At 32.6% G+C, this 60,948-nt stretch overlaps 1 protein-coding gene across 1 annotated transcript; it reads right to left on the bottom strand.

Annotated features, from left to right (window-relative positions):
- Window positions 1–3,383: 3,383 nt before the first annotated feature.
- On the bottom strand, window positions 3,384–44,299 carry LOC129225978 (dehydrogenase/reductase SDR family protein 7-like). Its single transcript, XM_054860548.1, has 7 exons — window positions 44,166–44,299; window positions 37,648–37,831; window positions 26,582–26,679; window positions 25,051–25,270; window positions 21,480–21,572; window positions 19,500–19,652; window positions 3,384–3,728 (listed from the first exon to the last, which is right to left on the bottom strand). The coding sequence occupies exons 1-7, from the start codon at window positions 44,223–44,225 to the stop codon at window positions 3,517–3,519; spliced, it is 1,020 nt and encodes a 339-aa protein (XP_054716523.1). The 5' UTR covers window positions 44,226–44,299; the 3' UTR covers window positions 3,384–3,516.
- Window positions 44,300–60,948: the final 16,649 nt, after the last annotated feature.

Here is a 60,948-nt window from a genome sequence, read left to right as displayed (position 1 = left end):
AATTGCATTTTAGTCTCAATTCCAAAAGACATATTTATGAAAGAGCAATTTCAGGCAATCTTTGGCACTAAAATTATGAAAAGAGTACGGGTTTGCAGTCCACCCAGCCTCCCCCGATCCGAAAAGTTTGCAAGCGATAAATTGCTTTTTTACTGCTGTCCTCCAAAAAGCAGATCTCACCTGGGGCAAGGGGTCAAGGCGCAGACTGCGCTGTTGAAATTTTTAGGGGGTGTTTTAAGCAGTATTTAGGCTGCATGTAAAACTCTGACGGGATGTTGAGACAATGTCGGATCCTTGCTGGGGGGCGAACCAGCAACAAGGGCGCCCATATGCAAAATTTTAAGGGGGGGGGGGCTCAGATATTTCCCCCATGGAAACCAATTTCATTACAGATTAGTTATTAAAATTTGACATTTTAAATAACTTATTCATTTATGGCTTTAGATTTTTTTTGCATTTATGTAAAGAAAAAACTACTAAAAGCAAGGAAGTTCTCATTTCTAGGGGGGGGGGGGGGCTTGAGCCCCCACCTGCCCTCCTATATGGGCGCCCTTGACGAGCGAAAAGACAAAATTTGTCTTTTCGCTCGCCAAGGTGCCGTGATTTACGCATAATTGGATTCGCAAAGTCATAAATATCCAAATATACTTTTTATGATCAAAATAAATTTAAAAACATCTTTCGTTACAAAGACAAGTTTAAGTTACTATAAAAGCACTTATTTTTTGCAAAAATGCAGATATTGGCGATTTTGCAAGCTCAATATTTCGTTACCTTTTTTGAACAGAACTGAAAGTTGAAAGAAAAAGTATTTCGCGAAATTAAAATTTTCGTTTTCACGACAGACTCGTGAAAATTAAAACGTCGGGTAAAAAGGTACAAAAACTGTTCTCTTTCATGAGTCTACATGACTCTAATACGAAGCACAGGTGTCATGCATAAATCTGCGGATGCCTAGGGGTTCTTTCCTGGAAAATTTTTAAAATTAGTTTCAAACGATCAATGCTTCTCAACCTCAATTTTCCCAAGACGAAAATTTCCTTCAATAAATTTAATGTAGATTAATTTTCGTGAACGTAATCACTGGTTAATAGATGACCTTTGGTGACGTTACCAGAAGGCAAGGTTCGGTGCTGTCCTAGAAATTTTTTGAAATTCAAGTCTTGATAATATATCCCAATTTTTGAATTCTTAAAACTCCAATTTTAGGCAATCTTTGGAGATGTTGTCATATTTTTATTTTCAAACTTTAATGAAATTAAAAACAAATAAATATCTTAGTTATTTACTACACTTAGAGTTGCTGCCATCTGGGGCAATTGCTCCCACTCCCCTTAATCTGGCTAAGAGGAGAGTTAAGATATCGTCTGTGATTGTGGGTTGGTCTGAATTAGTTCTAATATGCAATTTTACGTTTGCTGAGTAAAATTTACTCTTGAATACTGTCTGACCATCGATTATATGGAAAGGCTAATATCCGGTTTATAGGCGGAAATGAATGTATCTATTAGTTTATAGGGGTGTTGGTTTGTTACAGACGTGCACTCTTGAATATTTGGCCCCATTTTTGTAAAAATGAAAATTTACTCACAGCGATATTTTTTAAATCTAAAGTATATTCAATCTATATTCTCAATACAAAGGAACTACTTTGATATACCCCCCCCCCCCAAATCGGAAATTTGGCGACTTTTTTTGTTTTTGTTGACACAAAACTTTATTGCCACAAAACTTTAAAAAACTCAAAAAATGGTACAAAATATAAGAAAATACTAAATTTGGCAACAGCAAAAACCTAAAAGCTGAAAAAACCTAAATTGGCAACACCAAAATAAGAAACAGCAACCCTAAAAAGTCCGTAGGAAATGCCAGATTTGGCGCGTAATTTTTGGGGGTGTATATCAAAGTTATACCAATACAAAAATTAATTGATTTATTTATTCACAATATAGTTTTCAGCTTACCATTTTGCTTTTACATTCCCGAACGAAATGAAAACATTTTCTTTTCTTTTTGTTGTTTCCATAGTAACTATTTATGTTCTCCTTATTTTAGAGAATGCAATAAATGAATAAGGCACTAGTGACATTATAAAATGCGTGTATCAATATTCCATCGCTATTTTCCCTTCTCCCCCGACAGATTCATTCAGATGGATTTGTCTTTACTTGGCCGATTGCCAAATTACATATAATCCGTGGTCAAACAGTATACTGTGTCGACTAACAGGCTTTAAAATGTCCCTAAGTGCAATATCGAATGACGAGGTTCATTCTTATTTGCTTGCTTGATTTTAAATGTCATTATTTATTAGCAAAGAACAAAGTAGCCCAATTCAATATTATTTTTAAAAATATATTGTTCAAAAATTTTTTGCAGAAATTAAAAAAGAAATATTCATAGTTTGAAGATGCACTCATTGTATCATGCTTATGTTAGAAGACTTTCAAAGCGGGCAGGGGGGGGGGGGGAGACTTAAGGACATTGCACTCATTCTCACTGTATCTCATCATGAGACCGCGCAGAAGCAGCGAATTATACTGCCGTGGGCAGGTAAAGGACAGTAAATGCATTTTTTAAAATTTTTTGTCATCTATTGTATGTTAGCTCAATTGTACAAGGTTGCTTATTTGGTTTCCACTGGGAAAAAACGTCTAGTTTCAACATTTCCCTATCGTTGATATTGTACCCAAAACGCGTTTCTTCAAATATACCAAAAACTCATTTCTGCAGATACTACTGTTTACCTGCCTACGGCAATGGAACTGTTTTTTTTTTGTAAAAGTAAAATGCAATATGCAAAATGTTTTCGATGGACCACTTCTATGCAATACTTTCAAATAATTTTCTTCTTCAAATCAAGTTTTAAATAACTTTCTGGAAAGAAACCGACTGAAATAAATCCCCCCCCCCTCCCAAAAGCTAGGCAGCTGGGAGCGGGGGGAGCACGGTCTCCCTTGCCCATAGGCATGAGCGCGGATGAGTTATCCTTTAATCCAAATATGAAGCAAAAAAATCACCACACCAGCCTCGTTTCAACCATTGTGTTTTGGTGCTTCGAAACTGTTTTACAGATTGGTCCCCCCCCTAACGTAATTTGAGCAGAATAATGACTAATAATGATTTTCTATAGCGTCTTGTTTTTGTAAACTCCGCTTGTTGTGATCCTAAAATGTACAATACAACAACTGAAACACACCAGTTTGTCTGGTTGTTAAGGTACTAAAGAAAAACATTTATAACTTGAATGTGCACATTTGAAGATAAAAATATATTATATAACATTTTTAATTCAAAAATGAATTTTTAAGGCTATCAAATCAAAACAAAATATGAGAACACTGCATTGTACAGTACATCATTTAACAAAGTTCAAACAAATCTAAAAAAAATATTAAATGTTTATTTCGGAATTTACTACAGCCTTTCTTCTTCATGTTATAATACAAGTTATGTACAAGCAAAATGAATCAAAAAGATTTGATCTATTTCATAGCCTCTATAATAAGATATAGTTCAGTTCTCCTTTTCGCCAGTCGCTCGTATCCTCCTAGCCCGACTGCCCATGAGGTAGAAGTAGATCCATGGGCAGATCAACCTGATTAGAAGGGCAAGTTTAGGCAATATTCCTGCTAGAACAAGTTCTGTACGCTTTGAGGCAGTGGCAACCATGATGCTTTCAGCTGCTTCATCTGGTTCCATGCCAGTAGCAGTTGTCTGATCCATGACTGAAGATCAAAGATATACAAGCAAAAATAAGTAATTTAAGAATCAATAGCAAAAAAAGTCAACTTTATAGCTATTAACATTAAATCTTCACAAAATGAGGTCTTAAATGAAATATTATTTCACAGCTTTTTAAAAATCAATTTCTTTACTAATAATAAAGCTGAAAGTCTGTCTATCCGGATCTCTCTCTGTCTGTCAGGATCTCTGTAATGCGTATAGCACCTAGACCGTTCGACCGATTTTCATGAAATTTGGCACAAAGTTAGTTTGTGGCATGGGGGTGTGCACCTCGAAGCGATTTTTCAAAAATTTGATGTGGTTCTTTTTCTATTCCAAATTTAAGAGCAAAATTATCATAAGATGGACGAGTAGATTACAAAATTATCATAACGTGGAACCAGGGCCGTCGGCAAGGGGGGGGGGGGGGTGACACCCCTCCACTTTTTTGGAGAAAGGGGCCGCCGATTTTACGTTATTTTTAATTTCTAATGCAAGGAATAAAACTTCAAAATGGAAAAAAATGCGGAGCAAACATTACGAGCAATATCAGCAAACCGGAAATCTAATACATCCTGTACTTTCCAGCTATCGCGACCCTAATAGCCAAAAAAAAAAAAAAAAAAAAAAAAACCCACAATAAAAGGGGCCACGAAAAACAGCTAAGAATCGTTGCGGAAAATAGAGATATTAATCGCCAAGTGGGGCCGCGTGAACGATTACATATCGGTCGTCCCTTGTTAGAAAAAAAAAGTACTGTGTAAACACATGCGAGAACTTTAAAAGTTGCGCCAACATTTTCAGCAAAATCTGTTAAGTGGAGAAGGCATGAATCAATTCTATATGCAGAAGTATATTACATTAACCTGTTTGAAACTGCGGCAGGCTTCTTTGAAATTTAAAAGAAAAATAAAATAACTAAAACATAACTAGCAATATCTGTAAATCTGAAATCTAAAACATCCGGTAATTTTCAGCTATCAAAAAACTTTAATGGGGCCGCGAAAGACAGCTAAGATTCTTTTTGGGCGGCATTTGATGCGGAAAATACGAATATTAATCGCTAAGTGGGTCCGCGTGAACGGGATATTACAAATCGGGCATCTCGTGTTTGAAAAAAGAGGACTGCATAAATACGAGCAACATTTTCAGATTTTCAGTAAAATCCGAAAATATTGGTGAAAAAAAGTGGAGACGACATGACGCATGAATCAATTCTGTAGGCAGAAGTATTACATTAATCCGATTCAAACTGCACCGAAGTAGGGACAGTATTTTGAATTAAATTAAATAATAAAAATTAAAAAAAAATTTTGAATTTTCAAAATTAATTTGAATTCTAAAATTTTGAATTCAAATTATGTTTTTCGCAATCACGAGTTGCGACAGGGCCATTGGGGGCTATTGTTTCTAGAAACAACTCCTGTCCCCTCAAGCCTATCCCCTCCTCCTTAGGCGGTTACATGTGTATGTGTGTGCGTAGACCTGTGTGTATGCACGTAGGCGTGTGTGTGTATGAGCGCTGTCAGTTTAGTGTTGACAGAATTTTTTCCTATTATCAATTAGAACTCATGCTCAAAGCCAAAGACTACTGGAGGAGCTGCATAGAAAAGCTGCTTTATTCAGCAACATTAAAATAAGTAAGTAGTTATAAGTTTTTTGTACGAACTCTGATGTTGTCCATAATGTACAGTTGAAAGCGGCACGGCGCTCCGCTTTTTCCATTTCTTGTTTTAAACTTTTATTATTTATATTTGCTCCTTATAAAAGCACTCTTATACTCCCTCGGCTCTTCCCAACCTTCGCGTGTAACTGTACTTTTTACTTACTTTTTCTTTTATTTTTTCAGTTAGAAAAAAAGAACTTCTACTACTATAATAATCTATAATTGCCTTAACTGATTTTTGCAACCATTAAATGATAATCTTGTGTATGAGGTCATTGTAATACCTTTATTGGTGAGATTTGTTTTACACAGTGGTGACCACCTAGGGGTTATCGTGGCGCACACTGCGCCATTGAAGTTTTTAGGGGGTGTTTTAAGGGGGTATGTTTCTCTTTTTTGGGGGGTACCTGAGTTGGGAGTTTCTTTGTGATATTGGGAGAGGGGAGGATTTGATCTTGCTCTTGGGGGAGATGAGCACACCTCTCTTACAAGTGAAAATATATTCCATTGAGATTCCATATAATTTTAATTTACTAGGGGCTCCGCCCCCTGCTCGTTGACGCTCAACAACCTCCAACTAGATTCTTGCTCAATTTTATTTGGATCGCGAAGATTTCCAAGATTTTTTAGGAAGAATCAGATTAAAATAATTAGTACGATTAGAAAAAATGAAATTTCCGTTCACCCTCCCCTAAAAAAATAAAATTTAAGTAACGAGCTCAATTTATTTCAAACAATATTAAAATCCAGTTGCCTCACGAAGAAAAAATAACTTGATGAAAATATATTTAGCAAAACTATTAATAAACTATTTAAAAACCCTTTAAAACCCAAACTTTTAATGTATCATATCACATAAATTGTTTGAGGTGCTTGATATCAGATGTCTTGGATTTCTCATTGCAAGCTTAGACGTTATCATTTTTTCAGAATCCTTGCAAATATGTAAATGGAGAGCATCCCATGCTTTTTTACATTAAAGTTAATTCTTTGATCAATTATTTTATTCTCATTGTTTTAAGCTAATTTATAATTTTCTGTGGCACTGTGGGACCTGTTGAATGTACTTAATATTAAAGGATTATTTTTTACTTTTTAGTTCATTCATGTACAAGAGCGTGTTTATTAGTTTTTTAAACTATTAATTTATTAATATTTTACTTAGCGGTTTGCAACAATCATTGCTTTAAATGCGTTAAAAAATATAGCTATTTAAGCAGAGCCGACGAGAAGCCATGCCAGCCTAGTCGAAAACGGAGGAGCTGGCATTGGGGGGGGGGGGGGGGTTCGGAGTCACAGTAGTATAAATCCTGTAAGTGTTATATAGAGAGGGGCTGGCAAGGGGCCGTTGGCTCTCGGTGGTCTTGTATTTGAGGCTGGAAGATCTGACTTTTTAACCTATGTCCCTCTTGCAGGCAAGCCCGCGTCACCTCTCCAGATATTTCCTAGCGCAGTTTCTGTACTGTTTAAAAACTAAAAAATCATAGTGCAACAGTATATCCGGGGGGGGGGGGGGGCATAATGAAGCGCTTAAATCATTTTTTTGTCTTTCCTGGTGGAAAATTTAACACTTTTACGATCTAAATTTTCAATTTAAAAAAAAGTCATGTGTGGAGAAAATTTCACGAGATAGTACTTTTTCTCCAACAACTCCCTGTCGTACCTACTTTTCAGCACGAATCCTTAGTATTGTCATACATTACAAGATAAGTAGTAAACTATTGCCATGACCATGACCCATGCCCGAGTTCGAGCTCAGTTCATCTCGGTGAAAAACAGCTGCTCTATCCATTAGAGTTCGATCACTTGTGACACAAGTGACTGTTCCTGGCAGACATTTTGGCTGTTAACTTTAGACTGTTTCGACAGAAGTTTGAGAAATAAGATGTATTCAGATGGTAATTAATGGATAGTGGCGGCTCCAGGGCCGTGCAGTCTGGGCAGCCACACAGGGCCCCACGGCTAGGGGATTCTGCGCTGACTTACAGTAAAACTCTTGGGATGAGAAATCTAGTTTTTGAAAAAACAAAAATTTAAAACGGAAGTTTCTTACAAGTTTAGAACAACTTGGTAAAACGATACAATCAAGTATTAAAATGTTAGAGACTGGAAGGTTCTTTAAATAAGTTTAATTGTTCTAGAGTTTATGAAAATAATTAAATAAGTCTTTGAGTGTACTTGAAAAGTGCTTAAATTTTATTTCTTAAGTATAAACTTAGTGTATAAACTTTAAACTGTTTGAAATTCAAAAATTTACTTTCTCGTTACCGTTTTCCGAATCTCCACACCTTTTCTTTTAAGAGTTTTATTTATTTTTTACTAGTTATTTTGTTTGTCGTTTGGTTTGGGGGATGATTAAAAATTAAATCTATCAAATGTTGATGTGAGCAAGTTATGATGCGTTTTCCACTCTCGTCTCTCTGTCGATCAATGTCGACGATTTGGAGAACCAAAATATATATATATATATTTTGCATTTTCTTAATTTTCAAAAAAGTGTGAAACTTGTAAAAAGTTTTGGTTTGCCTATATTTTTACTGATATTTTTCTAGTTCAAATTATGCCGGATAAGGCCTCAAAACGCAGGATTTTACATCTATTTTTCCAAATTTTTCCCGAGGGAGAAACCCCCGGACCCCCTTAAACTGAGATCACCGCAAAAAAAAAAAGTGCCTCACGATTGTCGATGTAGGGATATAGTTAGGGCAAAACGCCAAAGGGTAAGACTTTAACTATCAGATACTAATTCTTGAACTTATTGCATTTATATGATATTTGTACAAACGGTTCTTCATTTCAGTTGATATTTTTAGCATATACTTGAAAACAGTAGAGCTGTTTGGGGCCGCCCAGCCCATCAGTTTAAATTTTTCCAGGAGTTTGGGACAAAGGGTCTAAATGCAAATTTTATAGGAAAACAACGAAAACCACACCCACTTATATGTAAAAATATTAATTTTTCAATACCTGGGGGAAGGGGGCAATAGACCCCTTTAAATGATCCACGGGGGCCGCCAACTAGGGCCGCCAACTAGATTCTCGCTCTCGCCTCCAACTAGATTCTTGCTCAATTTTATTTGGATCGCGAAGATTTCCAAGATTTTTTAGGAAGAATCAGATTAAAATAATTAGTACGATTAGAAAAAATGAAATTTCCGTTCACCCTCCCCTAAAAAAATAAAATTTAAGTAACGAGCTCAATTTATTTCAAACAATATTAAAATCCAGTTGCCTCACGAAGAAAAAATAACTTGATGAAAATATATTTAGCAAAACTATTAATAAACTATTTAAAAACCCTTTAAAACCCAAACTTTTAATGTATCATATCACATAAATTGTTTGAGGTGCTTGATATCAGATGTCTTGGATTTCTCATTGCAAGCTTAGACGTTATCATTTTTTCAGAATCCTTGCAAATATGTAAATGGAGAGCATCCCATGCTTTTTTACATTAAAGTTAATTCTTTGATCAATTATTTTATTCTCATTGTTTTAAGCTAATTTATAATTTTCTGTGGCACTGTGGGACCTGTTGAATGTACTTAATATTAAAGGATTATTTTTTACTTTTTAGTTCATTCATGTACAAGAGCGTGTTTATTAGTTTTTTAAACTATTAATTTATTAATATTTTACTTAGCGGTTTGCAACAATCATTGCTTTAAATGCGTTAAAAAATATAGCTATTTAAGCAGAGCCGACGAGAAGCCATGCCAGCCTAGTCGAAAACGGAGGAGCTGGCATTGGGGGGGGGGGGGTCGGAGTCACAGTAGTATAAATCCTGTAAGTGTTATATAGAGAGGGGCTGGCAAGGGGCCGTTGGCTCTCGGTGGTCTTGTATTTGAGGCTGGAAGATCTGACTTTTTAACCTATGTCCCTCTTGCAGGCAAGCCCGCGTCACCTCTCCAGATATTTCCTAGCGCAGTTTCTGTACTGTTTAAAAACTAAAAAATCGTAGTGCAACAGTATATCCGGGGGGGGGGGGGGGGGGGGCATAATGAAGCGCTTAAATCATTTTTTTGTCTTTCCTGGTGGAAAATTTAACACTTTTACGATCTAAATTTTCAATTTAAAAAAAAGTCATGTGTGGAGAAAATTTCACGAGATAGTACTTTTTCTCCAACAACTCCCTGTCGTACCTACTTTTCAGCACGAATCCTTAGAATTGTCATACATTACAAGATAAGTAGTAAACTATTGCCATGACCATGACCCATGCCTGAGTTCGAGCTCAGTTCATCTCGGTGAAAAACAGCTGCTCTATCCATTAGAGTTCGATCACTTGTGACACAAGTGACTGTTCCTGGCAGACATTTTGGCTGTTAACTTTAGACTGTTTCGACAGAAGTTTGAGAAATAAGATGTATTCAGATGGTAATTAATGGATAGTGGCGGCTCCAGGGCCGTGCAGTCTGGGCAGCCACACAGGGCCCCACGGCTAGGGGATTCTGCGCTGACTTACAGTAAAACTCTTGGGATGAGAAATCTAGTTTTTGAAAAAACAAAAATTTAAAACGGAAGTTTCTTACAAGTTTAGAACAACTTGGTAAAACGATACAATCAAGTATTAAAATGTTAGAGACTGGAAGGTTCTTTAAATAAGTTTAATTGTTCTAGAGTTTATGAAAATAATTAAATAAGTCTTTGAGTGTACTTGAAAAGTGCTTAAATTTTATTTCTTAAGTATAAACTTAGTGTATAAACTTTAAACTGTTTGAAATTCAAAAATTTACTTTCTCGTTACCGTTTTCCGAATCTCCACACCTTTTCTTTTAAGAGTTTTATTTATTTTTTACTAGTTATTTTGTTTGTCGTTTGGTTTGGGGGATGATTAAAAATTAACTCTATCAAATGTTGATGTGAGCAAGTTATGATGCGTTTTCCACTCTCGTCTCTCTGTCGATCAATGTCGACGATTTGGAGAACCAAAATATATATATATATATTTTGCATTTTCTTAATTTTCAAAAAAGTGTGAAACTTGTAAAAAGTTTTGGTTTGCCTATATTTTTACTGATATTTTTCTAGTTCAAATTATGCCGGATAAGGCCTCAAAACGCAGGATTTTACATCTATTTTTCCAAATTTTTCCCGAGGGAGAAACCCCCGGACCCCCTTAAACTGAGATCACCGCAAAAAAAAAGGTGCCTCACGATTGTCGATGTAGGGATATAGTTAGGGCAAAACGCCAAAGGGTAAGACTTTAACTATCAGATACTAATTCTTGAACTTATTGCATTTATATGATATTTGTACAAACGGTTCTTCATTTCAGTTGATATTTTTAGCATATACTTGAAAACAGTAGAGCTGTTTGGGGCCGCCCAGCCCATCAGTTTAAATTTTTCCAGGAGTTTGGGACAAAGGGTCTAAATGCAAATTTTATAGGAAAACAACGAAAACCACACCCACTTATATGTAAAAATATTAATTTTTCAATACCTGGGGGAAGGGGGCAATAGACCCCTTTAAATGATCCACGGGGGCCGCCAATTGTCAAACACCCCCCCCCCCAGATATTTTAGCTAGCGACGGCCCTGCGTGGAACCGTAACATGGGTACAAGCCAATTGGCGAGAAAATTCACCATACATTATTTGTAAATATACAAGCGAACCAAAAGACCTTTTAATTTTCTATTACGAGCAAAGCCGTGCAGGTACCAACAAGTAAATAAATAATCAGGAGCAGATACAGACTACTATTTTAGGGGGGGGGGGAAGGGTCACACTAAAGAAGGAACCCCCCTCCACACACACAGGCCTGGATTTACGTACAAGCTAAGCAAGCTATAGCTCAGGGCCCCCAAACTCCCGGACATTAGCATGATTTTTTACAAAAAAAAGTACTTGAAAAAATATTCTATTTTCTAGTTCTTGAAAATCTTGAAAATTTGGAAAAGTGCGGCTGCAAAACAGGAATGGGAGGGAATAGGGAGAAGGAATGCCAATATATGAGCCGCTCAGAAGCCAATGCGGTTAAGTCCAAAACACAAAAATTGAGAAAATTAATGTTTTTTGATACATTAGCTTTAAAAATTCTTGGTTTATTAATTTAATTAGAAAAGTGTATAAAATCTTTTTTTGAAATGAAAACTCTGCAAAAAAACAACAAGATATGTACAGTATGAGTAAATAAAAATGTAAGTATTTATTGAAATAATGACAGCATCTTAAAAATTTTAGGACTTATACCTTTTGGCAGATGAAAAATATAAGAAATTTATGTAAAAATAATAAAATAACATTTATTGTCATAAGTTTTATGTTTATTCATCATAACAAACACCATCTTCTTACGAGTTATTTAAATGTAAATCTTGATCTCCATGTGTTGTCCTTAATGTCCTGTAAAAGTCGTGTTTATTTGGAGGTGTATACTTTAATAAACAAATGATGTCTTTTTTTGTTTCTTTAGAAATTGTTCTGAATATAGGTTGAGTTATATTTTTTAAATTTACTGGCCTACCTATTTTTTTTTTTTTTTTATCAATTACATGAAAGGTATCATCCTCGTCAAAATTATGTTTGAACCTTATGCTGCTTGGGTTTGACCTTTCCAATTTTATGCATCTCATATTAAGCCAATTGACTGTTAGTCGACTTGTTGATTTTTTTCTCTTGGGTAACAGCTTCTTCCAATGGTTTTGTGGAAAGAAATTCTTGTGGATTCTGTCCTGAATATGAATACATTATAATTTTTTTGAAAATCCTTTGCGTACAATTTAATGTGTTTAGTTAAACACGATGACACTTCTTGTGAACCCCGCGATGCTTGGGTTATACGACAAACATACATGTAGCCCTCGTTAGTCTTTAAATCATGGCAACCAAGATTGTATACAAATAAGTTTCTCTTGTAATAAGCCACTGATGTTGATAGTTTCGGAAATGGTAATGCTTTTTCTAAATCAAAACTAAACACGTATATTTCGTCTGAAGCTTGTAGTCGATCATTAGCCATACTATTACGGGCAATTTATGCATTTCGCAAGTGTTCGTCATGTTCAACTTCAGCTGCATTTTTTTCTTCATCTATTGTAGATTGTTTTTTTATTACCAAATAATCAGATTTTGCATAAATATCTTTTGAAGGTTGCTTAAAATGTAAGTTAAATTTTGTCGAAAATATATGGTAATAAAACGCTGGTACAATTTGCTCTTCATTACATTGTTCGACATACAGGTTATACATTTTTGCAATAGAAAGATCTGAATTCAAGTATCTGCCACTGGGATAATGACTTCTTGTACAATGAATTTCTTGTTTTTCAGTGTTGACAACAAATATCGAAAGAAGAAGAATTTTATTTTTAGTTTAAAGTTTATGTCAAAAAATATTGACTTATTCACAATGGCTTCTGAAATTATTATACAATACGTTCAGAAGCTATTAAAAAAGGGCTGTCTAACCTTGAAAAAAATAACCAACGAGTAAATCCTTTAATAACTAAAAAGATTAATATTTATTTCATCAAAATTTATAAAAATCAGAAAATATTCAAAAATGGACTTAACCGCATTGGCTTCTGAGCGGCTCATATGTCAAATTCAGCTCCTCACTACATGTATATCCTGCACCAAAAACGTAAAAACCATGGTTTCTTAATTTTCTGAAACATATTACAAACTTTTGTGACTCACATGTTTCATATCTTGCTATTTATATAATTCAAAATGCATTATTTCGGAAATTCTTTTGTTATCGCTTGCTTTTAGCTTACTTCTTCTGCATATTGTCAATCTTTTTAGCACAGAAAAAAAAAATACACTACCTTTTCCTTTTTGTTTTCTGCCCTCCCTCACCCCCTGCAACTGGAGCAAAGTTGTTGTCATGAGAAAACTATAGTTTCTTTTTTCTTTTAAATTTAAAAAAGTTGTTTCTTACAAAGTTAGAACAGGACTGTAAAAATTTAAAATCAAGTACAGTGAAACCTGTGTAAGTTGACCACTTGCGGTTCAGCACTTTGGCGGTCAACTTAGACAGGTGGTCAACTTATAAAGGGCGGTAATGTTTTTTTTTTTTTTTTTGTCATTTATTGCATCATGTATTCATTTTTTGAGGAGTTCACCCTTACTCTTTCTGTTAAACTCACTTTCAGTGTTTAACATTATTGAAAGTGAAACAATAATTAAAAATACCTATTAGTATTTTTAATAATAAACAAAAAATAATATTGTTATTTTTTCCTTGTTTTTAACTATATTAGACACTGTAGGTTTAGAAATTCCATATATGCCAGCTAATTTCCTCTGGATTTCTCCATTTTCAACTAATTTTAATATTTCATACTTTTTATTAATCTCAAGTTCAACTAACTTTCTTTTTGAAGCCTTTTTATGTATAGCACGAAGAGTAACAAGCTCGACTCTCCCAGTTCATAAAGGCAAAATTAAAATGTCCTATCTCTTAATCCCTTGCACCAGAAACATGTAACTTGACTCATTAGCAGCCCAGATCTGTGTACCCGCAGTGCGAGGGGCCCGCGTCCTTAAAGGGGCTAATGACCCCAGAAATTGAAGATAAAATTGAAAAAAACTAGCACTAAGACTTATGCACTTTACAAATAGACACTACTGGCCACTAGGGAGGGGCCCAACATATTTTGTTGCAAAGAGGCCCAAAATATCTAGATCCGGGCCAGCTCGTTTTGCACAATTCCTGTGTTGCCATAACATATTGCAACTGAAAGAAAAGATTTTGAACTTTTCTACTGACACCTATTTTCATTGAACAGAGAACAAAAAGCTATCTCAAATAGAACAACAAATGAAAAACAAGTTTAGAGAGCAGCATAAGCTCGTATTAAAGAGCAGCATAAGCTTTATGCTGATGTTTAGTTAGTAAAATGCTAGTCTGTCATCAAAGCATTAAAAACATTCTTGGAAAGCTATCAAATAATAATAATAATAATTAATAAATAATAAAATAAAATAATTTGCTGAAGAAAGTTTAAAAAAATAAACCAAGTGGTCAACTTACAAAGTTTTTTTTACAATACTTCAAACCAAATTCGGCGTACATTAGTGGTCAAGATAGAGAGGTGGTCAAGTTACAGAGGTTTTCTTTTATTATATGAGATAGGACAAATTCCGTTCCTGACAAAAGTGGTCAACATAGACAGGTGGTCAACTTACAAGGGTGGTCAATTTTACAGGTTTTACTGTACTAAAATATCAGAGACTGGAAAGTACAAATGAAGTGCATTAAATAATTTTAATTGTTTTAGAGTGTTTGAAAATAATTAGATAAGTCTGAAAATCCTAAGAAAGTGGGCTCAAATTTTATTTCGTATCAAGTGCATACATTATGAATTGTTCCACTGGGCAGTATGTTACTCTCTTGTTTACTTTTTTCTAAAACTGTACACCATTTCTTTTGAAGCATTTTTTACTATTGATCATTTTATATTTAATTCATAGTTATATTTGTCTATGGGTTGGAGAAGTGATTAAAAACTAATTGTACCAAAAGCCAATGTGAGCAAGTAGCAATGCATTGTCTTTTTTCCCAGCTCTTTCTCACTGTCGACTGCTGTCATTGATTTGTCGAATCAAAAACAATTTTTACTGTGTATTAACTTAATTTTCAAAAGAGTATATAACTTTAAAAAAGTTTTGTTTGCCTTTTTCAGTTCTGATATATTTCTGTACTTCCAACTACACTTTATAAGGCTTCAAAATGCAGAATTTTATATCTATTTTTCAAACCCCCGTGCCCCCTACAATTGGGAATATTTAGTACTCCACTTAAAGGAGTCATGGGCAACTCTCTTGATACCATTCCTCGTTTTAAGGTCAATCCCACACAGGACATCAGGGAAAATACATTAAAACATGATCAACAAAGTAAAAGGTATTGCTGTATGTGTCAAATGAAAGAGACGAACATAATAAAGGGGGGGGGGGGAATTAAAAATTGCCTCTTACACCACCGAGAAAAACGCTGTTCAAACTACAAAAGGGGCCCGATACCTGAAATAGCTCAGGGCCCTATTAAGTCTAAATCCGGCCCTGCACACACATGAAAGAGACTTACAGTTTTGGGCACGAAAAACTTCTGAACCTGCTTTAGGTGTTAACTCACTACTTTAGGTGTTAACAGTCGAGTCTCGACTTAAACGAGGGGTGCATTCCAAGACCCCTTGCATAAGTTGAAATTTCGCGTTGTGGAAAAGGGTTAGTATACTAATTTTTTATAAACATACCCAATTATTTTTGATTTTCTTTTAACACCCTTCAAACTGTTTTAATCATTTTTTAACTATACATCACTATTTCTTGTATGATTTTTAACTTAAGAATTTAGATTAAGAACTGATTTTATATATATATATATATATATATATGGGGGGGGGGGGTGATTCTCCAAGATTCTAACAATATTATGTCCCTGTAGCCTAACCCGAAAAGTGTTTAACTCAGAAAATGTTTTCATTTTTTTAAACAGTTCGAAATAACTAATCTGATGTTATTCTACTCTTATTAAAATAATAATTCATTTAGTTTTTACTACAAAAATTTCTAAATAACTAGAAAGTCACACTTTTGGCGTGTCCCCATCCGTATTTCAAATGGACTTAAATTATTAAAAATTTTTTTATCAACATTCCACAAATTTAATTTGTAATACAAAGTCAAGCATACTTTAAAGGTGTTAAATAGCATTCCTTTAAATAAATTAAATTATTTAAATCATCAAGGTACATCGTTTTAAACTTTGTTCTCAGGTTTTCATGTCATTCTCATGTCCTATGAATGAGTTCCATTATTATAGATTTAAAAAAAAAAGAATTTTTAATCTGATGTACTATAAAACTGTTTATTATCACCATTTTGTTGGATTCCTTGAGTATTTTGTTAATATAATTTGTCTGCTGGAGGTTAGAATAGAAAAATAACATTATTTACCTTAAATAAAATCCTGAGCTTACGTAACAGGCAAATTGTATGGAAAAGTGCAATACTCCTATAATAAAAAAAGTGTCATACTCCTGTCCTAAAAAAATCACTTTCCTAGCATTATTTCTCAAGCACTGATAACACATCCCGTAGAATGGAAGGATTTATTTCCAATACATTAGTTGGAAAATAAGATTGATTGAAAAAAGAAAGGTAAATTTGGCAAACGATAAATAAAAAAACGTATCAGTGGAGTAATACTATTTATTTATATTTTTTTGTTGTTGTTCAGACGAATCCTTTCAAAAGAGATTTTTTGGTTAGACATTTGTTTACCTAAATGTTGCTCGAATAGGTTAGTGATGTTGCTATAAATTTCATAGTTGCTTTGAATTAAAAGTAAAATATATGTTATTAATATTACAGATTCCCTTTTTGTTTTATATTTGTATTTCCTGAACCATAAAACAATTCACAGGTAATAAGAAGGTAACTTTTCTTTTTGTAAATTTTATCATACTGTGTATGGCTAACTTAAAGAAAGAATTAATGTAGCAATCGATTTTTTTCGTTGAAATGAATGTCCGTTATTCAGAGTGTAAGCTATTCAGAATAAATAATATGGAAAAACCTACGTGGAACTTGTACTCGAAGAAATTGAGGGTGTCCGTTAAGGGAGGTTTTACATAAATTTTGTTGTGTCATTTAATAATCATACTTTTTGATTTAGGCTTCAGTTATTTCTTTATTACTATAGTTACATTTTAGATAACCCATGAAGAAATTCATTTTGTAACTCTCCTGGTGCTGCTTGTCAGTCTCTTGCTGTATGAAAATTTGACCCCCTCTTTTGAGAGTGTAACATAGTTACAGTGAGTTCCCTCTATTTTTCTCTTAATAAGTTCGTAACAAATAGTAAGTATACTTTTTTTCAGACTTTTCGTTTCCAATCGCATTTTTATTTAAAAAAAATTGCGATTGGAAACTTCCAGGTCTTTGGAGAATCACCTATATGTGTGTGTGTATGTATATTCCCTATACAAATCCACAGCTTAGGTCGGTTCTCGACCAATTTTGGCAAGAAGGTACTTGGGCACCCGTAAAAACAAACGTAGGCAGGTTTTCCAACGCCAAAAAAAAAGCTAACTGTTCGAATTTTAACTTTAAAACCCGAAAATGGCTCTTTCTACTCGTAATAACTATCCGATTTCTTTAATTCAGGTCCCATTCGAAAGCCTGCGATAAACACGCACTGAGTTCCTTCATTTTTTTCGAATAAAAAAAAAAAATAAAAAAGAGTAAAATCACCAGGAAAAAACCTAATGGAACAGAAATTTTAAATAGGAAAACAGCGCGAAATTGTTTGCACGATCTCATTTTAAATAAGCGTTCAGAAGGATGCTACTTTTTTTTCTCAGATGTAACTAAATAAAATTTTGTTTTCGTTTTGATATAAAAATTTCCTCTTTTGATTATTTGGCGATTTATCTTCTTTTTTTTAAAGGATTTTAGTTGTAATATGAAGGGTTGCTTTTAATTTTTTTGGGAAGTTTTTATTTGCTGTTTTCTTTCTTTGAGAAAGATTTTTCTGACAGGAAATTTTGTAGTATTTCTCTTTTTCTAATTGAAGCCTGATTGTTGAACATGCGTCAATTGACAAAACTTTTATTTTCGAGGTAGACCAAGCAAAGTCGAGCAATACAGCTAGTTCAAAATAAAATACTGTTATGATGCTCAAAATCAATGATAAATGTAACATAGACATAAAAAAACAGTACGATACTTACCAGGTACAAATTACCAGGTTTGAAGTAATAAAATAATGCATAACTATAATGGAATTGTGCAATAGATATGGTAATTTATAACTTAAAAATGAAGATGATTTATGCTGTGCGGTTCTATTGTTATCAGTCTCCTCTTGACAGCTGATGCATATCAACTCCTCAGAAGACGAGGAAGAAGAAGAAAAAGTAATGAATTGATCTGTTTTCTACCAAAAATTTTCGTGTTGTGTGAAAGGAATTCATGTTACCTCTAAAATTTGTTGCACGTGAAAAATTCGCGCTATAACCATTTTGTATAAGTCGAATTGCATTGTAGCGCGAGTCGACTGTATATGCAGTATTTTGTCATTTCAACAGTTTACAATAAGAGCTTGAAAAAGACATCGGTCGAATAGTTTTTCAATCTAGATTTCTGACGTTCACTATAATAAGATGCTACAACATTCAGGTGTCTTTCCAGGACTTTCACAAGGGTAGGAAAGCAATCCCATGTCTGATTAATAAAAAAAATGACCTCATCTGTTCCAATTTTAATAAAATTTGGCATTAAGGACACATATGACAAGATAAGTAATCCTGCCAATTTAGATTTTAATTTTGAAAATTGCTCAAAATACAGACCTGTAAAAAAGTAAAATGTGTGAAAAAAATTAAAGAAGGTGTTCTTACAAATGACTGTAACTTCTCTACTAATTACAGTAAAATGAAAATTTAAAAACCATTGTGAAGCTAAACAATAGAATTTTCTATAGTTGTATTAAAAGACTTTCTAAAGTCAGATATGAGTTTCAAAGTCATTCACTGCAACTTTCGACCTTGAACATATCAAAACACTCCCTCTTGAAAATGTTGGAAAATAAATATATTCTGTTGCTTTGAACTGTTCTTCCACTGACCAATAATTAGTCAGGCCGTCAGGCCTGCAATGACAAGGGACTCCGAAAAAAAAGGGAATGGTTACTTTTTTTTTTGTAAATGTGTAAGCATCACGGAAATCTTGATTTTTTTTTTTTTTTTTTTTTTTTTGCAAAATTAGCCAATCCCTGCAAAAGCCAATCACCCAAATTTAACTTTAAGACAAACAGATTGCAAGAATTATTGGCTTATATATAGAAAATTGCTTTATTTTGATTTCAGATTTGCTTCTTCAATAAATAAATTGTAAAAGGTTTGTTTTGGTTGACCAAAGTTTTATGAAGGGAACATTTAGATAAATCAAAATTTTATGAAGGGTCCGTTTCGGTCAATCAGAATTTTCTAAAGGGTCCGCTAATAGAACCAAGTTTCCTTTGGATAGACCCCTGATGTTATTATGATTTCAAGTAATTTCAAAATTACTCGACTAAACAAATTATAAAAAGCAGTGTTAGCAAGTAACTTTGGCAACAATAAAAAATAAATAGTATAACATGAGTACCTCCATATGTGCCACCATGGCCAGTAATCGCATTTAAAGATAGATTTGTATGAACATAACCAGGACTTATAATGCAAACATGGATATCTGTGTGGCTCAATTCAGATTTAAGAGTGTCGAAGAAGGCTTGCATAGCATGTTTGGATGCTGAATCTGAAAAATAATAAATTGTAAAAAAGTATGCATTGATTGAATAGTAATTGATAGAAAGGCAAATCAAACCTGTTTATCTTTAACTTGCCCCCTCCCCCCCCCAGCTTAAAAATATTTTTTATTTTGATATTTTTAAAATTTTGCACTGCATTTGTAACCAAATACATTATGTTTATCTCAGTGAAAATCCCCCCCCCCCCCCCAGATCTCTATATCAGAAATTTAGGTTGTATTACAGTTTTCGAATTCAAGACCTAGTGAGTTCTACAAACAGAATATTCACACAAAATTCATCCTTCATCATCTCAACAGTTGCATGGGTCTTTCAGACAGGGTTGGCAAGCTTCTGCCGAGGCGTTAAAACCACTGGTAGAAAACGGTTAAAATCGGCATGGCAGAAACTGGCAAAAACTCACAAAATGAAAAAAAAAATTAAATTATTGACATGCAATAGGAAGTGCAAAGAAACAATAATTATTAACCAAAGCGCAATTTAATTACAATATTACCACAATTTAAAATCAAATGTTACATTGTTTGGAACCTGCAGTTGCTTCTTAGAAAAGGTGGTTTCTAAAATCTAAACAGTTTCTCAATCTAATATGTACAAATGAGAAACTTTAGAATATTCCTGAAACATAAGAGCTAGCAGGGAATGCATGAAGGAACAAGCAATGTTCGTAAAACTTTCATCTATTGTTTTTTTTTTATTTTTTCTTTTTTAAACTGGTCCACCATGTAGTAACTGGGGTAGTGGGAGAAATTCGAATGAAAAAATAAGTTCCGAGAAATAAGGCCAATTTATTTTGCGAAACTGTGACATTAGGTACAAAATCTATGTTAATATTGGCAAGTAAAATTCTGGCGCTTTATTCTTGAAGCACATGATAATTTCGATCACAAACAATTTAGATGAAGCATATAAGTGAGCAAATTAAAATCAGAAATGCCTTTTAATTCTGTATGTCACTCCTCTTCCCTGAGCACCTATACGATTTTTCGTCCTTTGTTAGATTAATCCAAACATTGCGAGCAATTGAAAAGTTCCCTTCTCAAACTAAATCAAGAGCATTAGCATAGGATTTTGTTTCTTTAAATGATGAAATGAAGTTTAATTTTTTAGTTTACTTAAACGAATATCATTTAGCATTCACATAAGTAATAAAAGATGCTTTTAAGTTTTTGCCAGTTTTTACCGGTTATAACCAGTTTCTGCCACTGGCACAGCAAAAACTAGTTTCTGCCGGCAGAAAGCCAACCCTGCTTTCAGAGATATTGAGAACATAAGTATCCAAGAAAAAATATACACTGAAGGAACCTGTTTAGGAAATTTATGTGCACAGACAGTGTACGGTGGAAAATATGCCCTTCTAAGCAGGAGAGAGTGCTTCAAAAAGTTGATTTGAGTCCATGCGCAGCTCAATAAATATTTATTTTGCACTCTTGATAATTACTTTTATTTATTCAGAAATTGCTACTTCTCATGCAAACCACTTTGGCAACTGATCTGAGAAATTCGCTACAAGATTCATCTGTACTCAGTTCAGTGAAAAGATCGACGGGTAGTAAAAAAGGGTTGTCATTTTTCGGGATTTTCTCTGCAATCAAACACAACTGAAGGCGGTGTACACCAATCCTCAATCGGGGGTTTAGATGAGCCGCCGGAGGAGGCCAAAAGGGGGAGAAGCCCATGAAGCAAATCACAAAAAACGGCTTATCTAGTCACCCTGTGGCTGTTTGACATTAATTTCCCAATAGCAAAAACCAAGACACCTTATTTTTTCTATGTTTAAAAAAACTGTAATAATATAAAAACACTTTACTTACAAGCAGATCGAAATGGAATTGCAATTTTTCCTTGAATGCTACTTATTGCAATTATGGACCCAGAATTTCTTTCCAGCATAGAAGGTAGGAGAGCTAAAAAAAACAAAGATTTAAAATTAAAAAACTTTATTTAAAATTATATATATATATATATATATATATATATATATATACACACACATATTTAAATACATATATATGTATTTAAAAAATTTATATATACAGGGTGATTATAATTAAAGATCCACTTTCAAAACGCTGTAAAAATAAAGCCACTGGTCAGAATAACGTCAAGCTTCAGCGGAATACTATCAAAGAAGGGGGAAAACAAATGGCAGAAGAAAAAGAAATAGAATTTTTAGCAATAGATGGCTCTTCAGGTGTCAAAATACGTAAATCTAAACACCTGTCATGCGCACGACTCATCGAAGCTGCCATTTCTCTACAGCCTGGCCGTCCCGATCACCCCATAGCCAGAAGTTATACGGGTTATCTGAAAGTTGTGTTCAATGCTCCGATTGCAAATTTGCTGAGCTGAAGGCATGCATTACGCAACACATTCTAAACGTGAGCCCGGAAACACGTTGATCAGTTGTGGAACATGCTGTTTCTCGATTTCAACTTGTTTCAGAAAACAGGCGGGGAACAGCATATTGAACATCTTTTGCGCTAGTCTCACGAAAATTAAAGACTGATTTGATTTTTACAAATGCTTTTTCTGCGATTTTTGGCCTCAGGACAATTAAATACCGATTTAAATAAATTATGATGCTTACAGCGCCATCTATTGCTAAAAATTACAACTATTTATTTTTCTTCTGCCATATGTTCTCTTAGCGATCAAAATGACCGTAGTTAGTCTTTCTAGGTATAAACATTTATAGCAACTATAATAATAATCCTAAAGGGAAAAAATTACTGTTGTAAGATCTTAATAAATAGTTAGGAAAAGTCAATGAAGGAAAAAGAATTTGAAAATTAAACGCAGCAAATATGAGCAGTTGAAAATCGTTTGCGGTCAAAATGACCGCTTCCGTCTTTCTAGTGTTAAATAAATATATATAAAAACATTTTTACTGAGACAAGAAGACAAACTTTGCAGACAGTTAACTTTGAATTGAAATTTGCGTCTTTTATCATAAATTATGGTTTTGCTGTTGAAGTGAATATTAATTTTAATGTCAAGAAAATTAAAAATTTTACAATTAGAACTAGTCTTTTTTAAAGTAAGGGAGTTATGATAAATATATACATATAAATATAATATATATATATATATTATTTAAAGTCTTACTCGTAGGTAGCACAATGGCAAGTGTACTAAACAACAACAAGAAACTCAAAAGAATATTAACAAAGTAAATTGAAAACCATGTCAATATGAAAAGTTGAACAATATGAATAATAGAATGGGCAGTAACTGCCCAAAAATATACATTTAATACTATAGCTGCATTTGCACTGTCTAAATGTAGAATATTTTACTTCAAGATTTAATTTTAAATATATATATTCTGCAGATGATTTTTTGCGAGCGTTCCACCGAATTATTGCAATTTCCGAGATTTTTAGATTTTTATCTAATTTAAAGAAATTTGCAGAATTTGTGCAAAATTCTATCTTGAATTGGAAGATATTTGCAGAAAATCTGCAGTTTCTGCAGAAATTTCAGAAATCTGTAGAATTTCTAAAGAAAATTTGTCTGAGTTTTCCTCTCACATTTGAAGCGAATTGTTCTGCAGTTCAGGCATTTCTGTTCTGCGACGTTCGTCGCAAATTTAATAGTATTCTTCTTTGGGGTTAAACCTGAATACAAATTTTGGCTTTTAAAACTCTCAAGGTGTCCTCCTCAAAAAATATAATGTGTAAAGAAGTAGGAGAAAATATCAGTCATTGAAATCTGATGTTATACAATTTAGTGCTAGTGAAACATAAATAGATAATTTTGACAGGGCAGTAACCAGACTTTTGTTAGGGGGAGGGTTACACATTTCTCGTGAAAACTATAGGATCAATTAAAATTGATTTCATTCACCTACAATATTGCTTTTATTTATAATGGGCTATTTAAAGCAAATGTAAAAGATGGAGTATCTGTTTAAGCAGAAAAATCCACATAATGTCCTTGTACCCCTATTAAATAATCGATGTCTCATCAATTACTCAAAAAAATATATGCGTGTATTCATATATGCATACTCGAAGTAATACCCCTTAAATTCTTTTTTTATAATAACTAAAATATGTTAAATTTATAGTTTAGCCCTTTCATATTTAAATAATTTTGATGTTTCTATTAGAGTCAGATTTTTAAAATTGGAAGTATCAATTTCTGTATTGTTTTGTAAGAAATGATATTCCCAATAACTGCAAAAAATAAGATCAACACTGCAGATACAGCACTGAGTTTGTATAATTTTTCAATAGCGAAAATTTCCCTTTTCAAATGAAATGGAAAAAGAAAAAATAGAAAACAAAATAATTATAATAATTTTTTCAGAAAATAAAGTATGATAAAAAGCATTTTTGGAAGGGTTTTGAAAATTTTCGGGAGGGTTTAAACTCTAAAAACCTAGTCCTTGCATACGGCTCTGATTTTTGATAATTATATTGTAAATGTGCAGCATGTCTTTTTGAAACAAAATTTAATTTTGTGTTATAAGGCAAACTATATTTTAAGTTTGGGCATCTGTCAGCTACATTCCAAGTAGGTTTTTAGATTTGAATTGTTAGCACTGGAGCGAGCTGCAGTGAATTGCGAATCCAATCGAGTCTTTCTATTAAACTCGAAAGTATGGAAAAGTACGGAGGGAAATCAAGTGATAAACAAACTATACTTTTTACACAGTTGAACTGAAGTTAACAATATTTCATAGTTCAATGTTTTAGCACATAATTAGTTCCTTACACTCTCCTTATTTATAATGTATTACCCCACATTATCTGGCATGCCACAAAATTTGGGGGTCACCAGATTTTCAATAACACTGTTTGGTCTTTTCCGGCATACCCGAAAAATTGAAGTCAGGGAAAAAAAAAATTTAAACTATAAAAAAGATATGTTCAGCTTAAATTTTTTTGTAAAAATATTAACTAGCAATACCATTTATTTTATTTATAAAAACAAATTAAAATTAAGCAAACATTTAAGCAGTAAGTTATCGCCCCTAAGCCAGTGCTAAAGAATGTACTATAGCTATTCAATAAACTTACTGCTATAAAAGGAGCCAAAAATAATAAATTAAAAAAAAAAAAATGAACAAATTGGAATAATAATGGTTTGTTTTCTGATTGGAACTGAAATGGGGAAATTTACTTCAGTTTTGTTGCAAAATAAACCTTAAATCATATGGCATGTCGGAAAATTTGAACTTGTCATGTTGGTCAACCTGGCTTTTTTTCTGGTATGCCAGCAAATGTAAGGTAATGCGGAATATGTACATATTAATTCAAAATATAAAAATAGCCAAAATTCTAGAAAGATAATTTTACTTTTTAACACTTGCCTTTCATGCACCAACTTTTCCTAGCAATATATTAGAATTTCAAAAAAAGCAATAATATTATGTACCTTTAGTTAGAGCAACTGCTCCAAAGTAATTGGTCACCATAACTCTCATATCAACTTCCAATTCAGTGTCTGCGATTTCCCCACGATAACTGATGCCTCCATTATTGATTAAAATATCAATGTGGCCATAGATGTCAAGTGCTTTTTGTGCCTTTTCGGGGATATGCTTTAATTCATGCAAATCTAAAATGAGAATGGCTGGCTCATATTTAGATGAGTGCTGGAAAAAGAGAAAAGGAAGGACCAATTAAAAGAGTTTTAACTTCTCATCAAGATCACAAACTAAGAAAAAAGGACCATAAGTAATATTGCAAGACAACAATGAAATTTTCACAGATAAATCTTGAATTTATTTCAGTTTTAGTTGATCCAGGGTATGTGTTTATAATTGTCAAATCCATGACTTTTGCTAGGAACTTTTCATAACTTCTGCTAGTAACTTTCCATGATTCAGGGAAAGCAATTTTTTCAGGAAAAGTTTTCATAAGAATTGCCGATATTTCTCCGTTAAAGGTACATGGCGACTTGTTTACTCTACTTTGGTGACAACAGAAAAATTGCCTAAAGTGGTTGGTAATATCTACAAGTATACGACAACCCATGAATTTAAAAGTTGAAGTTGAATGTCGCCAACAACGGAATTTTTAGTTTGCATTAGTGATAAATAAATTATTATGGATTGCCTTCAAGTCAAGTATAAAAGTTTTTTTAATTCAATTGAAATATTTTCAAAAATTATTCTATAAAACTACACACATTTTTAGTTAAATAAATACCTTTGTGCATGAAAAGTAAAACAAGAAATAACAAAGTCAACTAGAAAATTGCAGATTACTACAGACACATGTTTCGGCATTCAATGCAAAAGAAATGAGCTTATGGATGAAAATACATCCAACAAAAGGATGTCGCATGGCTTTTCCAACCAAAATACAAAACCTGTATCTGGAGCAATATGCAATTTCTGCTATTTGACATGGTTATTTCACATTTTACACAATTTATTTTGTTTTTATAAAATAATACATTGAATTTGTATCATGAGAACTAACAGAATATAGTTCAGCTAATTATTCATGATTCTTTAATGAAATTAAGAATCATTCATAATTAGGGCATAAGATATTAATAAATTAAATCTCTTAAAATAAATGTTACAAAATGTACTGAGTAAAATACAATGCAAACACACTCCATAGAACTAAAACTTTTGCACAAATTTTTACTAATGTTTTAGAGCTTCACTTCTCCACAAAATACATTTGTAATTTATATAATAGAATCAAGATTCCTTAAAAGGTAACAGCAGAGATTGAATACAATTTTCATTTTTTTTTTTTTTTTTTTGACTGATACAAGAACAGGATATTAATGCACAAACATTTTTAAATAGCCTAAAAATAAAGAGCAATAGTGTCGCGGCAATCTAAACAAACCATACGAAGAGAAAATACTCTTCATTCAAAACAATCAAATTTGAAACCAAAAAGTTGAAGCATAGTTTTAGTTTTAGAAAATCATTTCATCATACCACAGACATCAATTCTTCCTTCACTTCTTCCAGTGCATCTCTTCTACGAGCAGCTAATATTACTCGTGCACCAGCTTTATGGTATGCCAATGCAAGAGCTGAAAAAAGTTTAAGTAACAATCAATCTGAAACCTCAGAATCCTAACATAGACACAGACTTGTATCGCTTTTTGTTGTCATCAATTAAAATAGCAATAATTAATAAATAAATAAAAGCATTTTTTAGAAAGTAAAACAGCAAATTTATTTTGATAAATACCCAGCAAGACAATCAATGAGGGTCAGTGGCACAACAAAAGGAGGGGGGGGAGCTCCCCCCCCCCCCCAAGGCATTGATTTTAACATAAATGCAGAGCTGCTAACTGCTACGAAAAAATCGTAGTTTCTACGAATTACAGCCTTAAACTAAGACGCTACGAAAACGGGTCTAAAATTATGATTTTCTGTTTTTTAAAATTTTTATTCCAAAAAAAAAAAAAAACTGCATGAAAACTAAATTGTTAACTTCAGAAAATCAAACATACATTTTTCAGGGAAGAAATTTTTTCTTTATTGGTACAGTCTGCAATGAAACATGTGCACTTTTTCTTTTACATCATTTACATCCCCGAATTTCAAGCTCAAGAAGGTGAGAATTCCCAATAACCACACTTGGTTTTAAAAACAAAATCTATCTTTTTGCTTTTCAACAAAAATCACACAACTTCTTTATGGCTGAAAATAAACAAGGGAGCCTTTGTATCATGGGAAATAAAATGTGATGTCATTACTGCCATCTGTTAATGAGAATTTTGTGTTTGGGTAACGGAGGTGAGAATTTAATTGTGTGACGAAATTCCTTATTCTACTAACACAATCTAAAACACAATATTAAAAAATTAAATATACTTTTAAAAAGTATTTGAAAATATATTGTGAAAATAATAAATAAATAAATATAGAATTCTAATTAAACAAGTGATTTAGCAACATGAACCATCACACGCGGTGACATGCCACAAAGGTGAGAATCCACATGACGTGAACCAAAAATATATTAAAATAAAAATTGTAGAAATTATTTGAGGAGCATCTGTGGTGATTTTAAGGAGCGTTTCAAAATTTTGCCGAGCAGGTTGGTATTTTGTATGAAAATTAACATAAAACAATTAAATCTCTAATCTAAAATTGTTTTTGAGCTTTGATAATCATTCTAAGCACTAGCATAAAAATAATTCTTTTTAAATTAATAAAACAGTTTTAAACACTTTGTCATGCTTTGAGTAAGCATCTTTAATTTACCATATTTACATGCCTGTTATAATAAACTAGCAAAATATATAGTAAAAGTAAATTTAGTTTTATTCGAATCTTTGGTAAACCTGGTCAGAATTAAGACCAAACTGGAAATGTGGAACAAAACATCTAATTTGGGGAGCTGCAGAGTTTCTCTATTTTTGCAGAGCAATTCCGCAAAATGCGAAGCCGTCGGCAATCCTGCTTTTACTGTAAAAGGAGTGTGACCGAAAAGTTATGAAGAATGACTCAAAGTGAATTCTAATAGGGTACTTTATATGAAAGGACTGTTTTGATCAAAAAAAAAAAAAAAAAAAACTTCAGAAGGTATTTCTAGCTGAGCTAGTGATGAGGATTAATAACATTTTTAATCTGTAATTCAGTTTTGATAAAATCTATTAATTGAACTGTCTTAGCAGAATGTGCATAATATGTTATATAACTCTAAATGTATTCTTCAATCAAAGATTACTGCACAGTTGCCTTCAAAATTCAATATGCCCCCAAATAATGTAATGACAAAGCCATCAATTTATACATAATGTTCAAAGAAGTTACATTACATTTTCTTTTTTTGAAAAATAAAAAAGGATTTTAAAATGAATAAAAATGATAATGTGCAGTGCTTTCAAATTTATATAAAAAAAAAACTAAAAATGCTATAAAATCATTCATTTCAGAAATTTTTTAATCTTTTTGCCCCATGAACCAGTAAACCAGAGTTCTTTATTTTTTACTCTTACATAAGTTAATGTTCTCTACTATTTATAGACAAAAATATGAAAACTAAAGACAGGCAATTCTATTATTATTATCTACAAGTAAACAAACCACCACAAAAAAAAAAAAAAAAAAAAAAAAAAAAAAAAAAAAAAAATCAAGATTACACATAATAATTACCAAAACCCAATCTGATTTTTAAAAAACTTATTAAGTGTCAAATGTGAGCAAACTCCAATGTAGTCAAACTTCAAAAGCAAAAACTAATGGGTTTTAAGTCTAGCAATTATAGCATTATATATCATATACAAAAGTTAAATTATTTTATTCATTGAGTTTTTTTAAATATATATTTTTTTAAACTGGACACAGGTTTAAAACCAAGTGTCGGTTCAAGTTTTTTGGGGACAGGTCTGCCTAACCAGTAGTTAAGAAGCTCTGGATCCCTTTATTTCATTGCTAAATTTATTGATCAATATTATATCAAGCTTATTATGGGTTAAGTATGATACTTAGTACTATACTTATACCATTTTATAAATGCATTTCTCAATAAAAAGATGAATTTAAGAAAGGAAAAACATAATAAAGAGAAAGGAAACAAGTAAGTAAAAAATTTAAACAAATTACCAAATTATAGAACAGAAATAAGGGTAAAAACATTTATTATTGAAAATGAGTTATAAGTTGAATAGTACTTTCCCCCGGCATTTTTAGAAGGATGCTATGATCTGTCCCTTTTAAGTTCATCTTTGAGGCACACTGCCTTCTTTTGGTAATTTCTTAATGTACCCTCTTTGCCCTTTGAAATTTAAGCAAAACGTTATCACAAAAGCAAGGTTTCTTTTCCAAAGGCATTTAAGCTGGTTTGGCTTTAAAACATAACTCTCTTGCCCAATAGAATAGCATAGGAAAACTCGAGAGTTTTTAGTGTAACTATTTAAACTAAACATTAAAAAGCTTTTATTATTTAAGAAAATAACTACTGTTGAAAATACATGGGTTTTGCGTAGTGATGTAAAATACCCGGGTATTTATTTTTAGGGGTAAATACCTAGAGTATATACCCGGGTAAATACCTAAAATGGGTAAATACCCGGGTATTTATTTCAAAAATTTATATTCAACTAAAATACTTTTCTGTATGTATTCCATTATGTATATATACAACCAACCATATACAAAACAATAAATTTTTGCCCAAAAACTGTATTTTGATCACATATTTAAAGAATTATTGTGTGAAACAGCGTAGCAATCTAATATGATATTCACATTAAATGTGTTGGATATGCCTAATCAATGTTGATAGCCAAATTTCAGAAAGTCATTCTACAAAAAAGTCATTCTACAAAAAGAAAAAAGCTTAACTGGTTAAAAAAAAGCAAACATCAATTTTTTAAGGTCCTAGTCTTTTATAACCCAGTAATATGTCCCTGCATGACATCAAAATGTAACGAAATGTCGCTCAATTTATTATTACTATTTATTTACCTATATCTTATGCAGAAATTTCCTCCAAACTTAGTTCAATTGTTCAGGTGTATTCTGTATCACACACACAAATACAGTGGCTCCCAAAAGTGTTCGTACACCTTGAAATTTTGTAGTAAAACCAAAATAACTCAAAACTGAATTCGAATCTGAAGTCCAATTTTTTTTCACACCATTTCTATGTCATTCTAAATAAAACCCAGTATTTTTTTTTAGAATATTACCAGATTTTATTTTTGAAATTTGTCAAAAAACGAAGAGACAGAGAAAACATACGCCACAAAAGTCATCGTACACTGAAATAATTTCGAATAAATTCATAATTAAAATTATCATATGTGGTTTTTTTTATTATTTTTGCATTGTAATGATACTGTAAAGTCATTTGCCTTTAATGTTTTGTGTATTCATTCCCTAATATTTTGCTTAATATTTTAAAACAGCAGGTATGCGTAAAAAACAACAAACACAATTCGAAATTTGATTTTTTCCCTCACAGTAGCCATAAATTGGTTTGAAATGTCTCTAAATTGGTTAATTTATACTATTCTATTGATAAAATGCTTGAAAAATGCTTTAAAGTCAAGAATGGGATCAAAAACAAGGTAAGAAAAGGTCAACTGGCAAAGTTAACAAAGAGTGATCGGAGGTTTACAGTTAAAAAAAATATGAAAAATACACATTTCAGAATTGAAAAAGTTTCTGCAGAATTGAATGAAACATTTTACGTTTAATTTTTACCTAAAATTGTTCGCTAAGTTCTCGGATTAGCTAGATTAAATGGGACCGCTTCCCGCAGAAATTTTCTTGTTCGTACGAAAAACAGTAAGCTTACACTTTCCGTCGTAAAATCAATGATAAATAAGGTCAAAACGTTTTGGAACAACGTCTTACTCATAGACGAAAATAAATTCAACATTTTGGGTTAAATTGTAGTATAATTGTAAATGAAAGAAAAAAATGAGGAATTTAATCTTAAGAACTTAGTTGGATCGGTTAATCAGGACGGTGAAGGTGTTCCTGTGTGAGGGTGCATCTCAGCATCAGGAATCAGAAATTTGGAATTTTTCGATGAAATAATGAATTATGCTGTTCATTTAAATATTTTAAGAAGCAATTTAAAACTATTACCCCAAAATTTGGTAATCGGAAACAGCTTTGTTTTTTATCAAGATAACGATAAGAACTAACGATTCGCGTTTGGTGCCTCAAAATTTGTCCTTAAGCTTAGAAATATCTTCTCAATCGCTAGATTTAAACTTAATGGAACATATTTGGAGATATCTGGTGGATATATTACCAAAATACACCATTGAAACAAAAAGCGAACTAGAAACAGTAAGACTCGTAGCGCGGATGAACACTTACTCAGAAATTGCACAAAAAAAGAAAGAAAAAACAATGAAATCTATTCCCAGACGTTTAAAAGCTGTTGTTGTTACTGCATGATATCCTACTAAATAATAACTTAGTAAAAAGTTAGATTATTTACTAATTTTTTGACATTTTTTCAAAGTGTACGAAGACTTTTGTGAGATAAATTTTCCAGCACTTTTTGGTTTTTGATTTTTTAAAAATTAATTTTTAATGTTTTATTAAAAATTTTCATGCATTTTTGTTAAAAATAGATCATAGATCTTATAATAAAATACCTATTCCGAAATATTAATTCTAACCAATGGATAAGGACCTATTTCATTGAAAGTCGTAGGTGTACGAACACTTTTGGGAGCCACTGTATATATATACACACACACATAATATACATAAACATTTAAAATTCATTTAAAATTTTTAATCTTTTATTTTAGGGTGTATGTTTAAAAAAGAAAATAGTCACCTTTTAATACTACCTAAAATTTTTTTGCAAAATGCGCAATTACTAGGGGATTTACCCTGCCTTCGGATAAATACCCAAAAAAATATTTACCTTCTCACCTTACAGGGGAGCAAATGCAAATGAGCAATGCAACAGAAAAGAAAATTTTGCTTTGTTTTTTGCTTATTAATGTGAAAACTGTTTCTATATTTTCCATGTTATCACTTAAATATCAATAAAATAACACCATAGTGTTTTAATAACTTCTCAGTTTCTTCTTCCAAACATCCCTCATGCTTCCTTTTTTTTTTCATTTTGGATATGACTAACCTAGATTGTGATTTTGAAATCTTGAAGTTCATAATGAATTGCTTATACTTCTCCAATTATGACATTGAAAAGAAAGATTCTTTGGTTCACGATATGTTTCTTTCATGATTTCATCAAGTCTTTCAATAAAAAATATTATAAACTGTGTAATACATATGTATATATCAGTTTTACCAATTATTTCATATTTAGATTTTAAAAAAAAATTCTCATTCACTTTTTTGCATTTTTTGTAAAATACCCAGTTTTTGGGTATCTACCCAGGCCTTGGGTAAATACCCAAAAAATATTTACCTACCCGGTGGGTATTTACCCGATCCACATCATTAGTTTTGCGTGAATGGAGTATACAAATAAATAAACCTACTGGTACAAAATTCTTATTGGAAAGTTTTTGAAATTGAATTGAGGTGTTGCCCTTTTATCAGGAAGCACTCCATCCTTTTTTTTTTGTCTGGGGGGAGGGGACACCAGAAAAATTATTCTGCACCATGATAGAAGAGGGGGGGGGGCACAATCTTTATAATGCCATTGACTTTTTACATTTGACGGTTAATATTAACTATTCCGTACAATTTTGAAAATTTTAACCAAAACATCTCTGTTTTAAAAATTAAATGAAAACAATAAAAGAAATTTTATTGTGGGGTAGCAGTGAAAAAGCACCCCCCCCCCCCCCAATAATTATAACTTTTATATATTCAAGGTAATAATTTTTATACTGCAGCAATCAATAAACACCACGCAAAAAGAATGCTAGGATTAAAAATAGCAAAGATAGGGGGAAAAAAAATATTTCTTATCTAATCTGAAGTATTGATAGCTGCATTTGAAGGTCAAGAAATCTCATAAGTATCTGAATGTAGTCAACTTTTAACAGAAACACAAAACTTCCTTTCTTCTCTATCATTAACCCAAAATTGCAATTACACAGTTTGATTCTAAACTTAGGAAAAAAAAAGAAAAAAAAAACATCCCATTACATAAGGAGCTGGCTTTGTGTGATATAAATGTCTCTCTGGTTTATTTTCTAGAAAATATATGGTAACATCAGTATCAATTACCATAATATTTACTAATGCTAGATTAATTTCTTTCAAGCTTAGCTATCAGCGATACACATAAAAACTAACAAACCAGGGTTGCCAACCTAGGAGAAACAATTTGAGAAGCAACTGTGGTGATTTTGAGGAGCAATTAAAAATTTTGCGGAGCAGTTGGGTATGTCAGGGGCGCCGAGTTGCAAAAATTATTGGGGGGGGGGGGCAGATATCACCGTCAGTTTAGGAGGTTATGTAATTTTACGCAGTCCCCCCCCTTAAATAAAGGTCAGATTTTTGTATCTTGAAAATGCCAATTAACATATTTTCTGGTGTGTATAATTTAAACAAACAGTGTTTGAAATGGCATTTTCAAAGTAAAACAATCCAAAAAGAAAATAAAAATTTTCTGGTTCAACTAGATCATGTCACTTTTTCTTAGTAAGAGACATTTTTTTTGTTCTATTTTGTGGGGAGCCGTGCAGTGTCGTAGCTACGTATTGATGTAAGGTAGGGCACTTGACTTGCATGGAAGGGCAATCCCAGAGATGCTGACTTAAGAAAAATATTGGGAGGGGAGAGCATACGGGGGGGGGGGGGGGGGGTTCTTGCTGCAGGAAAGTTTTTAAATTTGAGATGAATAGTGAGTTATAAAGTTTTTTAAAGCATTTTAAAGTCATATAATAAACATTAGAGCTCCGAAAACTCGACAAGCCTGACAAATATTTTTTTGCTTTGAAAAAGGAAAAAATAAATACAAACACACACAGTATTTTTGTAAAAAGGTAATTTAATTTACGCACATTTTTTAAGACCAGTTGTTTTTTCATTAGTGATATCGGCTAACATATTCAAGTGTAAACGCAGTCTCTCAATGTCCAGGTCATTTTTGAAAAATTCAGTTGATTTTTTAAAAATATGTTCACCTCTGGGTCATTCCATACAGATTCAATGGATGAGTTCGCTCGACCATTTTTAATTTTTTTTGAAACTCATATCCCAAAATGATGCATATGAATGATGTTTAAAACCACTTTTATTTTTTCTCTAACCTTAACCCTTGATTTTTTAGGGGTCATCAAAAGTGATTTTTGCAGTCAAAAATGGGACTTTTAGACCTTTTCATTTTGGCCAAAATCTATTTGAATTACATTTATGGCAGTTAATTTTAAGCTTTGATGTTAAAGTGCATAAGAAGATAGTCTCACATGCTGAGTTACGTGGGTGTAACTTAATAATTAAAATAATGGCAACAGGTTAAAGTTCAAGGTCAAATGTAAAATTTTTGCTCATTTCAAAGGGTCATAACTCGCTTAGGGGGACGGAAACGCAAAATGAAATATGGCAAAAACTAATCACTGGAGTCACACTAATGAGAAAATATAGCTGTAATTGTGTGTTTGTTTACCCTTTACAAAATACAGCCCCTCAAAGATCAGAAAATTGAGAAAAATGACATTTTTAGACCCCTGTAAACCAAAAGGGGATGGAATTAAAAATGAAATTTCTTGGCCAATCGAATATTCCATTCAAGTACTATACATTTTATATATATTGTTTTGTGTATTTGGTTTGTAAAAAAAACACAGGTCTTTGAAATTGAGCAATTTTGCTAGTTAATTTACGCACTGAAACAGAAATAAAAAGTGTGAAAACTTCATTGCACTTTCTTAAATGGCCTATATAATATATTATACTGAAAAAACATATTTTAAGTATAAAAAAAACTATTTTAATTTGATAACTTAGAAATATTTGGACATAAATGAGTAGTTCATACATGATTGACAGCTTAAGTAGTTAATTTATAGACTATCTACACACACACAAATTTTCAATACATACAAACATACGCTCTGTACATTAACTTATGTAACTTGCCTAAACACGTCTCAAACAAGGAAAATAAAAGATAAATTGAGTTTAGAAAGCATAATATAATCAATGATTTTCTTGATTTATTGGGGGGGGGGGGGGGCTTTCAGACTTAGATAAAATGAAAAGCTTTCTGCAAACAGAAATCCTAACGGGAAAATTTTCTGCAAATAATTATTTTGCCTAATTCACTCTTGTAAATAAAGAATCAAATTTATCTTTATATATAAAAATGAATGTTTGTCTGTATGTCATCCATGAACTCAAAAACTACCCGGCGGATTTGGCTGAAACTTTCACCGTTTGTTTTATTTGGTACTGGAAATGTTTATAGACCAGTTCGAAAAAAATCCGATCGATAGTTCCTTTTTTATTCCAATTTAAGTCACAATCCATAGGATAATTAAAAGGGAGGATAATAAAATTATCGGCTGCAGAAATTAATTTGCGTGAAAGATCTCATTGATAAGAAGTTAGCTGTTGCCATTTTTCTTGAGTTTGAACAAATAAATTCTTTCTTTATTGTTTTATGGCTTTTCACGCAACAGGGGGATTTAAAACTTTTTCTGTTTGATATTTTTAGCGATTGATTGATCTTGCAAACTGCATGAGTACAAAATTTGAGTATAGTCATGGCTTCACTTGATACCTGGACCGATTATTATGAAAATTGCTATACATAAGTATTTTTCCACGGAGAAGATGAATAATATGCTCATTGAAGCCACTCACCATCGGGTGGCACTGCAGAGTAGCAACTTCTGCCCCGTTCAACCGATTGTCATGAAAATCAGTTATAATGATGTTTTTTTTTTGTTTGCGTAGCAACGCACTTCGGGTACAGCTAGTATTCAAATATGAAAGAGACAAAAAAAAAAAGGTGCTTTCAATTATTATTTTTTTACAATAACTTATAGTTAGTGTTTATTTTTCACTACCTGAAGAAAACTTCCAAAACCATTATTTTTTTCACATATGTGCTTTAAAAGGTTTTTGAAAAAAGGCTTCAACAGAAAAAAACTGGGATTTTTTAAAATTTCCCCTTAAAATTTTTTTTTTTGGTTTTTCAAAATTAACGTTATCAGTTTTTAAAAGATTTCTGCAGAGCCAAAATTTTTTTGTGAACTTTGTTCGCGCGTTCGTCTATATTATGCAAGACTGGCGGCTCTGCCTCCTAAAAAATATTTTTGAGGGTGCTCGGACCCACTCAGGCCCCATAGAGTCGGCGCCACTGGGGTATTTTGTATAAAAATAAAAAAATATAACTAAAGCCGCTTATCTAAAATTGTTTTAGAGCTTATATAATCATTTTTAAGCAATAATTTTTAAATTGATAAAACAGCTTTAAACACTATTTCAATCTTTGAGTATAAACATATTCAATTTCCCATATTTCATGTTTGTTGTTATGATAAAATAGCAAAATTTAAGCCTGAAAACTTTGGGCCAGGAAATGCAGAGCAAAAGAACTACTTTATGGAGCTGCGGAGTTTTGCTATTTTCAGGAAACAACTCCGCAAAAATGCGGAGCAGTTGGCAACCCTGAACTAACCAATTTCTGAGTTATCGAATGCTGTATAGTTCAGTTTATTTAAATTATTAGTGCACTAAAAAATAAAAAGTATTTAGGATACATTAACCTTATGCATGTCATAGGTAATTCATCATTTTTGACAGTTTTGATTGGTACAAAATAAATATCATATAGAAGAAGACTTATAATGCACATCTTGGGACCAGATGTTTTCTGAAGCGAAGGTTTTGGTGTTATATAGATAGTTTCAAAATTTTATAAAATAATATTCAGAATATATTAATATATTTGTACATCAGAATATGTAATAACAAAATTGAGCATTAAGACTTAAATAGTGTATTCGTTTAAGTAATGTGGAATCTAAAAAATATTTAGTCGAAAGCACTTACAGGAAACTAGCTAAATCTAGTCAAGTGACTAAATTCTGATTGATTATTCTTAATAAGTAGTAAAATAGAGCTTTAAAATACCATAATCATAAAAGAATAATATTGATTAGAACGGGGAAAACCTCTAATATTATTTGAAAAAAAAAAGAAGACAAAAGTAGAGTTACACTTTGAACATAGGTTGAATAAAACAGATGTTCTCTATGATCAGTGTCAGTTCTAAGGGGGAGTAAGCTTTGGCCCATTCCCTGGGCAGGAAATTCACCTTATTTTTGCTTTTTCTCTTTTTACCTCAATATAAAAAATTGAAGGAAGACGGGCAAAGGCATCAGTTTCACGTTTTTGCAAGGGATCCGAAAAATTGATGATCCAACACTGTCTATGATGTTAGGTAAGTATGTGTCACAAGGGTTCCTTAAAAATTAATATCTAAAATTAGATTGCAATTAAAAAAAAGTGGACTTAAAAATAAAGTAATCTTCTCATGCTGGATTTGATATGGGAAAAAAAAATGAATTCAGGGGTAAAACATTATATTGTACCACACTTTTATTAGTAGCTATAAGAGAACAGAACAAATTTGTTACCTTTTCCCAGTCCAGAACTAGCTCCAGTAATAAGGACAACTTTATCTTCCAAAGAACGATCTCGGAAAATTTTGTTCTTAAAATGAGACTTGTATAGCTTATACACCAACCAGGGGAAAACTAAAGGTAGTGCCAAGCCGCCAACCAGCAAACGAGTCCAATGCAACATGGTAGAGACCAGACTCTACAATTAATGAAGATTTTTAACACAAATTGAACCATTTGAAGATTGCTATAAAGTTATTTATTTTGAATATTACTGGCCATATTTTAGTTCCTTAAGACATTTGGAAGAGCTGCATTTAATTAAAGTATTCCACAGCAAATATTCCAGAGAATAAAGAATTTGGTACATAAAATTTTGAGCTGTGATTTCCAACAGTGTAAAGCATTTTAGATAAAAATGCTCATAAAATGATGGTATTTTTTAATACACAGGGGATGATTCAGGCATGCAGCCTGAAAGATATCAGTTTGCAAGACTCCATTATTGTCAGTATTGCCGTGTGAATGATGAAACAAAAGTCTAATTTCTTCAACCATTTCTTTTAAATCTAAGCAGAAGAATCGCAATGGCTATATGCACAATAATTTGGAAAACTGCTTGCATTTTCCATGAGACAATTCAAATACAATCTTTTGTCGGTTTTCATGCCGAAACAGAAATAAAATAGATTCTATGATGACCAGAACAGACAATATACAGTAGTAGGATAAAACTCAGATTATCTGGAAAATTCTTTCGGATGGCGTAAGGATATGCACCTCAAGTCATCCGCCTTTTGCCTCCTTACACAATGAATTTTTAAAACAATTGAAAAATATTATCTTCAAAAAAAAAAATGTTCAAATTTCAACATAAATCTATGTTTTAACAATCCCCCCCCCCCCCAAAAAAAAAATTAATTAGTGTTTTTAATGTTTTCTGAACGCATTAATGTATATATGACTTAGCAGGAGACCTAAAAAACATGTATTTTGAGTGTCCCCCCCCCCTCCCAAAGTTAAGTCATAGAAGATTAAAAGTTTTATATATATATATGATGATTAATATGATTTGTAAGGCGTCAAGTTGAGTACATTCCTCTTTTTGACTGCAATTGCACATTCCAAAAATGTTGTTTATTTGATTTTTGTGACAAAAACAATGTTTTAATTTTAAATTATTTTATGTCTTAAGCTATCATCACGAAGGATTTGTGTCTAGGAAGCTGAAAATTTGCATAGGTTAGTTTCAAAGGCAAAGGTTTCTATGCCTCTATAAAACATCATCGAAATCGGAGATGGTCAAGTAGGGACAATATGAAAAATTAGGTCAGTTGATGTGGAATGACTCAGATGCAACTGTAAAGTCATATTTTGTAATATTAGGGTAAATAATTTTTTGAAATTAAACCTCCAAAAACACAATTCTGAGCGATTTTTGATGTTGTTGAGAATTTGTAGGTTTCCAACTAAAAATGAAATATTCAATGCAAAAGAATGACATCTTTGTTCTTAACATATATGAAAGCTGTTATTAAGTTGGTTCAGGGCCATTTCACAGCATTTGGCTGTTACGGACTCTACACTTCATAAGGATGTTTTAGCCTCCTACTCATGATTAGTGCAAATAGTAAAGTTAAACTTTTTGTAAACCATTAGTCCTATGTGTACTTATGTCATAGCATTGAAAAGAGTTTAGATTTGTGTTGAATTTCTAAAGATATAGGCAGATTGTTACGGACTCTACGCTCAAAAGACATGGAAATTTTTGCTTAAACTATCTTTATATTTTCTGTGAAAGTAACAAGTATTTTTTCCTAATGAAGGTTTTCTACTGTATGTCTCAGTTTATCCATTAATACATTTAAGCACCAAAATAATTTTTAAAAAGGTAAAAATATTTTTTACGGAATTATTTACTAAAGAGCTACACATTTATGAATATGTTACGAACTCTACATATTTGTCACGTTTGAGTATTGTTTGAATTATTGTTTATTAGAGTCTAAACAACAACACTACCTCATTGTTCAATAGTTTCAAGGATAAAATCAACTGTTATAGCTATTTCTTCATCATATATGTGAGAGGTGCCCACCTGGGGTGGAGAGGGGGTCATACTGTTGATTATGCCATATAACTTTTTTAAGGGGGTGTTTTGAGGGCATGGGTGCAAGTCTGGTGATGTGTTGAAGACGGAAAATATTGAGCCCCCCCCCCCCACCCCTCCACATGCATGCTTAAGGAAAAATTTATGAGCATAAATGTTGTAGATTTTGACTATGGCAGTTTTGGAATAATTGTTTACTTTGAATTTTTCGCTTTTGACTTTTCTAACAACATAGACCTAGTTTAAAGACCTAGTTTAAATTATAATCTTTAAGCATTATGATATCGTAGTTCGAAAAACCTGAAAACCACCAATAACGAGGGGTCTGGGGGCTCTCCTCCAGATTTTTTTAAAATTGAAATTCAAAAAATGCAATGATAGGCCATTTTGGTAAAGTTCAGGGAAAGGAGGGGTTCAGGGACTCTCTTACATCAATTTTTTCAAACTGATAGTCCCAAAATCACAATATTGGGCGATCTACAAAAATATTATAGAAAGAGGTGGGTGGGGGGCGCTGGCAATTTTTCTTTTTTTAGCAAAAACTGAAGGAAAGTCATTGAATTTCTTTCCGTCCCGACCTCCGTCTCGGAAATTTTGTCCAAGACGGAAGGTCTTGCACCTTTGTTTGAGGGGTATTTTTTTCATTTTTGGGGGGAGGTTCTTGATACTGTGGGGGGACAAAGGAGGGCCTGTGGGATATTTAGGGGAGGTGCACCCAAGCACTTCGGGTGGGGGGGGGGGAGGTACCAGATTGAAAGTGGCCTCCTGTTGGAACAGACCAAGTGATATGTTGATTTCTTCAGTCTTGAATTTGTTGTTTGAAATGATAGGTTTTAATTCATATTTTACTAGCAATTTAACTTTTATAGTAGAACCTTGGTTATCTGAAGTGATCAATACCAGACCATCTTCGGTAAATCCAAATTTCTGAATAAATTTTAAGGGGGGCGGGACATGTTAGGGAAAGGATGTTTTTAAGCCAAAACTTTTTAAATTGCATTTTTAAAAGTAAGTTAAATTTTCTGTTAATTCAATTAAAAAAGGCAAAATTTTTTGCTTCAGGAATCATATATTTTTAAGCAGCAAAATTTTGATCATTTCTGGTTTAAATAATTGCATTTAATTAATTAAATGTATGATTGGTCATGTATGGCACAAAAGATGTTTTTTTGTTTGATGGCCCTAATATTTATGTAGTAAATGATATCTGACATGCCTTACTTTGTTCCTTAATTTTATTGTGAAAGTGTTTTTTTTTTTTTTTTTTTGTATGATATAACACTGGAAACTTTTCAAATGTCCCACTGAAAATATACTGAAATTCGGGACCACCAGATCAGTCAACATGGCATAAGATAATAGGGGAAATTGGGGCTTGTTAGACCGGCCTCGATAATTTTAATACTTTTTTTTTTTAAATTTACGACCAACAAAAAATAGTGCCTATAGTTCTACAATTCCTATAACGAAACTATAAGGTACAGTTATTTTGAACAAATTTCAGAAACTTATTTTGGCAGAGCTATTTTTGATTGATTAACTTTCATTACTAAGCAACTTTATTTTTAAAATAGTTTTCATGAAGAATGAAGCAATAAATTGAATTCATCTCCTAAAATAAGTTCTTTTAGTTCTTAAGCATTAGCAGTTTATTTTTTGTTGTAAAGAAAAAAATCAGGACAACTTTTTTTAGACCAAGAACCTGTGGTATATTGGTTCACTTTTAGAAAACACACAAAAACTTTTAGAACAATTAAAAAAGCATTACTCTAGTGTTAGCAATAGTGAAGTTGCTAAAAACAAATTGTGCTGATTCTTGATCAAATGTAACAGTAGATGTTGGTCAAATTTAATTATACTGATCTTTAAACTTTAGTTTTTGATTCTATTCACAAAACATTTGTTTGGTACAAATGTTGATAATATTTAGCATTAAAATTGTAACAGAAGTTGTTTTTGTAATGTGGGGATCCTGGGACTGTGGCAGGTTGGTTCACTTCACAAAGTTCTGTGAAAATATTAATGTGAAAAAAGTTAATGAATTAAAAATTGTGTGGGATGCTGAGAAATATTTAATGTAACTTCTCATGGTTGAAAATAAAACCACTAATTGAATTTTATGATGAAATAAAAAAAAAGAAGAAAAGTAGGGAGCCAGACCAATGTGCCCTGACTCCCCCTAAACACTTGTGCAGTCAAAATTCTTCCGAAAGTCAAAGTTTTTTTGAAGTATAAGTTGTAATTCCCTTAAAAGGGCTAATTTTATTCTTTTTCTGTGCAGGCTGTTCAAGCATTTTGGTAAAAAAAGAGCTGTATTGAAAGAGTTGTAGAGTCCATCCCGTCCATAAATAAAAATTTTAACAAAACTTTTCGTCTAATTATTGTTACAGACTCTACAATCATCATTTTCACAACTTATAAATTTTTAACGAGCACACTTTTTGATTAAAATTATTATATGTATTAGAGATAATCCTTTTCTTTATTTGTCCCAAGCACCAGTTTTGGCTTGAAATTCTGTTCGAGTCACTATTGAAGAAAAATTCAGTGTAGAGTATGTAACGATAAAAGTTGTATTTTTGATGTTTTGATTGTGATTACATTTATAATATGAAGTAAATAAAGAAAAAAATATGATATTTATGTCCTTTGGAATGTGCTTTTTCAATATATATATAAATTTTACCCTTTTAACAACTTTTGTTACGGACACTCCTATGTCACAAATACTGTGAAATGTCCATTCAAGTAAAACCAAAAAACTCTTGAAAAGAATCATTGGACAAGTCCAGATCGAAATTTAATTTTGATGTAATTTACTTCGATAAATACATTTTCTATTTATGATCAATAAATTATTTATTCGTGTTCTTAGTTTGATCTGTGGGAGTAACTAATTCTGTTTTAATTGTTTGCTTTTTATCTAGTGAGATAACGTGTTGGATTTTTAACATTTCCATTTTTCAAAAAGTTTTTGGGATATTAATGTTTCACAAATATTAGAAACAAATTCAGGGCTCGTTTTAGTTTTATTATGCATAGCCCTCTGATTGTTCTGTGTGCATAAGGGGGGGGGGGGGGGCACAAAAAACCTTTTGTCCCGGGCGCCGTCAGCTTTTCGGACAGCCCTGTTCATCATATATATTTTCCAGACTTTTACTTAACAGCATGAAAAATGCTCTTGATTTTTTCAGTAACACAAAATAAAGCAATTAATGTAAATGAAAAACAAAAAATAGTAATTTAAAAGAAAACATATTTCTATTTACAATAAACAGTAATTTCATATTTTGTATACCTATAAATCCTGTTACCCCTCTTTGAAGCTTCAATGAGCAACTATGTTCACAATATCCCCCCCCCCCCAAAAAAAAAAAAAGAAAATGAAATGGTTTTTAATTCATAAGTCTGTTAGAACCGGTGAAATTCCTTTTTTGTGAAAATTTCATTCTTAATTTTTTTGGTACTTTTCCAGTACAATAGTTAAAGAAAATCTTAATTACAAAAAGAAATGTTTTTTTGCAAAATTTGGCGTTTTGCATTTTGTTGAATGTTTGTGCTTTAAAATTTTTCACTTTGTGAGGAAAAAGAAAAGAAAACAAAATTATTTTCTTTTTGGAATAAACGACAAACTATCATTACCCCCCCCCCCTCCCCCTCGAAATGCAAGCATAACCCCCTCCGTTTTTTTTTTTTTTGGATACGCCACTGGCCATTGCTCAACATTTTTTTTATGACCGGAATAAGAATATTTGTTTTCATAAAAATTATTTCAGCAATTTGAAAATTAGTAAGCTTTAGGTGGAATTAAATCGAAAAACCAAATGTAGTAAAAATATATATATAAGGTTAACTTAACGAAAGTAAAAACAGAAAAAAAAAAAAAAAAACAATCACACATCACATAGCACAGTAAATAATAATAATCTTCTAAATTTAGATGATCTATCACAAATCTATTGTGAATGCATAAATATTATTTATAGGTTTACATGCACTTGAAAACAAATAAACGGAAAAAGTTTTTTACAATTGAATATAATTTCCGCCTTTAACTATGTAAACATATGACAACGTAAAAAAAAAAAAAAAGATTTCTGAATGAGTAGGACCTTATACTTTTAAGTTCAAATATAAAACATTCCATTCCATTAAATCTTGAAACAATTGAGCAAAACAAAATTTCCATTTCTTAGTTCTTAAGACAAATTTCTAGTGAGCATACATTTATTTTTTAAAAGCAATTAAAGGATATTTCAAGATAGTGGACGATTTAAACATCTCGATTAAAAATTTTTCTTTCGGAATTAAATGGGTGTGATAAAAAAATATCGATATCAAAAGCAAGTACACTAAAAACTTTTGCATCGGGAAATAAATTAAGATAATTTCACATTTAAAATAACTCCATTATTAGACTTACTATGCTTGTATCGTCGACGGCCGGTTCTTGTTGCAGAAGTCCATCATGATTCTCAATCATGGTGATATGTTGCCAAGCTGCACGTACCGAAAACTTCCTCTGGCTGTTAGAGCTCGAAAAGTAGCCCGAAGGACATTTCAATCAATTTGTATTTATCAAAACGTTGAGAGAATTGGAAGTGATAAAAAAAGTGCAAAGTCTATTACATTTTGACGTCATTTTTCTGTAACTTCATTTGAAGTTATAAAAAAGAACGGAGGTGCGGATTTTTGAAAACAGAACTAGAAAGGCTTTTTTAGGGACAAATAACGGTGCTTTAAGTTTTTATTTACGCTACATGAATGACAAAATATACCACTACAATATTTTTATAAATGAAATTAATCTAAAGCAAGTGATGTTTGATGTAGATAGGGTAGACCGACCAGTGAGTGAACACCACCCAGTGAATGAACAGCGCGTCATTTAAAAAAAAAAAAAAAACTCTAATTTGAATTCCGAAACTTTGAATTCAAATTATGTTTTTCGCAAGCACGAGTTGCGACAAGACCCTACTGATTAGAGTCATTGTTTCTAGAAATGGCTCCCCCCCCCCAAGCATATCCCTCCTCCTGGGTGGTTGCGTGTGTATGGTTGTGTGTGTAGGCTTACGTGTGTGCACGTAGGCTTGTGTATGTGTGTAAAGGCGTGCGCGCGTAGGCGACTGTGTATGAGCATGCGTGTGTAAGACATGGACGCCACCGCCCAGCAAAAGTGGATTCTGGGGGACAGTGCTCAGGACCAGCCGCGCCACCGCCGGTGGACGGTGGTGCTGCAGGCCTGGTCCAAGCTGAAAAAGGAACCGGGACATCAAGGACTGTCAAGTGAGAACAATAAGCAATCGTGATTGCTCAAAAAAAAAAGCTTCCAAATTTTTTTTTTTCCTGAATATATTCAATACAAAAGCGTTCTTTATTGATATTCTAAGCTATCTGACAGCTGATTGGTTACTTTGGATACGTATTTTTTTCCTGGAAAAAATTTGAAATTTTTACTGCCGCGAATCATTTTTACTCTTTCAAAATAATAAGGCTGGTTTCGTGCTAGCAATTATTTTGATACATATTATTTTTATCGATAAATTTTATTTTTCAACTCTACTTAAGAAAAATGAAGTATACATATTTAGGCTATGGATTTAAATTGTTTCAGTCAATGCAGAATGCGAAGATTTTCAGGTGGTAGAGGGGTATTCAGTATTGAGCTGGTATTCAGTCACTGGGTACGAAAAATTGCGAAAACCCAGTGAATGAACAATGGCAAAATTTCTTTTGATTTAAAAAGAAATTTGAAGTTTCTTTGAGATATTTTCATACTTTTTTGTAATGCAGATAGTTTTATATGCATATTTATTTATGTATTTTATTATATATTTTATTATTTCTTTATTTTTGTCTTTGTAAACAATGCATTTTTTACTGAGTTTTATCTTCTATCTAATCTATATCTCTATCTGTATATTAAAACCTACCTACCTACATCTATCTTTCTATATCTCTATCTCTCTTGATAGATAGACAGGTAGATAGATAGAGAAATCTTGTATATAAAAATCTTCTGTGCGGACGTTTGTCACCATAAGGCTTTTAAACGGATGGACCGATTTTGATCAAATTTTTTGAGTGTAATTAAGTTGTGGCAAGCATGGTTTCGAAGCGCGATGGACCGAATCGGAAACGTTTTTGTTAATTAATTAATAAATTTAAACATTGGATGGTTATTTCTCCCAAATGATTAATATTTATTTTAATCTATTGTTGAGCGAGAACTGAAATAATATTTAACCCGTTGCCAAAGGACAATAAGAAAGCCAGCCTTGCAATTTGTAATGAAATTTCCTACTGTGATATGCATTGAGAAGGAGCCCATTTTAGAGCCCGTGATATATTTCAAACTAAAGTACTGGAAAAGGTTCATGCAAAACGTGTGTTCTGTCGTCGTAGTTGAACCATGTGACCGGATCAGCGCTTTAGGTTTTCCTAACCAAATGATCAGAAAGTACCGTATCTAGCAACATTTTTTTCTCGGCTCAAATCCATCCGAGTTTTAGCTCCAATGTCAAGAATACTGTAAGGATTATCTAATTTACTAACATTATTAAAGGAAAAGATGATGGAATTTAAAGATGAAATAAATTTATTTTTCTCCAGATAAATTACAACAGGGTAGTTCTGTAGACGAAAAATCAGTGCAGTGGAAGATCTTTATCTTTGGTGGAAAGAACAAATTAGGCAATATATGAAGTTTAAAAAATTTTCGTTCAAAATATCGGACCGCTAATCGGTCGGAGTTGGCTTCGCTCAGTCATAAGCTGGATTACAGTAACGTGGTGGCTTGGCGACTTTGACTATAAACAATAGATATGCGTGATCATTTGTTTACATTTTAAAGCTACTATTTATGTAATTTATTGTATTTTTTGTTTATTTCGCGAAATATTTCAAATTGCAAAGAATTGTTTTTCGTTTTTAAAGAGTTTTTATTCATTTTAGTTGAATAATGTGTTTATTTCACATCGGGGGAGGGGGGAGGGATGAGTGATTTTTGCTTATTCAGAGAACTGTATCTACCTTTATCATTTTTCTAAACGATATCCTTTCGATTGTTTTATTCTTTTTCATATGGGGATGTTGCAGCGGGATTTCCCGTTTGTTCTAGATGGGTAGTTAGATTTTTTTACTTAATATCTGAGAACGCTTTTTATCCTTTGAGTATGGCTGAAGGAACAAACCATCAAGTACGGGAGAAAAAATATTTAATAAAACAACTGCTCAGTGTTCAGTAGATAAATCAAGTTGTAATAAATATACGCATTCTGATACCATAGCTGCTTAAAACATTTTTTTTATTTATTTGTTTCAACAAAACGATTCAAACATTTGATAGTTTATTGAAATTTTTTAACTTTTCAGTTTACAAAGTTTGAACAGAACAACGTCTGTTGGGTCCTCTAGTAGAAATATATATACAGAGAGAGAATAGATAGGTAGATATGTATGTATGCTTGTATATAGATAGATAAATAGATGGAGGAAGATATAGAGATAGATATATAAAAAATAAGAGGTAAATAGATATACAGGTAGATAAATATAGAGATAGAATAGATAGGTAGATAGATCGATAGATTTATTGATAGATAAATAGATAGGTAGTGGTTTAATAGATAGATAGGTAGATAGATAGACAGGTAAAAAAGCAGGTAGGTAGATAGATAAATAGATTGATTAGGATAATAGATTGGTAGATATTTAGATGTACAGACAGATAAATAGGTAGATAGTTAGGTAGATAGACAGATAGATAGATAAGTAGATAGATAAGTAGATAGATAAATTGATACTTAGATTGATAGATAAATAGATAGATTTATAGAGATAAATAGATAGGTGGACAGATAAGTAGATATATATAGAGAGATAAGTAAATAGATGGATAGATAAGTAGATAGATAGATATATAGATAGATAGCTAGATACAGATAAGTAGATAGATGGATAGAAAAATAGATAAGTACATTGATAAATAGGTAATTAGACATAGAGATAGATAGACACGATATACAAATAGATAGACATACAGATAGATAGATATATAGATAAGTTCATATATATATAGATAGATAGATAGACAGATAGATAAGTAGATAGATAGAAAGGTATATTGAGATAGATGGATAGAGATATAAAAAGATAGATATAGATAAATAGATATATATAGATAGTTATATAAATAGATAAATAGATATAAATAGTTATATAGATAGATCGATAGATAAATAGATATAGATAGATAGATAAATAGATAGATAGATAAATAGATAGATAGATAAATAGATAGATAGATAAATAGATAGATAGATAAATAGATAGATAGATAGATAGATAGATAAATCTCAAAGAAAGTTTCTTTTTGAATCAAAATTTATCATGTTCACTCACTGAACCAATTTGTGTTCATTTACTGGTTCGAGGTGTTCATTCACTGGGTCGTTGTGCCATTTTTTCTTTAAACACCTAAAAAAGTCGGAAGCGGTACCATTTAAGTTCCCGCGATTGTTTAGAGATATTTACATTGATCAATTAAAATGTTTTAGCTATCACGATCTGTATAGTATAGAATTTAAAATTAGTAGGATTTTTAAAAAATGAAATTGTGCTTAACTGTTCATTCACTGGTCGGTCTACCCTACAACAGGAACAGGCGAACAGGAACCTCCGCGACCAAGCAGAAGGGATCAAATGCCCCTTCTCCCACTCCAGCTTTGTAAATTTATGTTTTTACATATAAGTTAGTGTGGGGTTTTTTTTTCGATAAAACTTACTTTGATTATAAACCCTTGCCCCCCCCCCCTGCCTTTTCTAGGGGGGCCTTTTCTCGAAAAATCCGAAATGACGGGCCTGACGGAGATTTTTTTTTTTTTTTTTTTTTGAGCAATCACGATTGCTTATTGTTCTTATTTGACCGTTTTTGGTGTCCGTGCCTTTTTCAACTTGAACCAGAAGCCTATGCAGCACCACCGCCCACCGTCCTCTGCTGGTGGCGTGGCACGGCTGCTCCGGTTTTGAGCTACCCGCTTCTCCTGGTCGGAGGCGTCCATGTCCTACACACGCACGTTCACACACATACACACACACACACGACTTCACACACATACCCTCACACACGCCTACGTGCATACACACAGGTCTACGAACACACACAACTATGCACACGTAACCGCTCAGAAGGAGAGGCAGGCTGGGGGGGGGAGGGGGGGACAGGAGCCGTTTCTAGAAACAATAAATCCAATGAGTAGGGTCCGGTCTCAGTTCGTGATTGCAAAAAACAAAATTTCAGAATTCAAATTAATTTTTTTTAAGCGATCACACGAATTGCTTATTGTTTTCACTTGACCGCTGAATGACTGTCCGTCCTTTGATTTTATTTTTCTAAGCTTATAATGCAGGTGTCCGGACTTGATTTATTTTTTATTATAGGACCTTCTCGACTTTACACAATCTTTTTTACGCGAAAACAGTATCCAGCACAAAGCACACATAACATTCAGCGTCCAGCCCCTGGCATTCATTTGAATTTTCGACATCTTGAACTCAAATTATGGTTGCGATAAAAGTCAATAGTAGAAACAAGAAACCCAACGAGTAGGATCCTTTATAGCAACGTGATTGCGAGAAACATGATTTGAATTCAAGATCTCAACTAGTATTTTTTTTCCTTTTGTTTTTCTTCTTTTTTTAAAATTCTGTTTTTGCCCTAGTGCAAACAGTGTTTCAGGGGTGAGCTGGGTCCCTCAAGAGGGCACCAACCAGGTCCGCAGAGAGCCAAGACGGACCCGTAGTCAGTTATGTCGCCGTGTCCCTCCCGCCTTCCAAAAAAAGAAGAAAAAAAGGAGGAAAAGAAGGAAAAAAAAGGGGGGGGGATTAGAAAAAAAGGGGGAGAGAAGAAAAAAAGGAAATAAGAAGGAAAAAAAGGGGGGAGAATAAGAAGAAAAAAGGGGGGGGGGGGAGAGGAATTCCACAGTTTCCCACAAGGGCCGTTTATGAAGGGCATGGTTAATGGAGGGTGTATGAAATTATGGTGGCTCCTTTATTATTTCAAAACTATGTATTAAATACAGAGAAAGAACATTCGACATCTTTCAACTAGTTTAAGGGAGAGTTAATTTTACATCTAAGTATTAACAATATGAACCCATTCGAAAGAATAATGTTTAATGAGAAATAGGTACGGGGATTTCTCCCCTGAAAAACGTTTTAAATTTTTAGTCGTAAAAATGCATTTTAGACGGTCTTTAGTAATGTTTAGAAGGGAAAACAGTTTTTTTTTGGGGGGGGGGGGGTGCTCCTCCATTCCATTTATTTTTCAAAAACGAAACTTCAAAAATGCAACTTTCTTATCTCCGATTACGCTAAGGAGAAGAGGGTTTCGGGGCGAAGGGGGGGGGGATGCATCCGGATCTTTTTGAAATCGCAGTTTTAAAAATCCCAGAAATTTTTTCTAACTTGTTATCTGAAATGCATTCTAGCATTTGCTAGATGATCTCTGGTAATGTATTATTTTAAATCTCCCTCTTTCTCTAAGTATTTTAAATTCTATTTGCAATATATTTCAGCGGTACATGTATTTTCTCAATTTTACTCTGATTTTCTGGATGGTATTTTTATTGAAAAAGAAAAAAGTATCAAATATGTTCTCTTGACCTTTCGGATCTGTTATTTATCCATACAATCTTTTTATTCAACTTAAACTGCAGCTTGCCATCAGTTTGTACCATACACTAATAATAATTAGTGTTTGCTTCTAAACGGTTTATTTTAAATTTAATGTTGATAAATTTCCGATGCTAAAAATGGAAATGCATATACATTTGCCGTAAACAGATTAATGTTTTCTGTTTTACATTTGTGTAAAATTCAAATATTTTTTAAACAAATATTCAATATCTAGCTGCGGTCTGAACTTTTCCTGAATATTCGGTGCAATTGATATGTTACATGAATTTTTATAATGTACGCGATTGAAAAAAGACTTGTAGTTTATAAATAAAATAGAATTCTGGGTACTTATACTGTATACAGTGTGCTTATAAAAAATCCACGATACAGCTTAGAATCAACAAATTGTTGGATTCTAGGAAAGGTGGTCAGGGGAGAATGTTTTGACTTTTTTGGTTCTATTTTGTAGCTTTTGACTGTTTGGTCACTTGTGGGGAAGGGGGGAGGAAACATGACACTCCTTTGTATTCACACTTGGTGATACAGCTACAGGAAGGTATAGCATTTAGTACAGAACTTTTGGTTTTGAAAATTGAACCTTTAAATTTAAACTGATTCCATCTCTAACATTTGTAGAAAAACTCGGCTACCCTTAAGTATGTACTCCATCATATAAAATAAAATCCTATGGATTTTAGGTTAGTAAAATTAAGAGTGTGTGTACATATGTGTATAGATGAATGTCACCCATGTAAAAGAAATCACTCGCATATAAAAGAAATAACCAGTTATAGGCTCAAGGCCTATTTATGTGTGAATGTGTCAATATTACTATTGCAATATTACTATTTTGACCAAATCACTCTACTTTATTTTCCATCTTCTGATGAACTCGTAATTGAAAATATACTATACATTTATTTTTTTAATATATCCATCATGGAGCGAGTTTTGATAAATATGTTTAAAAAAGCTTTTAAGTCGTGAATTAACTCAGCATAATTAAATTTCATTGTAGTTGCATTAAGGAATCCTTTTATCAACATGAGTGACATTTTCTTCATCCACTCATAGTTACAATGCTCTAGCAGTTTGCTTGAGGTGAACTTGGTTTATCAACACAAATAAAAAGGAACACTTATTTGAGTTCTTGTGTTGTTTTACTAAAAAAAAAATTCATATCTGAGAGTTATACAGCAGTATTATATCTGAGCAAACTATACATTTGTAAGAAACATGCAACTTATCTACAGCTCTGCTATAACATCCGGAGACTGTCGCTTTGTCCTTGTAATGGGCTCATCAGTCTGGAAAAGTGAATAACCAAGCTGGAGACAGTCGCCAACACATTAAAGCTGCAAGGACCAACAAACTGGTAGCAAAAATAGATTTAGCTCATTAGCATGAGTTTTCAGCAGTAGTTCGATTCAACTAATTACGGAGCAGTAAGTTACCGCTCTTATGGCAGAGCTAGGACAGAACTACATGCAACATATCAGCAACCTGGTTAGTTTGCTGGCACTCTCGGTTCCAATGAGAACAACATCTGCCTCCTGCTCCGTTATTAACTATTCTAGATTGGTCAGTCCATGCAAAAACCAACCTGCTATAGTCAAGGGAATTTATCCCCAAATGCCTGCTCTTGACCACCGGTTGTTACTATACACAAGGATGCCCACCCCTCTCCCCAAAAGACACCTGTTAAACAGGCAGGTTCTATAAATATTGCCCTCCCCCCTCAAAAAAGCAGCAGGGCTCCTAGCAGCCTACTTTATTGTCCTCTCCCCCCTGCAATTTTTTTTTATAGGATGGAGTATTGTTAGATTTTTACTGCTTTAATATTTCTACCTATATTTTGAATTCATCAGATTAAATCTTAAAAATTTATTATTTATTATTTCTATTAAGTAAGATTTGATTTGTTCATACGTGTTGGGTTTCTATATTTTTCCTCAATTTTTTTTTCTAAAACATAACAAAATATTTTCAACTTTTAAAATTTGAGTATAAGTTCCTTTATTTATTCTTTTTTTTTTTTTTTTTTGAAATTCGGTTTCTTGAGCCTTGCATCCGAGTTAAATGGCTTTTTAAATATCTCTTCTCATAAAATCCAACACCACAAATAGAACAGGTAAATTCCATGTTCATTTCGAGCAGAGCAACACCTATGAAGAACAATATTCAACATTCAGAACGAAAGCGCGAAAATATCATTCAGAACAACGGCGAGAATTGCGTCACCAAGTCATGTGGTTTCAATATCCAATCAAATGAGACATGAGTAGAAGCGAGACCCACGTGATAACAGGCCAGACAACTCCCCTCCCCCCCCGCTTCGTTACGCCACCAGTCGTCGATCTATGAATTTGGCGCGAAACTTTGAAAGCAGTGCAGTTTACCAGTAACTAGTAGTGTTGCTCGCTCTGGTTGATATAGATGAAATAGGAAATATGTAACTTCGGATGCACATTTTTGAATACAATTCTGTTGGATTTATCTCTTCCTTTCCACGTACCGGAATGTAGAGGCAATTAAAAAATATATATATAATATAAGTCTTAAGTGTCTGCTGAGTGAAAAGTGAGTCAGCGATTTCCGCTTCCGAACAACCTGCATGTAAAGAAAAAAGCTGGGCGCCTCATAGAATAAATTTTAAAGTTCGGAGGTAAGTACTTTTCTCAGATAAACAAATTTACATTTTATGCAAGATTACTTAAGTTTTCCTCCATTACACAAACAATTGTCAGTTTCCTTTCTGATATCTTTGTTTGTAATTTCAGTATACTGCTTTAATATTTGAAACGGTTAACTTGCAACTTTTTATTTCTTTATTTTTTCAACTTTGTACACGCATTTATTCGAAATGGATTTTCCAAGCTGACAATATACATATGTCAAAATTTTCTGCAAATATACTTGTTGCTATCAGAAGCAACGTAACTTGGTGTTGATATTCTGTTAATATGTAAACAAGTTAATTGAAACAGGCTTTTAACTGAACTAATCTTATATTTTCGGTTTCGATTAAATTGTTTCACACGCTAGCATGTGTTGTTTTGATCGAAAAACATTCCTTGATGGGCTTCCGTAGTTCTGAGATAAAAGATTAGATTTGAACGCCGGAGGTCGTGGGTTCGATACTCAAACATTTCCCCCCAACTACGCCCCTGCAATGTTATTCAAACAAGCTGGTTCTGTGCGTAAATTAAAAAATATATATATGGTTTTTTTTTCACTGTTGTCTTTAAGTTTTATGATATTTATGCACACATTGTGGTTAAGTTAACGGTATTCATAATTTCTGGGCTTGCGAAAGATTAATTTTGAGCAGTGGATACACAACGTGTTTTTGCCAAATGCTCTATGCTTGTTTGTTTATGCTTAAAAAGGGCAAAATGTCTTGAACTACATATTTTTTGAACTCCTTGGGTTTTCTGTTAATAAGCTTTCAGTTACAGTTTCAGGAACTCTGAAACTGTAACATAAATTGAATTAAAGGACTGTCTATAAAGTATGTTACAAACTTTTGAAGAAATCCCCCCCCCTCCTTCTTGTTACATGTAACGCTGTTCAACATGAGCATATTGTTATAAACAACGCGTGATGTCACACTTCTTGTAATCCCCTCCCTTCCCCCTGTCACAAAACTGTCTCATTGATTTCCTAAAAGAGCATACTCAGCAAAATGTTGATCTAAATTTAACATATATGAGTTTTTAAGTATTAAAGAAAGTTGCTAAAATGGTCATTCTATAAAAAGTTTTTTGAAAAAGGTTACTTTGTCATCAATTAATGCTTTTTAAAATAATTTTTCAAAAGCCTAAAATGATGAACAATTAAAGCCCCCTCCCCACACACACAAGAATCATTAGCAGCAGAAAAAGCTGAAAATGGAAAAATAGCCGAATTCCAAAAAAAAAAGGCTGTTTAGATATTGAATATATTTACAACATACAGTACAACATACAGTATTCATGATGTTGTATGATTCATTCTTTAATTAACGTTTTTCAAGTTGAATTCCTGTGTAATTTTTCGAGAGTGCCACCGAAGGGGGGGGGGGGGGGTCGGAATCATAGTCTCATAGTAATGATAGCTTTTCAACGGCTATAGTTATAAATAACTGTGCCCTTGAAATTTTAAGGAAGATGAAGATGTTTTGGGTTTTTTTGTTTTTTTTTGAAGTTTTCATTATTGAAGGGGGTAGGGCACCGTCTACTTTGGGGGATGGCACCCAAGCATTCACGTCTTTTTAAAAGCATAAATTTGCTCAGCTAAGTTAACATTAATAATCTGGTATTATGTACTTTAATTTGATATTATGTCTTTGAAACATATTTCAGTCATGTTTCCCGTTTACTTAAGTAAAAATGTTTATTTATTTTTTAAAATTTCATTTAATTCTTATTCAAATACAATAGTAATATTATTTTTTGTTTTGATGTAATTGTAAAATGAAGGTTCATTTATTTATTTGAATACTTCTTAAGACTTAATGTTTCAATACAATATACGAGTAGTTAAAATGCGATTAGTTAAAAAACAATTTCTAATGAAAAATAAAACTGTGTTTATTTATCACTTTGTTTTAACATGATTGTAAAATAAAATCGTGTTTAGTTATTTGAATACTTTGTAAGACCTTTAAATGTTTTTATGTAAAATACTTTGAATTAAGCTCAGTGTATTTTTTAATGTATGATTATTGGTTCCTTTTTATGTTTTCAAATGAAAAAGTAGAACTTGTAATGCTACTAAAATAACAGAAGACAATAATAAATAAACCAAATAGTTTTATTTAACCAAAATATTAATCGAAGTGCTCACTTCCCAATATCATTGTGGATCGACAAACGATGACGTCATTTGCTAGTTGGATGGCCTTCGTAGAAGTCCCCGCGCCACGAAGTCACGTGTACGCGCCATCCAATCGTTTGAGACATGAGTAAGAGTCCCTTCCTAGGATGCAGGCGCTCGTAATTTTAAATGCCTCGTTTCAGAAAAAATTGCCTCGTAACATAAGCATTGTTTCTCAGGGTTGCGAAAATGTTACGTTAGTCACGATGCCTTTTTTGGTGAAAAAACACCTGCCAGCGCTTATTTTGCTTCAAATTCTTGGTAGAAATGAAAAACAATCACCTTGTACATTTAAATCTGCATGTTAAATCAAAACACATTTATTTTTACTCCCGGTGGAAGTAAAAAGAGTTTGAAAATCAGCTGCGAATGTTACGTTAGTCACTATAGAATGACCCTTACTCTTATTATGTAAGTGGCTAATTTGGTTTATATCTGAAATTCTGGCATAAGTGGATACTAACTTTCTTTCCTGTTCCTGATGTAAGATTTGATGACTGATAATCATGGCAACATGTTATGTTTTAAATAAATAATCTTAATACATTTACCTTACATACAAATAATATAAACCTAAGTTGCTTAAAATATCATAAAAAATTACAATATTTTTCATGTGATTTCCTGGCACATTAATCGCTTCAGTAACTGATAAATAATTGTATCATCATTAAAATAGAGGAATAAAATTGAAACATTGTAAAATATTTTTATTTTTCACTTTTAGTATACATGATCATTGAATTTCTATTACAGTAACAAATTTAAATTTGTTGTTTTTAAACAATAATGTTCCATATGGTGTAACACACAATCGGTGGTTTTCTTTCATATTACAATGTTATATTTAAACGAGGAAAATAGTTCGCTATAAATGTGTCATAAGATTAAAGAAATATTAAAAAGCAACAAGATTAAAATTTAACATCTGAGCGTTTTCTCAAACTTTAAAATTACTTTAAATGTGATAAAATTAGTAACTAACAATTTGAACTGCGGTAGTACCTGTATATTGCAACTTTCATTCACTGTTTTAAATAGTATGCCAGAAGTAGTTTACAAATTACGGAACATTTAAATTTGTTTACCATTCGGTTGCCGAATATTAATGTATTCGGCCGAATCGAGTATTCGATTTGTCTGCCGAATAGCAGAATGCCGCATATCACCAGCCGCATTTTATTTTCAGAGACATCTATCTTCCATATTGTTGAGCTGCTTCATGCGACAACAAACAACAGCTAGCGTCACGAAGTCACGTGTTCTCGCCATCCAATCAAATGACACATGCGTAAAAGTCCATTCCTAGGATGCAGGTATAGACACGTTTAGTGTGACGTCAGGGGTTGCCAGAAAGACGGGGAAGTTTCCAATCATGCCGTTGCTATGCGCGTTGCTAAGGAAGAAACAACATAGGATCTCCGTACGAATAGGGTTAGAGCGATGTTTAATTGATGGTTTCTTGCCAATTAAATGCTTTAAATATTTTTTTTCGTGGTTTCAAATTACATATAAGCCACCCATAGACATCATTTGACTAGTATCGATAGTTTTTACATGTGAAACGGGTTAAAACTTGGCAAAACATAAACTTATGTGGAATACAAGTGTTTTTTCTAGAGTTATGCACTCTTCTTATTGTTTTTTTTTTCTTTGGGGGGACGGGGGCAGGTCTGCCATTAGAGAGAATCAGGAGAGGCATTGCCCCTCTCATGCCTTTGGAAAATAACTATATTTTTATAAATTTGGCGTAATTTTTGCTGTTTTTCGGCGCAACATACATTGACTATTTGCCTTTTGCATGTACCCTTCTAGAAAATTGGAAATATCATGCTTTGGGGGGGGGGGATATTTTTCTTTTAAAGTTTAGGGTGAAATTTCTTTCTCTCTTTTTTTTTTCGAGCAACAGGAGTAGCTTTAATTGAATTGTATGCATTCTTTTCTTTAGAAGACGAGAGGCCATGTCAGCCTAGTCAGATACCTAGACGGGGGGGGGGGGGATTTTTTTCCATTTGTTCCAGTAATTAATGCTATTTTAATAAAACTTCATTCCTTCGGCTCTTTGGGTGAAAGTCAGAATTCGAATTGTCACGAGTATTTTTTTTTTTTTTTTTGTATTCCAAGGTGGAAGATTTTTAATTTACTCTACTTGTTATACATATTTTTATATCAATATACATAAATATATATTAAAAATTTCAGTTTGTTCTACTATTTGCAATGCATAGCTCAATTAAATTCTTTTTTTCTTCGGGAGGAGGGGATATTTCTTCTTGCTGTTCGTAATTTTAAGTAATTGCTCTTTGGGGGGCGAGGATATACATATTAGTTTTTTTTCTAGTTTCAATGGGAACTATAATAATTTCTTCAAGCTAGTTTTTATTCCTATTCGGAATAGAGCTCAATTGGAGTTTAGCTTAAATTGTGTGTGGGTTAAAGAAAAACTTTTAAATTAAAATCTTGATCAAACATGCATTAGGATAAGGAAAATGTAACCTAACATCCCCCTCCTACCCGAAAAAAAAAATAATTTCAATGCAAACAAGCGTCACAATCGAGTAAAGTAAAAATTCTCCTTTCACAAACAAAAAATAACTTATACAATTTTTTTAAAAAATCCCGCCCGAAGAAAATAATTATATTGAAATTCTTACTAAGCTTTAAACAAGATTAAAAAAAAATTATATCTCCCTCGTCCCGTCATTTCAAATTTTTCAACAAAGGAGGAGGGGGAGTTGCAAATCATATACAGTCAATGCATATATTGCATCGAAAGAAAAAAAAATACGCCCAAATTTATAGAAATAGAGCAATTTTCCGAAAGCGGGGAAGAGGGAATGTCTTTCTAGACCCTCTCTAATGGCGGAGCTGTTCTCCTCCCACCAAAGAAAAAGAAATAACAATAAGAAGAGTATAACTCCAGAAAACACACTTGTATTCCACATAAGTCTATGTTTCGTCGAATTTTAACCCGATTCACATGTAAAAACTATCGATACTCGTCAAATATGTGACTTGAAACCACTAAAAAAATTATTTAAAGCATTTAATTGGCAAGAAACCATCAATTAAACATCGCTCTAACCCTATTCGTACGAAGATCCTATGTTGTTTCTTCCTTAGCAACGCGCATAGCAACGGCATGATTGGAAACTTCCCCGAGTTTCTGGCAACCCCTGACGTCACCACTAAACGTGTCTATAGTGCCTAGAAAGAATAGTGTGCCGATCGGCGCTTTTTCCCCTTCGATTCTTGAAGACAAAATGTATGAAAACCGCTAGAGGGCAGTGGGGTCGAGGTGTACGTTCAATTTCGCGGTGTTTACATTAGCAGACGCGGGATTTTGTTACAATTTAGTTCCGCGTTTCTCTTTTTTATCTTTATTTCGTGAATATTTCATGAAACTGCGTTTAAGGCTTTTAATGGAGGCATCAAAGTTTAATATTAGAAGAAATAAAGCTTCATCTTGTTTCGTACCAAGGTGCAAAAGTGGATACAAAACATGCAAAGAAAAAGTTTCGCTTTTTAAAGCTCCAGCAGATGAAGAAAAACTAAAGAAGGGGAACTCGTTAATTCCCAAGTTAGATAAAGTTTTTGATAAATATTGCTCAATTTGTGCTCTGCATTTCGAAAAACATTTTGTTGAAACGCATTATAAGCATATTATAAATGGTGAGGAAGTTTTGATTCCTCGAGGAAAACCTTTTTTGAAAGATGAGGCGATTCCGACAATTTCCCCAAATCTGCCAACATACTTTACTACACTATAATGCAGGCGCTCGTTTTAAAATTGGCCGATACATTTGTAAGAAGTAAACAATCTATTTTTAAAAATGTACTACTGATTTGATACCGATGAATCTTTTTTGGCCCTTAAAGGTACTTTTACAAAAAACTGTGTGTGACTAACGTAACGTGACTAACGTAACCATCAAATAACAAGCAATGAATGCATATAAAAAACTTTTTATAATTAATTTCTTGCTCTTATATTACTTTTACTCTTTTAAGGAACCTTCTTTGTGTTGTATGATGGTTCTTTCTTTACTTTTTTTCTATATTAGTGTAAGAAATTAAATGGAAGGATTCAGTTCAATTAACTCAATTTGAATGTGCGGAAAAAAATAAACAAATAAAAAAAAACTGCTTTTACAAACTGAATAACATTATTCTTGGGCTAATTAAATCCTAAATATCTCTTTTTAAAAAAAATTAACTTTATGCAAGTTAATAGTTTCACAGAATTCTAGTACTCTGCTGATATACTAGTTATCGTTATAAGAGAAACTCCGTAGTACTTTTCAATGGCATATTATTTTTTAAGGTTTACTGATTCATCGAACGAATAGTGTTGTGCATTCTTTTGAATTAAAATGTAATATTGAAAAAAAAAAAAAAAAATTGAACGTTTTTGCAGAATGCATTTTAATTCCAGATATCACCGCAAATGTTTGAATTTCTAAATGATCATTCTTGCATTTTCTGAAATATATGGCAGCAGCGCTTATTGTCACGTATCGTGTAACATCTTCTAATGTTTTCAACGAGCAGCCGTTACTTCATTTTAATAATAGGTGGAGATGTGTTTTCTAAAAAATAGAGACGTTCTCCTTTGTTAAGACTGTATTTCTATTATCTTAATTCTTAAGCTTGGATTCTTGTGTTGAATGCATGTTTCAGCAGAGTTCATTTTGCTTTACTCACCTTTTTTCTTTTTTAATAATACTTTAAATTGGAAGTATCTTAATAAAGACCTTTAAAAAAGTATTTTTCTAAGTAAACAGAAGGTTTACAATGTAATATTGCTGGTATTTTTCACCCTTTATATTTTTAATCAATATAGAATGCCTACATATTCAAATTTGTTCATGAAAATGTACATTAAATTAAATAAGTTTTAAATATTAGCAGTCATTTTTAAAATGTTACGTTAGTCACATGCAAACTGTTACGTTAGTCACAGCTCAAATGTTACGTTAGTCACACTAATTATTTTATATCTACAGATACTAAAATAAATATTTTGCACTTTTTAAGTAGATATGACACAGATGTAAGAAAATAAAAAGTGCTGTTTGGTTCAATCATCTGGTTTAGTTTTTAAGCAGAAAATAGTACATTTTCGTGACTAACGTAACGTAAATATTTTCAATGAAACAACCTAACTAATTAAAATACTTATCTTAAAATGTATGCAAAAAGAACAGTCAATTTTATTGGGCCAACATCCAATCATTTAGAATAAACATAGTTCTTTTAAAAATTTGCAAAATTTTTTACATTACACAAGAAAACGTGGACGCATGTTTTTTGCACATGCTAAGCCTTTTCTACAACCTCGCACGTTTAGAGTCAGAAGAAAAACACCGAATGAAATTTTTGCTAACTGTTACTGGATTTACGTACTAGAAAGTACGTTGAATGAAATGATAGGTCACGATTAAGGCTTTGTGAGAAAAAAATTTCTGAGCTTGAGGTTGACATTTCTATGGAATGACCCGTAATTATTATTAGTCTATGGTTTGTGTACTTGACCTGAATCTGGCTGTGTGTTTTTTTTTTTTGGGGGGGGGGGGGGGGTTGCTTTAGCTTCCGTGCGCGTGCCCTCAGAATAATATAGGGGCAAATATTACATTTCCAAATATTGATGTTTATTCAATTTTCATGTT

The sequence above is a fragment of the Uloborus diversus genome, chromosome 7, assembly GCF_026930045.1.
Source record: "Uloborus diversus isolate 005 chromosome 7, Udiv.v.3.1, whole genome shotgun sequence".
NCBI lineage: Eukaryota > Metazoa > Arthropoda > Arachnida > Araneae > Uloboridae > Uloborus > Uloborus diversus.
Note: the sequence above shows the minus strand (reverse complement) of the source record. Positions and strands in the feature narration are given on the sequence as shown.

Excerpts from the sequence above, each read along its gene's own strand:
- LOC129225978 (XM_054860548.1), bottom strand. The coding sequence starts at position 44,225 with ATGATTGAGAATCATGATGGACTTCTGCAACAAGAACCGGCCGTCGAC. Across the intron at positions 21,573-25,050 it reads AGCAGTTGCTCTAACTAAAG|CTCTCCTACCTTCTATGCTG; the intron begins GTACATAATATT and ends TGTTTTTTTTAG. Across the intron at positions 3,729-19,499 it reads CCATGGTGGCACATATGGAG|TCATGGATCAGACAACTGCT; the intron begins GTACTCATGTTA and ends TTTGATCTTCAG.